At 40.5% G+C, this 60,948-nt stretch overlaps 1 protein-coding gene across 1 annotated transcript; it reads right to left on the bottom strand.

Moving 5' to 3' along the window:
* Window positions 1–283: 283 nt before the first annotated feature.
* STMN2 (stathmin 2) lies at window positions 284–39,421 on the bottom strand. Its single transcript, XM_035546307.2, has 5 exons — window positions 39,303–39,421; window positions 14,956–15,051; window positions 14,137–14,309; window positions 5,263–5,454; window positions 284–1,639 (listed from the first exon to the last, which is right to left on the bottom strand). The coding sequence occupies exons 1-5, from the start codon at window positions 39,319–39,321 to the stop codon at window positions 1,580–1,582; spliced, it is 540 nt and encodes a 179-aa protein (XP_035402200.1). The 5' UTR covers window positions 39,322–39,421; the 3' UTR covers window positions 284–1,579.
* Window positions 39,422–60,948: the final 21,527 nt, after the last annotated feature.

Here is a 60,948-nt window from a genome sequence, read left to right as displayed (position 1 = left end):
TAAGGGTGCATGTGCATGTGTGTGTAGCTAGTTCTTTTTTAATAATCCCGGTGCTAGAGGTCACATTCATAGGCTCAGTTTATATGGTAATCTTTAAAAATAACCAGCCTAAGCACTGAAAACACATAGCAGGGGTCGGTCCTGTATTAGCAAAGAAATAGGCTTGATTTATTAATAGGTCTTATTTAAATCTAATTTCCATGCTTTTATGACTTCATTAGGCTTTCACCTCATATGGGCACGTCAGAAGTAATGGAGCGAGAGAAGAGACAAGCCCTTTTTCAGTTCACAGAACCCCAATTCTTTATTAATCACAGCTTGCTCACAATGACATACAGGAAAATAGCACTAATGAAGAGTAGAATATGCAGGCAGCAACCTCCAGGGGGGTAGGGACAACTTCAAAACTGCAGGTATTTTGGGGATGATGTGTTAGGTTTCGTGATACTGTACTTGGCACGAGCACCCTGTCTAGTCATTCCTGCTGCTTCAGCCCTCTTTAGTCCTAGATGTCCGTCACTAGGTAGGGTTGGCTAACACTGAAGAGTAAAGGTCATGATGAATGGAAGTCAGCAGTGTCAAAAACAAAAACAAAAAAAGGTGACAACTGGCTCATGGGATCCTGGTGAAATATTTGGTAGCCTCTTTTACTGTTACACACGTACTATGGTAGCATCAGAGAAGTATCATAGATCATGGCATCTACAAATAAAGCCATTTGATGCTATCTATTATCTGCTCCATTAATAAATTTTCAAGTGGTGAATTAAGCTCACTTTACAATTAGCATTTGTATGGCTGTTTGGCATCATTTAGAATTTGTCATAGCTGGATGGTTACAATGTGCCTTTCAGGTTCATCTCAAACTGATACCACTTGCTTTCGTTCAGTTGCAAAGCTGTATTTGTTGCCTCTTGCCTCGGAAGCAGAAGCAGCAAGTACTGCACACGGTGATTTAACCTCAGTCAAACAGCATGCTACAGAGTCCTGTAGCACAAGTTGCATTTAAAGAAACTACATTTTAAGAGCCTTTTGTCTCGGACAGCTGAATGTGAAGTCACGATACCTGTGATCTAGTCACTGTTTCAACAAAGCTTATCGATGGCAAAGCAGTCTAGGTTATCAGGCAATGACTGGTCTCTAGCACCATAGAACTACTACTGACCTCGTGGTGGGTGGGAATGAAAGTCGCAGGGAATGGAGTTAGACATGAGGTGCTTCAAATGAACAGACCCAGCAAATTCAACCGAGTGGAAGTAGACAACATCAGAAGCCTGTTACAGGACATGTAAGATTATGAAATAACTTGCATAATGCAATACTTGTATTTTTTAACAAAAATGTAAGTATTTACAAAATAAGATCCAAGTTTTTTAAACATCAAGCAAATCATTCTGCAAAGAGACCGCATTGTTTTGTTTTTATTTTTTGTTTCTTTTTTAAAGTTTTTTATTGAGTTCTTGATTTTTTTTTTAAACCATGTCATACATTTCCCATACTGATATCGCATGATCCATAATAATATAGGCAGGGGGAGTTTACTAATGGTGGGGATGGGTCACATCCACCATTGCTGTTTTCAGCCAGACAGTTCCACCTGGAGCTCCTTGTTTCTACGGACCTCTGCAGCATGCCTCTCCTGGAAAACATCAAGAAGGGAAAAATCAAACCTCTTTCTCATTCTGCCTGCCTCGGAGGATCCTGATGCTTACACATTTAGGTTGTGCATTTGATTCCTGTGCAAAACTTATTTCACAGCACAACCATCTTTAGAGGATGCAGCTCAGGAGAGGTGTCATCTACCAGCCCAGCCCAAGGCATGTTCAGTGCTTACATTCTGTTTATGCTCTGGAACTCAGTTTTTTATCTTATATGGCCTTATAGTTCTCGGCACCTCAGAAAGATTCATTTTAAGGGCCTGCATAGAGAGGTACTGCCTGCAGCATGAAGTATGCCATGTGCTCACATTTCCTCTTTGAATTCCTAGATACTGAACTAAATAGAGGGAAGGATGAATGGTCTTGAATTAATTGCTTGAATGCTGTATGCAGAAGAAGTGACAGCTACTATGTTATCTAGGAGCCACAAATAAAAGGTCCCAGATTGTAGTTCTGCCAAGAAGGGTCAATCTGAGTGTTTTGAACATCTGGCACAAGGGCTGGAAGGCATTTCCTATGAGGAGAGGCTGAGGAGTCTTGGTTTGTCTGGTTGGGAGGAAAGAAGGCTAAGAAGTGACCTCACTGCTCTCTGCAGCTTCCTGAGGAGGGGTAGTGGAGAGGGAGATGCCAGTCTCTTTTCCCTGGTAACAGATGACAGATGTGCAGGAAGACAGGCACAAAGCTGCACCGGGGAGATTCAGACTGGACATTAAGAACAGTTTCTTTACCGTGAGGGTGATCAAACACTGCAACAGGCTTCCTAAAGAGGTGGTTGATGCCCTACGCCTGTCAGTGCTCTTGGACAATGCCCTCAATAACATGTTCTAGTTTTCGGTTAGCCCTGAAGAGGTTAGGCGTTTGGACTCAATGATCTTTGAAGGTCACTTCCAACTGAACTGAACTGAACTGAACTATTTTATTCTATTCTGTTATGCTCTGTTCTGTTATAATGTCTTTAGACTGAACAATGAGGTTAGCTGTCCTCTCCATTCTTACTCCTGCTGTGATGGAAAAGGGGAGTTTTTACCATAAGTCAATGCTAGCCCCTTCTGCCAAGTTACAGCCATGTTGCCTTTTACAAAAACAGCCACAATTAATTTAGATTTATTAGAGCCACTGTATATTCAGATAATTCTGTGGAAATGGGACTGTGGTCAGGAACAACATCTGTTAAATGTTAAGAATGTTCCACTCAGGGTGTTTATAATACTGTATTATTTTTGGCAGCTTATGGGGTTTGGGGCTTTTGGATTATGCCTATCTCTTTCTAACTGTCAAACTATCAGATTTTTACCTCTCATGTCTGACTACTGGAAAAAGACCCAACACATTAGACAACTAAATGACAAGTCATAAGGCTATAGAAGCAAAATTATCTCTAGCTGTCTTCTGTTTATGGCACTTCCTAGGTATTTTTGTACATTAGGGGATCTTTTTGTACATTAGGGGATCTTTTATGGGGATTGGTCAAAATGAACTATGGATCACAGGCCAAGACAGCTTATTGTATCAACTGAATCTGTAAATCACAGTTTCTTATAAACTCCATAATTTTGAATGCTAGATTTTCTAAGGGACTTGTTTCTCAGAACTCCTGTTAACTGCAGTATACAAAGTTATCTTTCACTGTAGGAGCTTCTAAACACCACAGCCTTGGGTCATCCACAATTCTTGGTCACTCTTGAAGTTATCTCACTTCATATTTTCCTGCATAGTCAGAGTTGGCCTTTGTGTTGGCAAAACTATAGTCATAAAATTTTTAATTTCTGGTCTGTACAAATATTCCCAAGTGAGTTATTGACATCTTTGTTCAGAAGCCTTTGGATTTCATGCACATTTGCCATCATATTGCAGAGGAAAAGGGGCTTAGTAGTCTGTTAACAATAACATAGGACTGAGAATGTCCAGCTGTCCATCCTATTTTCTTTTGGACCTTAAGGATGGCTAATTGGCTTTTCCGTTTGTTCTCATAAACTTTGGGATATGTGCCTGCAAACTCATCTACTACAAAAATGTCAAATAATCTGAGTACAGTCCTTAAACTCCAGAGTTACTCAGTTCACTTATAACATCAATCTTTGGGAAACTATTATTTCTTTCTTACTTTATGAGACTTTTGTTATCACCAAAGGAAACCAGGTGCTGCTCCATCTCATTGGAAATGTATGAGAGCTATTTTCTTTTTGTTAAACCATTTACTAACATATTAGAAGTCCATTGTTGAGAGAAACAAGTGTAAATTATTTTTTTTCTTAACATTTCTAAATCTTAATTCTAATGTTTCTCTTTCTTGTTTAGGAGGGCTGTTTTGGAGAAGGGCACTGTGGGGTTTGTGATTTACTGGATTCTTAAAGGAAATTCCTCTGGCTTTTTCAAAGATCTTCAAAAGAAAACTTACTCTCTTTTTGTTGCAAGACTTATGGAAGAATAGGCCCCTTTTAATATATAGGAAAGACTTTTTTGCTTATTTTTTTCCACTTTCCCTTCTGGGAAGTCAAGAACTATATGTCCACGGGACAACTGTTTGATTTGGTCACTGACCTTTCTTAAAGACCAAAATCTAAACACAATTGACCTTTAATTTGTTCACAGCACTTTCTTAAAAGCTAGAAAATCAACCTTTGTTTGGCTTGCTTTCTCCTTTTCTTGATGAACCTTTGTCTTCATAACTCTAAGAATATGTGAATGTTGGCCAGCACAAAGGTCCCAAACCAAGATTAAGAACAGAAGCAGGGGACAGCTGAGTTTTTAATACACATTTCACCATGACAGTCTGGATAGCGGCTTTGCAGGTAAGGACACAGAGGTCCTAGTGGACAGCAAGTTGAACATGAGTCAACAGTGTGCCCTTGCTGGTAAGAAAGATGACAGTATTCTGGTCTGGATTAGCCAGAGTATTGCCAGCAGGCCAAGGGAGGTAAATCTTCTGCTCTACTCAGCACTGGTGAGGCCACACCTGGGGCACTGTGTCCGGTTCTGGGCTCCCCAGAACCAGAGAGACACAGACGTATTGCAGAGAGTCCAGCAAAGGGCATCTAAGATGATGAAGGGACTGGAGCACCTCTCCTCTAAGAAAAACCTGAGAGAACTGGGACTGTTCACCCTGGAGAAGAGAAGGCTGGGGGGGGATCTTATTAATGGATATCAATACCTGAAGGGAGGATGTAAAGAGGACAGAGCCGAGCTCTTTTCCATGGTGCCCAGGGCCAGGACAAGAGGCAATGGGCACAAACTAGAGCACAAGAGATTCCCTCAACACCAGGAAGTACTTCTGTGCTGTGCGGGTGATGGACCACTGGCACAGGTTGCCCAGAGAGGTTGTCTCCTCCTTGGAGATCTTCAAAAGTCACCTGGATGTGGTCCTGCGCAGCCTGCTCTGGGTGTCCCTGCTTGGGCAGGAGGTTTGGACCACATGGCCTCCAGAGGTCCCTTCCAGCCTCAACCATTCTGTGATTTTTCAAAAGTGGTTTAGATAGGCATCAGGGGCTCTGATTTAAATATAACTCAAGCTTTGCAACAGAGGAAAGAGCTATCCACTACCTCTCTTCAAAATATTGGTTGGATTTTCTCCTCTAGTCTAGGTGAGGAGTGATGGTGCAGTTACCTTTTCTTGAAGACGTTCAATAAGAGCAGCTAAATTAGCTTCACGGTTTTCTTTGATCTGTTCCATTTTCAGTATCAGCTTTTCCTCTGCCATTTTGCTGAAGTTGTTGTTCTCCTCCAAAGCCTTTTGAAGCACTTCTCGCTCATGTTCTCTCTTCTCAGCCAGATGTTTCAGCACCTGGGCCTCCTGGGACTGGAAACACAGAGACATGAGGCTGAAATAAGTGTCTCAAACACCCACAAGGAGTAAAATAACCCCCACAGGGCTCTTCACAGTGTTTGGAAACTGCGTAAAGTTTGTTCCTTTGTTGTTACAGGCACAGTTTGGAAAGATCACCTCTGTATATAAACCGGACTAGTGTCAATAACAGGGGCTTAGAGGCACTGGCTAAATGTGGAGAATATGACTTATGCAGCAGCAGAGAAGTCTCTGAAGCACTTCTGTTAATGAGAAATGCTGTTATTGAGAAATGCTGCCCTCAGCTACTGCAGTGGTTGCTTAACCTCTCAGAGCTGTGGTCTTTTAGGTAAGAGCATTTTATTTGCAGAGATCTGGGATGGAGGCTGCAGGGTACAGTGTTAAAAAGGAGGAGAGGCACATTTTTTGCCCAGGTTGGACAGTCCTTCAGTGTGCATGAATTGTTAATAACAGGCTTTGAAGTTTACCATTGTGAAAGATAAACAGAACCAAATCAGACAATGTTTTTCCCCATTATATTTATGTTTCACTTCATCTCAGTAATTATGAAAGAAAAAAAAAAAGATTTTACTTTATAGAAAATATCAAAAAAAGCTATTGTTAGTTTAAAGTTTAAATTCTACCAGGAAGATGAAAAGTGGAGGTAGGAATTAAGCACATTCAGCCTATGCACAAGTGTGCTATTCTTTGTGAACGCAGAAGCACAAGCTTTGTTATTGTTTTTTAAATCAAATTACTAACATGGAACCACTAATCCTAGGAGGGAAGCCAAGGAACTTGCAGCACTGGGCCCATCCTCCAGGCAAGTCTAGCAGAAAAGACAGTATGTTTCAGAGGGGTTATTTGGAAATGATAAACAACATTGTATGCTCTTGGATAAAATAAATTAGAGGGAGCATGAGAGGCAAACAGAAATCATGGAATGAAATATGGCTCCAGGAAGATAAGTGTGTATTTCAGTGCAGATAACAATACACTGTTGCCATTGTTAACCATAAAAATGAATTAGTTTAAGGCCCAAATTAAGGGTTTTAACCAACGATTACAATTAGCAATAATGAATCCTATTAAATTATATCATGTGGCTTTTAATGGAGTGAAAAAAGCTGCAGTTCTCTTACATGTAGAAGATCAAGCGAGGAAGAGAAAACATTTTAACAAAGGTAAGATAGATATACAGGCAGATGTAATGACAAGGCAAATTAAGCAGATTGTAGAAAAGGGTGCAGAAACCAGCCAGACCACCTTTCATGAAGACACTGGAATAAAACGTATATTGCTTTGAAAGGCTGCAATGGCTTGCTTGAGATCAGAGATAAATGCAACTTTAGTTAATCTTGGTCACTTACTATATTTGCTTTCACCTCCATCCTGGTCACAGTTTCAGGCTCCTTTCTCAACCTATGACCCTTGGAGCACTTGATGATGGGAGTGGTCTACTGAACTGGATGGTACCTTAGAAAGATCTTTGTTGCTTTTACTAAAAATTTTGCTTTTACTCAAAACTCATTAAAAAGCATGCTTAACAAAAATATCAATAATTTTAATAATTGCATGATAAAAGGCTTATTTTAAAGCAAAATGCTTTATTTCAGGCCCTTAATGTGTAAAATTTCTTTAAACATATGCTGTTTCAAAAAGGAAAAAAGTTCTTTTGAAAGATTTTGTAAAATGTAAAAATTAAATAATTGAACATCTTCATCCTGTTGGACTGTCTTTGGACCAGCCTGTGTGTCTCAGTTTGACTAGTGCTTGTGAAGTTTTTCTGCATTTTCTCTTTAATTTAGTCTTTAATTGCAATCTTTTTTTCACTTTTGATAATCTAAAAAAATACTTCCCCTTCTCTTGGGAGTTTGAATAGAAAAGATAATATAATACTAATCTTCATGTCCTTTCCCATGAAAGGTTAAAGAAGTGTTTTAGTTTGAAAGGCTAACATTTCAAGGTGTTTAAACATACCTTGGTATAAGGTGTTTATATACAATCAAGCATTTTGAGATTTGGACAGTAGACATATCCATAGATGTATCCCACGGAGATGCTATAAAAAAAAGCAAGCTTTGGACTATGCCTCTATGCAGCATTTTTGAAAAAAACATTGGCTTTCAGTGGGAGGTGTCAAAATGCCTTTGGGTCTTTGGGGCACTCGCCTGTTTGTCAGGATTTGTTTTCTTCTATTGAAACCCTTTGCCTTCTGGAACTACTTCCTATTATCATAAGTCCATGAGAATTGTGAAAAATTAGAGTTACATATCAAAGTACACACAGTTCTAGAGGCCACACTGGCAAATGATGCATTCAAAAGTAATTTAGTCGCTAATGCCTGATAAGGAAGAAAATGCTTATATGGTAATTCAATATTTTCTGGATGCAAATTGCATTGGCACTGGTAAGAGTCTGAAGGAAAGCTAAGCCAGGCCACGGGAACTGATTGCACGTTCCTAATACGATTTTCCTTTATGATATTCCTTAAAAGGCATTCATTTTCCTCCTTCAAAATGTTTGGGGTACCCAGAAATGGTTCAAAATAAAGGACTCCCCTCCCCATCACAAACCATCGAAGGGGTAGAGTCTCATTTAAACTGATGTCCCCCTTCTAATGCCATTTACACCAGCTGTGAGTCTGCCTGTTCGATTGTGTTCAGATCATTTTTGAAATCCCCTTGTGATGATTTTGGAATGTAGTCGGTGTGTTTTTGTACTGGATTGTTGAATGATTTTCTGTTTCAAACACATTTGGCAAAAGAAGTTGGCCACCCAGCCTGTTCAAAGTCTACTATGCATCCAGAAATTGCCAAAATGAATGACCCCTGATACCTAGTGTGGCTGGGATTAATGAACTGCCTTTGTTGGTGTTGGCTTTTAGCCACTGTGTTTGGACAGTCTTGACATAGGATTTCAACATACACAGGAAGTTTTTATTCCAAGTTTATTTTTCAACATTGTATTAAAGTGCTGGAAAGGGTATTCTCAAATCCTTGATAGTCCATTTTCTAATATACTTGTAAATGGTTTACAATAAACGCTTCTTGAATAGTTATGAGAAAATAAAGGAAAAAAAGCTGGAAAGGGAGTGGGAGATGAAGATTAATAAGGAGAGAAAAGTATAAAATGGTGGAGAAGGGAAAAAAAAGAATACTTAGTGGGGAATATTCAGAAGACTTCTTAAATATTAAATGGTTTAATCAATGCAGCTACAGCTGCAGCCTCTAATGCTAGGTGTAGAGGAATAAAAATGTAGGTAGATATTCCTGGTACAGATACTTTTGCTCTCAGAAATGTACTTCTGTGCATTGGACAAGATGGATAATGTAGGCCAGCTCCTTAAGAAATTCATGTCATTTTTCTAAAGGATCATATGCACCCCTAGTTTCCAGAGATGAGTGCTTCACAAAGAAATCTGTATCTCATGCTTAGCTGGCCAGAGATAGATTCAGACAACTTAGAGCTCACTTTAATAGAAAAATTATTTACAGAAATTCTATTTAGAGATGCTTTTTAAAAATTATTATTATTATTTTACAGAATTACAGAATCATCTAAGTTGGAAGAGACCTCCAAGATCACCTAGTCCAACCTCTGACCTAACACTACCAAGTCCTCCCCAATTATTATTATTATTATTACTCACAGGAAGAAAATCCCACTTATCTGAATAACAGGTGCTCTTATTTTCTCACATTTATCTATTTTTCTTTGATGCATAGCTCCAAATATTGAAATCTTTTATGCAGAGATAAAGGATTACTCTTAAAGCAAGGAATGGCCTCAGAAAACTTTTAAACTGGGAATCTCAGCCTGAATCCATTTCCCTGACAATCTTGGTTACTAGGATGTGTGAGACACACTACCAGTCATGAGAGTTCCACTATTCTAATACATTTATTCACTCTCTGGCTTTATTTTAAATTAAATTGTTCTGCAGAAGCTGAGATAACTTTGGTATTCTTCAGTGTACTGTGTACTTAAGAGATACTACAGGGCAGGATTAAAAGCTCCAACTGCCATGCAATTGACAACATATAAATGCCTAGTTATTAATCAGAAGGAAGTCATATGTTGAAGAAGTGATGTTTTGAGGGATGGAACTGGGATTTTTCTTTCCATATAAAGCAAGGGAATGGGCCCAAGTTAGACCTTACTCATAGCACTGGCTTCCTCCATCTCTTTGTTGTTACATCATATTCCTCATTGGGGTGTATTATTATTTATTAGCACTTATTCTAGCTGTTGTGAAGACTCACTGTCCCAGGCAGTGTGCAAACACAAAGGGAGAGACAGTTCCTCTCCCAGAGCAATGACAGTTTAAAGAGACAAGAAGAAGAGGGGGGTGTTCCTGCTCTATGAAGTTAGAGAGCAAAGGAGAAAAATGGCCATTTTGCAGAAGAGCCAAAGACATCTGTGAGCTGGAACCGTAGTCCCACTTCTACTGAAACCAGATGGTGCAAAATTTAGATAAGAATCTTTTTTGTTTTCCTTTTTTCAAATCTGCCAGGGAGCTTTGTGTCAGGCCTACTAAGAATGCAAGGAGGAAAAAAAAATAAAAAAAGAGCTTATTTGTATTGTGAGACAAGAAAGCTCACTTTTTCTTCCTGAACTGACATAATATGGCAACTCTCATGGTTCTGACCCATGAGGGCAAGCAAGGCATGTTGGAGGGATGCAAGGAGAGGGATGCAGTTTTAGACGTCTTTTGTCAACATTAGGGGTGAAGCATGATGTACAGAAACACTATGTATAGAAAACCAAAATGGGGCAGAAATGCCTGGTTCCAGTTGTGATTCCACATATATCGGTGGATCTTTTCATGTAAAAGCACCTCATTCTGTTTTTCATCTCTCCAGAAGCCCAGCCAGCAGCCAAGAGTAACAGAAAGAGTAGATGGGCAAGACAGGAGGCAGATACCGTGGGCAGTGCCTGTCACCTGTCCTGGCCTGCTCACTTACAATTTGACAGGAAACCAAGGAGAGGAATAGTTGGAAGAACAAAATAACAAAGAAAGTTCCTTTTTTTTTTTTTTTTTTTTTTTTCTGACAGAGGAATGTCAAAACCCAGAGTGGTTTCTAGGAGGGAGCATTTGTCCTGCAGCTTCAACATCTTCCCACCTTGGTGAAACCTTTTCACCTAAGAGCCTCCTGTTGGTTTGCTGTGTGGTAAAGCACATGTAGCTTTTTCAATGTGTAAAGAGAGGGGGGATCAAGAGTACAAAGAAGTGCCTCCAACAGGCAGTGGTGCCAGCTTAGAGGCAGCGGGTTGGGTGCTGCAGCCCAATGCAGACTGCGGCCCTGCTGCTGGCAGGCAGAGATGCCCCAGGCCGGCTGCCCACTGAGGGAGCACAGCAAGCCTTGCCAAGCTATAAGGCTGCACAGGGGCCCTTGTCTTGCTGTGGGGTGCTGGTCAATACCAGCTGAACATCAGCCAGCAGTGTGTCCAGGTGGCCAAGAAGGCCAATGGCGTCCTGGCCTGCATCAGAAGGAGTGTAGCCAGCAGGACCAGGGAGATGATTGTTTCCCTGTACTCAGCTCTGGTGAGGTCGCACCTTGAAAACTGTCTTCAGTTTTGGGCCCCTCGCTGCAAGAAGCATGTGGAGGTGCTCAAGGATGTGCAGAGAAGGGCAACAAAGCTGGTGAAGGCACTAGAAAACAAGACTTAGGAGGAGTGACTGAGGGAACTGGGGTTTTTCAGCCTGGAGAAGGCTGAGTCTGGCTGAGGGCATACCTCATCACTGCCTACAACTACCTGAAGGGAGGCTGCAGCCAGGAGGGTGTTGGTCTCTTTTCCCAGGTGACAAGTAATAGGACACAATGCAACGGCCTCAAGTTGTGCCAGGGGAGGTTTAGATTGGACATTAGGAAGAATTTTTTCGTGGAGAAGGTGCTCAAGCATTGGAACAGGCTGCCCAGGGCAGTGGTGAAGTCCCCATCCCTGGAGGTATGTAAGAGACGTGTGGATGTGGCACTGAGGGATATGGTTTGATGATGGGACTTGGTAGGTCAAATTGATGGTTAGACGATGATCTTGACGGTCTTTTCCAATCTAGACGATTCTGTGACTATTTGATTATATGATTTTACAGTATTAACAACTCATATAGCTTTAACTCCATAATGAGAAACACAAAAGTTAAAAAAGATGATTGTTCTCCATCATTTGTTGTGGTGCTAAGCACTAAGGACTGACCTGATTTAATTTCGCCCCAATACAAAGCCATTAGGAGGTTTTCATTGCGTACAGTTTCTCTCCTTCATTTCAAAGTCTACTAAAACTGTTCCTCCCTTTAGAGTTTCATTGTCATGCAAGCTGAATATAGGCAATAAATATACATAATTCAACATACGGCTTTTGAAGTCTGTATATCCAGTGCAATTGTAGCTGAATATTCAAAACCAATGGGTAAAATTTGATAAATGCCAAAAGTTCCTTAAGAAATTAAATTCTGCTGCTTCCAATGTCACTGTGCACTAATTTCTTAAATGGAAGTGATGATGAGATCTTACTGATTATCTATCAAGATGAGAAAATATAGCGCACACATGCCAAAAAAGTAATGGGATAATAATGACACACTACAAAGAGGATTCTATAAACAGAAAGGACAAGTCTGTAACTAGCTCAAATGATCTTGCTGTGTGGTTCAAAAGGAAAAAATGTCTCAGGTGAAACTCTCAGTTTGGTCTGAGAGTATGAGATCTCAGTGACTGCCAACTGAGGTAGAAAAAATGGGGAGAAAAGGAAGGAGCCCTGTAAAAACATATGAGGAAATAAACAGGAATGATGAACACGAGACAGCATAAGCAGGAGGCTGCTGGAGTGCATGTATTACTGTAGATGTTCTCATGAGTTTTAAAATTTATTAAAGAAAACACTGCTTAATCGACAGAGCAGGGACTAATTCCTAAAAGTGTGAAATCAGTTAGTAGTGTTTCAAAAAAGGCTATTCTCATCAATTAGTTATACTTGATTTTAATTAGAACTGTGCTGGAAGGACACGATCTGGAACGGTTATGCCAGATAGCTGCTGTACATAGACAGAAAAGTATGATAAAAACTGCCATGTCGGATCTCAGAAAATATCTGCCTGATTTGTCTAGCAGCAGAGAGTGGAAGATTCTCAGGGGAAGTGTATACAAAGCTGGGCAAATCTGCCTAATTTTTTCCTACATACATCTATCTTCCTAGTTTCCATCAGGTTAGGCATTTTCTGAGCCAGAGGTTGCATCTGTATAATCATGTTCTGCAAGGTACTGCTCTACCAATTTCTTTTTTTATTTGCTTTTTGAAATAATTAATATTTTAATAACATCCAAATAGCCTGTGTTAACAAACACAAAAACTTGATTAAATAATACGTGCAAAGGTAATTCCCTCTCTCTGTTTTGAAATTGTTATCTAATTTCATTGAGTGTTTCTTCCCCTTTGGACTGCATGAAACAGAATATAATTGTTCCTATTCATCTTCTCATTACTATTCATGACTTTGTAGAATTTTATCTTCCATCTGTTGTCTGCCTCCAAGCTGAGAAGTGGACTGTTTAATTTATCTTCTTATGCTCTGGTTGCTTTTTACCTTTCTCTGCACTATACGCTTTTTTTAGACCAAAACTGCAGGTGATAGTTGGGATGTGTGAGCACCAAGGATTTAAACAGTGATGTAATGAGGCTTTCTGCTCACTCCTTGGTTCCTTTCCTTGCAATTTCTGCTGCATTGCCAATATGGAAGATTTAATCTATTAAAATAACTCAGTTATATGTTCATTCAAAATGAATATAGTATTAAGGGGAAGAAACGGCAGGTATCTGTACTACCATCACTGATTACTAGTTTATGGCATAATGAGTTCTGCTTTAGGAAGAAATGAACAGTAATGAAATCAATGAACTGAAATGTCTGGGACATTCAATCTATATTTCCCACTAAGTATATGCATAATATCAGGCTTCTTAATTGCTGCCATTTCATTCTGTGTCCAAATCTTTACTTGAGTATTTGCACTCAGTACAGAGGTACTTCACAGATTGAGTCTTTCAAGCATATCATCATTTGGGTGTGTGAAAGCTCATACTTCTGGGCAGGTGCTACTGCATATGCATGTGCCTTTCACATATAGACATGTCCTTCTGCTGAAGTGAATACTTTGACACAAGTAAAGACAGAAGCGATAGTGTTAATGTGCAACATTTGAATGACTGAATTGTTCAAATCAGTGAGATACAGAATAGTCTGGTTTCATTGCAAGTCAAAAATAAGGGCCAGGTTTTAAGCAAATGTCAGCAAACCAGATTTACTGACTTCAGGGGATTCACTTTTCACCACACACCACTGTAATGGCTCCACTGACTCTCCCAGGGACCCCTGATCTGGTCTGACAGAAGTGAAAGGAGAGCAGAGAGCTTTTTGCTGTTCAGGCTGTCCCATGTGCTATCTGCATCTCAGGCTTCTTGTCCAAAGCTATCAGTATTTCAATGACACATGCTTCCCAAGCATCCAAATCTGCAAGCTGCTGAAAGAAAATAAACTAATTTGTTTCTTTAAACACGTTAATAGCTTTTGTCCATGCAAACATACTGTGGGTCAGTGATGGTAATGCAAAACAATGATGGCAATGGATAGGAAACATGGCTGTTATCCTGTACAATGTCTGGTGTAATTACTAGTATTTTATTAAGGCAAAATACCTTTCTCCTCTCCTCTGCAGCCTCCAGCTTCTTCTGGATCTCCTCAAGAGAGAGTTCTTTCTTCTTTGGAGAAGCTAAAGTTCGTGGTGCTTCTGAGACCGGGGATGGCGGCTTTAGGATCAGTTCGAAAGCCTGGCCCGAGGCACGTTTGTTGATCTGTTTAACTTCCATGTCTGTATGATAAAGTGAGAAATGGTAAGTCTTTCAATACTTTGGTGGTATCCAGGAGAGAAGCAGCACTGACATTAACGTAGGATCAGAAGTACAGACAAAAGATTTTGCATCTTTGCATTGGACATTTAAAATGAAATAGCAGATTATGGGCTGACAACTGTTCTCAGAAGCACATCCCATTTTATCTACAATAGTTTAATTATACCCTAATCTTATAAAAATAAAAATTTACAGCAGTTTTGGAAGCTTATTGGCGTTCTGTGTCATTTCACGCCCCATGTGAGCAGTGCCCAAGCTGATTAATTTTTTAAGCATGCTTTCATCTTTTCTTCTTTTCCTTGGGAATTATGTCAGCTGTGAAGATTTGTAATTCTCAAATGGGAAGTATTTCTCAGGGTACTGGGAAAAAATACAGTTCACTGTGAAAGGGCTTTGAAAATTTAGTTAGTTGCTATTAGGACCAATATTGAGCATCACAGGTAATACACAATCAATAGAAGACAACAGCCAAGACCAGCAAATGAATTGTTAAATCAGCAAAGTATCGACTGCCTAACAGTAGGTACCAGGATGGTTATCTGAGTCATTTCCTAGCATTAGTACATTATCCGACCTGCAGGATGATTTCCAATGAAAGTTACTCACCATCATATTTATAGATGTTCATGTTGCGAGGTTCAGGATAAAAACAGGAGCAGATCAGAGAGAGCATGGACAGCTCCTTCATCTTTTCCTTGTAAGCTGAAATGAGAGACATTATTAGCATAATTAATTTCCCCAGCTTCTCCTTAGTGAGCCTCTAACTGGGATGACAGACTAGTGACCAGAAAATCTGATTGATCATGCACCTGGCAGATTTATCTAGAATATTTACTTTCAGCTATTTCTTCTGGACATGGAGTCTTTATCACATCAAATATGAGATGCTCAGTACTGCAGAGACTGCTTCTGATCTCCTGCATGACCTCAACCTCAGCTAAAATGAATACAGTCATCTTTGGTTTACAGAAAGTGAGTCTGGCTACTAGGCAATGTATTTAGTATTGGAAGAGTGCCATGACCCCACTATCTCCTGGCAGGTGGAGAGAAATGAAGCTCTTACAAAATTCTATGATGTACCCAAATGCAATTGAGAACAGAAACACTGCCCATGTATTGCCATAGACAGATGCTAAAGACATTATCCATTACAAATGAAAACGTCATCCAGATAATTAAAATTAAATCCAGAAATGAGGATACATTTATAAAATCCTTAGGATAATATCCTTAATATGTGTAAGTCCTTGAGACAAAGAAGCTTTTCTTTCCTCACTTGCTGGCCAAAATACTTTGCTTCCATACTCAGCTATAGTGTATATCAGCTGATGCAATAAATATGCTTGTACTTTACTGTTAGTTTGTAGCGCAGTAATTACTATAGGCCCCAGTGATATACTGAGGATGAATTGTTCTAGAAATGGTGATATCAATACCTAGCCATTACACGAGGTTCTACATTTGCCCTTCCTAATTACTAACATTTCAGCTTATTAATTGGAAAATAGTCTTGTATCTGGTTGCTTGGCAGGTCAATGACAGAGCCCAAACTACAGCCAGCTCTCCCAAGTCCTCTTTAGTCAACACGCAAGCCACTGCACACACAGCATAAAGTATATATGTTGGGGGGCTGCTTCAAAATTGACCTTGGCACACACAGATTATTGCTGCTATCAACATATCTACAGAGGCAGACATACGTTTTCTGCCAGCATGTGAAAATAGGGCTTAAATATAACTTGGGCTGAAAGTATTGTACTTAACAGACTAGACCAAATTAATCCTTCTTGTTACTAAATGAAAATCAGAGAGCCCTTTGATCTTCAAATAGTGGATACATACGATATTGTCATTCAGTCTTTCTTGTGGCTGCTTGAGAGTCTTTTAATTTTTTTTTTTTTATTTTTCCTCAGAAACGCCCCTGAGGTTGATGAGGGTTCGAGAACCCTAGGGTACTGCTAAGAATGGTGATATCTGAATGATACATCAGTTTAGGAATGGATTTCTAACTGCCAGCACATGATTAATTTAGCTAATAAAGCTTCGCATGCGCAATCATGGACACTAAATAACCCACCCAAAGGACATACAGCTTTATAGATACCACAAGAGAAAGACAGCACCTCACACCAAGAGTATACTGAAGGCTTTGCTTTCTCTGAACTAAGGTTGCCAAGGAAGCTTGGACTTCACATTTTTTTGTTTTGTTTGCTTGCTTTTGAAACATAAGTACTAAATTGCAAGAAATAACTCAAAAATCCTCTGAAGAGTCAAAGACATCAAACTGATATCTGTTGGTAATCAAACATAATGAAATGCCAAACCATTTAAGCCTTAATTCAACAAAACTTTTAACTGCATATGTAATTCTAAGCACACAGGCGTGGTCGTCCAGACTGTCCTTGGAGGAGGGCTTGTCCAGTCAGCTGCCCACACCACCAAAACTGCATCCTTTTCAGCAGAGAGTTTGCTGAGTGGGAGCACATGAGGCCCTGCAGAAGGGGCTAGTAAACATACAGAAAACAGACTTCAAGTTGCCTATCGAAGACATGGCCATTGATGGCACAAGCTGAAAGCTAAACATTCTTGTAAAAGGTATGATGAATCACTGCTACAACACATAGCTTGAAACATCTTTATAGAAAGAGGCATGGAAAGATGTGTCCTAGGAACCTTGTCTTTTGGGGTCCTTGTCATTATTTTTTCTGTTTGTTTGACATTGAATATGTGTTGTTTTCTAGCAGCATTTAAACAATCAGACAAAGATGTCTGTTCTGCCAGCTTATCATCTGCAAAACATGGCTGGAGAAAGATAAGAAAATGCTCAGCTCTCCTTCCTTTCAATACAATAACTGCACTGAAAGCACACTGGTGAAATTATTGTCTTATTTCATTCTGGCTACTGACAGAATTAGGATGATTTTCCATGCTTTGCAATCATTACATTTCTTTTTTTCATGGTATTGATTTAGTCTCTATTTGTCCTAGAAAGTCCTTCAGCCACACTTAGAACCTGGCTTGAACACTCACAGCAAGTTCTGGAGGCTACTGCAACCCTGGAAACCAAGCAACACATGGATGACATGGGAAAACATGGAAAAGGAGACCTGTTCTGTCTCAGGGAGAGTGTGTAATGTATTCCACTCCTGCAGTGCTGACATAGTGTTTTGCCTGTTGGAGAATTGAGGTCTGAGGGCCTCAAAGGAATTGAAGACCTACACACCTCTTCAGGTGTCCAGCATCAGCGGTGTGAAGACTTCCCCCCCATGACCAGACAAAGAACAGCTTTACTTGGGAACTTTAAATATCAGAAGCCATGCATTACTCATCTGTCCTTTCCTTAAAATGCCATGCATTAAAGAAAAAGCTGTATTATTAGCCCATTGACAACTACGTAGGTGCCTGTAGATGGTGATCTAACTAGAGTTATTGGCCAGTGTCCCACAGGGAGTTCGTGGCTGAACAGGGAGAGAACCCTGCTTTCCCAAACCCCGTAGAGCTAGTGTTTTAGCCATAGAAACATGTTCTCCCTAAAAGAAATTTTTTTATGTTAAAAAATTAGAAAGCCAACATCACAACATTTATGTAATCTGCACAGGATTTATGGTGTTAAATGAAGTAGGCACAAAAATGCTCTGGTTTATAGCGGAGCATTTAAAAACCCTTAAAGAGAATCAGTGATTGCAACAAAATTTATTTTTCAAATAAACTTTTCCAAACTCATTTTCCAAATGTGTTTCAACTGGCTTCCTAATTATATAGCTCCTTGTGCAGTCATGTATGGTACATATCATTGCATTAACTGTGCAAGTTAAATGAAGGAAAGTAAATGATGGTAATTGTAATAATACAAAAGCTTTGATAGGGAAATTACTAGGGAAGAACAATGTTGACAAAAGACAGCAACATCATCTTCTCAGTTACAGGCAGCAAGACTTAAATGTTTAGATGCATTAAATGATTTAAAGTTGGGCAAGATCCCAGAACACTAATTTTTGCTAAAAATCAGGAGGTATTTTGGTGTTAACAATTCTTGTGGTTTTGCTATGAATATCCTATTATTTACAGATCTTCTTAAATTCTAAGTTGTGTATTATTTCAGAGCATTTTTTTTTAAAGAAGTGAATTCCTCACATCCATAGCTGCTGAAAAGGCTTGGAAATAAAATATTACCTAATACCCATAAAACCTTTGACAGCTTCAGAGAAGAAGAATCTCAGATTGGCTTGAAACTCAAGATTGCATGTTTTTTTTCCCTGAATGAGTCCCCAGTGTATCTTAATATCACAGCTTTAAGCTAATATCACCACCTCCTGAAACTTCTGGCATAATATATAACAGCAGTTTTTAGAACTTGTGAAAGTTTTGATGCTCTTTTTTTTTTTTTTTTTTTGAGGGCTCTCTACTTGCTAATCTAGGTAAGATCTCCCAGAGGCTTTCAAGTACTACATCTACATGAGCAAGCAGCAAAGCATGTAGCAGGATAGGATCTCTGGAAGGACACACTTCTAAGTACTCCATCCCCATGCTGTGTGTATTTTCTTTAGAATATATCCCATGTTCTGACCAACCATTAGCTCCTGCAGCACAGTAGTACTACTAAAGGACACCTTCTAGTTTTCTTCACCTCTCAACTAAACCAGTTTGTGGGCTTTGAGATTGCTCTGCAGTGTAGACCAAAGCATGGTCAGCTGGGATGTTCTGATGATTCACTTCAAAATTGCTCTCCTGATCTCAAATAATGCACTTATTCAGATGCATTCCATACTCCTTCACTAATGACAGAAAATTTGTCCACTGCCAGTCCTTCAGCTCACTTGCCCATTGATTGAAACTAACAGGGGAGAGTGCTATGGCTGCTATTAGAAGTCAGCAACCAGTTACCTGCTGCTGAGAGAAGTAAGGAGATTAGGGAATACGCTGGTGAAATCACCCTGTCTGCTCTTATCTGTTATCAAATAGCTATAAGGAATTTTTTAGTTTACACTGTAACATGAAAATCTGTCCTGACTGATGGGCCATGGGCAATTTTTGTCACATTTTGTTCCTTGGCAAAGCACAGTTAGGACAGATTGCTGTGTCACAGCAGAGTCCATTATTCATAATCAAGACTATTTTTAACACATGAAAGCAGAGAGATAGTGTAAACGTTACTTATAATTAACATCTGATGAATGCAAATCTGTTGATTTATTTTCCTTTACTGAATCCGGTCTGCATATAACAAAATGTTATAGATTTTTGAAACTTGAAGTCCCACCAGCTAACTAATTCTTAAGGTTCTGCACACCTGGAAGGAAGCAGGAGCTGGCACATTGCCCATGGTCAAAATGTGCAACCCATAGCATGACTCAGCCCCATTCCCTTGCCTGGGAGACAGTCAGCTTGCTGTGATGAATTATAGTCACTGAAATTCTGCTTTGTCTTTTTGATTTGGAAGAGACTGTAAGAGTAAGAAATGTGATTTGACGAAGCATGGAATGCAAGGTACAGAAGACCTACCACAGCCATCTTCTGCGCTGATTTCTTAAGGGTGTTACTGACAAAGCAGTTTGCTACAAATTTCACTTTGTTAATGTTCCCTTTGAAGTGATAGAGTTTTTGGTTTGTCAAAGCAACACTTTAATTCATGAACAGCCACATCCTTTCACGAACACCAGAAGGCACACTGTTGGCCAGTAATTTTACTTTATTTTGGTAAACGACTTTAGTAATGTACTATGTTCTTTTATGTTAAGTGAAACGGTGTTACATGATCATAGCTGTAATTGATATTTAACAGAAGTAAACCAAGACAATCCTATAAAGACAACCTTGTATATCTGGCCTGCATTTCATTCACCCTTTGTTGTTTTCTTTTTTTTTCCTTGTTGTTGTCTTTTAGGATATAATTTTGATTAATCACTATTGATTAAAGACAAACAAACAAACAAACAAAAAACAAAAAATACAAAAAAAAACATTTAATTGATGTTATTATCACTTCTGATCATAAATGTGTCCATTCTTTCGTAACCAAGTCTTTAAAATTACATACTTCATGTCCTGCAAAGCAGTTTAATATTGTGACAAGTACAAAGTTTTGGTCATGCCACCTGCACCTGAATTTTGTGATATGTCTGTATCTATACCACAGAGGAAGCGGGTACCATGAAAAGGAAACAAGAAAGAGAACAAGGAAAACAAATTGTGAATTACTGAGATTCCTTTGTGAACACTAGCTCTAATCTTTCCTACCATAGATCCAGAAAGAAAGAACTTGGACAGATCTAATCTACTTTGTGGTGACTGAGAATATTGTAGCACGAATTCTTCATAAGACAAACAATGATGTGAGTGACAGATCTGACCCTTCACCTGCTTATTAAGATTGTGTCAAATTGTACCATGAACGCTACCATCAAATGCAAGCCTTTGTATGCCCTTTCTACAGCACAGCTCAGGTGACAGCACAGTATCTGACTGGAAAACCCACACAAAGGAATACACAAGCAACTATTTGCTTATGCAAAGACTGCCCAGTACTGATTTTCTTGCACATGCTGGTGTGTAGATGCAAACACAGGCACCTTGTCAACATGCAGATTGCAGGGTGACACACGTCAAGCTGAAAACTGTGCCCAAATTTACAATTTAATCACTGATCATGACTATGCTTTTGGATTAAAATGGACTACTCCAGATGCCATGGCTATGTTTTTTACTTAATGAGTGTGATTGGATTCAAATGTCTGTTCACTTTATTTTCTGATGTCAGAATGTTAAGAAGTGAAGTAACTATTTTGTATTATTTCAATGTATGTAATTCTCACTGGTGAGACTATAAGAAAATCCATTTTTCTGAACCCTGACTGCAGTGCAGGGAACTTCTGCCAGGATGCAAATAAATAAATAAATTCCACAGATCTGATGGTACTGTAGAAATTTTTGCTATGTCATGTCTTACAGAAAAATCTTCAATTTTACTTTTCATTTAAGACTACTGGTAATAGTAGTAATGATACTACATGTATCAGCCTGAGTCTGATCCTATCATTAATATTCCTGTTCTCAAGGTAAATCCCTATTGACCAAGTTCTCACTCGGAGACTTACACGAATGATTTAAGGATCAAAACCTTAAGCCCTCGAATTTTTGAAAGCATGGATTTGCTTTGCATGATTTAATGCTCATCATGTAAAGTATTTCCTTTGCCTAGTATGCCTGAAGTGTTACACACTCTTTTGCCAGCACATTAGAGACATTAGAATCCTTTACTTCTCTGACAGGTAACATATAAAGTGGCTTAAAAAGTCAGACATTTCACCCCAAACTTTCTACTGACATAGCTTTGAAGATCCTCCCTGGTAAGCAGCACCGAACCAGAATCTTAGTCTCCACATAGCTATGTTTGAAGGAGTGCTAATGTTCAAGTATAAAAGCCAGAGAAGCAGAAGGCCTCAACACACCTATCTCAGCACAGCTGTACATGGGTTATCTTGTCTCAACATTTCTGAGACGGGGGCTAACACCTGTACTAACCTGCCATAACAGTCAGGAGTTCCCTGTAGCAGGAGACCCCCACACATTTATGATCCTTCCCTCAGAATTGGCTTCCCCCAAACCGTGCTGCTTCCTGGGTGCAAAGCTGTGGTGCTTGACTCGGTCCTGGGTCCACAATGGTGGCCAGAGCACCAGGTAACTATGATAACTACTTGGAAAGGAGATGGGACTTCCTAGTAGATAACAAACAAGTGAGGTGTGGGGTGGACAGAGCTAGAGCTTGGAAGGACACAAGTTCCAGAACCTGCAGCCAGCCTGCTTTTCCCTGACAGGCCTGGCATGCAGGTACCAGTCACCACAACAGAAGTGTGCCTACAACTTTTTGCTTGCTGGTGACCCCGGCGCTGGGTGGGAGGTTCAATTTTGAGTCCTCTTGAGCACATTACTTTCCCCTGGAGCACCCCGTGGTCAGGGACCAGACTATTGGAGGTAGCTGCTATCTCCCAGCATCCTCTTAAGGTCATCTCATTATTGTATTGCAGGAGAACGCAGGGGTCCAGCTGGGATCTGCACTACTTTCTGTACAAACATGTCAGATGCGAACACCCTGTGCCAAAGACCTTCCAGCGTAAGAGAGAAAGCCAGGGAGAGAACGCTGGGGGTGAAACAACCCAGAGGTGACAAAAATCGCCTTGGGTCACAGACTTAGTCTGTAGGAAGGCTTCATGGAGAACCCAGGTCTCCTGATTTCTGTGTGAGTGACACCTCTGTTGGCCCAGGTTGTCTCACTGAGAATGGTGCAAGCAATAGAGGTGCTAGCTGGTGAAACAGCCTCTCGAGTGAGGATGCAAATCAAAATTGATGAAACAGAGCTGTAACCAGTTAGTTATGATCAGCCTGCTATGATCAAACAATGTCTCCCAAGGTATGAAGTGTGCTGCAGGTTCTATTTTAGCAATAAGACTGGGTTAGTAGAGCAGGATGTGACAGAGTTGGCTTCCAGCACCGGATTTTTTCTGAATCTCAGACTCGGCCATGTATGTGTGTTTGGAACAGCTGCATGTATTTGATTTTTCATAATGACCTCTACAGCGACTTCCAGTGACTGGATTTTGTATCACTGTGATCCCTTTATGTAGGCTCAACAAACTCCTCCTGGTCTTTCATCACCTGGCCTTGCATCATCCACTAACTTTGGCTGACATTTTATTCTGTATTGGCTGTGAATATTATAGCTAGAGAGTCATGACAGAATCCTGGCATATTTTTCATCTCACAATTGAAATAAGAGTTTTGCTACTGCTTCTTGTCATCCTGACACAGTAGATTCTTTCTGGACATGTGCTGATATTATTTCAGCTATGTTATTATATGCTCCCTCCTTTCTCTGGACTCAGATTGCAGTCAAATTGTTCTGAGTCACAGTGGGCTTCTGGATAGAGCAACTTTTAGCAGAATTACCCCCAGGTTCTGGAAGAAAGCCATTGATACAGCATCAAGCAAAGGAATGGCTCAAGATACTTCTGCAAAGCAGACAATTAAGGAAGAATGGCTAAGGAATCCATCTTTTTCTGTTTTCATAATATAACTGTTGTGAAGTAGAGTGCTTCCATCAAGTGAACAGAACCGCATTGCTCTGTGCCAGTTTCCATTAACAAAGAGTCTGGTCCTTGCAGTTTATTTGGAATCAGATTTACATGAGGGCTTTTTTTTTTTATTTTTTATTTTTTATTTCCAGAACTGCAAGTCAGATACTTTTTACTTATTTTTAAATAACTCATATAGGGGTTGTAACCACAATCCTCATTAACACACACTTTGTGCCACTCCAAAGTGCAGAGATCCTTGATGTCTTCCAATATTTTAAAAACTGTTCTTTGAACTAACGAAAGTGAAAATATTAATTAGTCATAACTTAAGGCCCGGAAAATGATTTGCAAATTAAATTGCAAGGTGCATTTGTTTGTTTTAGGCAAAGACAATACTGAGGGCAAGTCAGCTAAGTAGAAATTAGTGTTTATATTATATGGGATAAATACAATTATAATTTGCAGTTAGGATGGACTCTTGATCTTTATATTCCAGTAATTAAATGTATTCCTTGCTTGCTGAGTCATTTCAGTGAGTGCAGAACATATTGCAATTATTTTCATGCTATAATTACTGGGAGAATCCATTTTAGAAACAATATGCTGCTGTGAGGGATGTGTAAGATACCTGTCAAACAAACCTGGTCCCATAGGCTAGAAAACCTATTTTATAGAGTCTGAAAGAAACAAATAGAAGCATTCATTATTTAGGTTACATATACGTGTATACATATACGTTACATGTATTTATATAAAGCTTTTTTACATAAGTTTATTGGTTGATTTTGAGCAATCTGCATGTGTTTAATCTACTTAACCCAAAGCCAAACATGTGTAACTGCATCTTTGTGCTACAGAATCACTCTTATGAGCTGCCATGACTACCGGCTAAATATCAAAATGCAAAAGACAATGAAAGGAGACAGTCTGAAAAATCCATTCTTCCGGATTTTGAATGGAATTTTAATTTTGTGATACATTTTAAAATAAGGATGTCTCATCTGTGTGAACAAAGGCATTAGTTATTTCTGTACACAATTCCAAATGGCATATATAAGAAGATTATGTAAAAATGAAGGGCTCCTATCTTTACAATAATACAATGACATACATGTTATAATTGTGTTAATTAACACAGTATTTTGAATTTGAGTGCCAGAACAAAATGAGCCCTAAGCAAATGAGTTTTGAGTCTTTATATAAAGCTCTTTAACATTAGAGCTTGTAGTTATAACATGTAATTCTGAAGATTTTTGCTTTAAACCCATGCAGGTGTGATAACGACAACTCTGCTGCAGATGTCTTGATGTTCTGCTTTATGAATGCCTTATATCATATGGCTTAAATCCCTTTCTTTCAAATGTATTTATAACGATGTAAGAGTTCCTTTGATTGGGTATATGTGGGAGCAATGGGCTGTATTTTCATTATAGGATATTCCAAAGAGATGAATTTCTGAGTTTAGACAAATTTAAAGCCTGAATTAAGGAAGTCTCTACATGTAGAAAACATAACCAAGGTATGTCAATCTTTGGAGAAATGTTTTGGTCCAATAATAATGTCTTGAGGTTTTGAAGGTCTTTGAAAGCACTGCACAGAGTAAGTTAGGATGACAGCAACTCCCTGATCAACCCTGTTGATACAAAGCAGTTTCTGTATTACTCATCTTTTCATTTGGCATTATCTTACAATGGGTGGGCAGCAGGTTGACTAGAAAAGTATCTTTTGGAAGATTCTCAAGTCTAGAAATTGGGGCAACTCATAGACATTTCAACCATCAATATGTTCACAGTGAAAATATATTTTCACAGCATTGAAGAGCATAGGGTAGTTTTCTGTTAGTCTTCTACACAGTCTTAAGAAATCCTACAAATGCCCAAGTGAGATTTCAGATGATGTTTCAGTATGTGGCCACATAAAACTCTATCTGCCAACATTGAAAGATGAAGCCTAAGCATAAAATATGAAAGGATACTGGAGGAGTGACTTATTATTATTATTATTATTTATTTAGAGAAATTAATTCAGTACTAAAAGTCTCACATTGAAGAGCTTTTTTGCTCTTTCTTCCACCAATCCTTGAAAGGGATCAGCTGAGGGAATTGGAGAGGGGAGGGTGGCCAGAAGAAGAGAAGTGTGTGAATGAACAGTATAGGAGGCTGGGTTCACCCATTTGGACCCCCAGTTTAAGAGGAACATGAACAAACAGGAGAGGGCCCAGTGAAGGGTTGCCAGGAAGATGAGGGACCTGAGCATGTAGCCTGTGAAGGCTAGTGGAGGGGGCCAGTTTTGTTTAGCTGGGCAAAGCATATTCTAAGGGATATAGATAGATATACTCGCTGCTTAGAGCTAGGGGGAAGATCAGTGAAATTACAGAGTCGCACCTGCACCTTCCCCAGGTAGTGCCAGATAGCAAGAAGGATCAGCAGCCACAAATTGCACCTTGGGAATTTATGATATCATCCATGGAAGCTTTCAGAAGTTGGCTAGACAAAGTGGCGATGGCCCTGCTTCAAGCAGCAGGACAGGCTAGATGACCTCTGGATGTCCCTACAACCAGAACCGTGGTTCAGTTCCCACAGTACGCTCATCTTTACACCCTATGTCATTGTGGGAGGTAAGTGTTGCTACCACCTTACAACACCAGCTCCCTTCCTCCTTTTTATTGACATATTTTAATTCTTGCTATCCCAATAAAAATGCATCATATCTCACTGAACCTCTGCACTATTGCTATCATTCTGGATTTGTACATCAGCTGCAGGCTTTTGGTGAGCTCATCCCCAGTACATTACTGGACTAAATCCGTTAGGCTCATTCTTTAGTTGTTCCCCCAGCCAAACATTTCCTCACTGGCCTCCATCCTACCTTCTTTCGTGCCAAAAAACCTCGTGGTTTCCTTTTGCCATGTTGCAAGATCACCTTGCCATGGTAGCACAAAAGAGACACCAGCCCATTCAGCTACTGGCCTTTAGGTGTAGTCATCACCAGAGGCCACTTCTCCAATCATCCTACCTCTTTTTGAAATGCAGTGATTCAAGTACCCTTTCAGGTTTGCAAGCAATAAACCATACAGAACAGATGGGGTCAATTTAAAAAATAAGCAAATAGATAAAATAAAGACATAATTGTAATTTTTTTTTAAAGGCTTTGTGTCACTGTCAATTTAAGGGAGCTTGTGGAGTTTAAGTGATTATTTAATTCCTGGAACTACTGCATATAAAACAGCAGTCTGAGCATCAGTGAATGTTAACTCACACAACACAAGGAATACAAGTTCTCTGCAAGATTTGTTATTGAGTGAAATCACTACATCATATTAAAAATAGAGCATGCAAATAGAAATGTGCCTATTTTAACCACAACTCACCACAATTAAAAGCATTTATCTAGGCCAACCTTAAAATGAAATCCAGTCCATACAATAAATGTTAGAGATTTATTTAATTGGACATGCTTTGCCTTTATTAGTAAAATTGATTTGGGCAGTGTCAACAGTGAAGTGACTCCTGCAAAGTGATGGATGAAATCTTCAGCAACCTTGACTCCTGTTAGATGACAAGCATTTTCCAGTTTGTCACATCCTTTCTTAGTCTGAGAAAACAAAACAAAACAAAACAAAACAAAACAAAAGATGCTATGCATATATACTACAGTAAAGTTCAACCACTGAGCTGTAGCCATTTATAAATGGTCCTCTATAAGCCTCTCTAGAAGATATGGTCCATGTTCTGTAACATTCTACTGTCAGGAATGCAGCCTAACTCCCAATAAAATGAATTACAATAGTTTGAAGTTATCATCAGTCCTGAACTTCAGCTGATAAATACCATGTTTTACTAGCAATCAGATCATTTGTGGATGAAATTCCAGCTTTTTTTCAAGTTGATTGAAAAGTTCTCTTTGACTTTGGTACACTTAAGTTTTACACAGTAGATGCTTTCTGAGGGGCTAAGATGAAATTTTTGATCTACTTGTAAAATGTCTATTATTCTGTGGCTTTCAGACTTTTCTGCATGACTAAACTATCTATGCAGTTATTATTACTAATGAACTGATTTACACTTTTACTATTGTATCCTGGCATGTCTTTATACATATATTCAAATATTTGATTGCCTAAATTAAGAAAATAATGATACCACTCAGCAGCATATCGCTAAAATTTATCTGTTAGGCATAGATTATAAATATTATTGAGTACTTTAATCAGAGGATGTGTAAAGTGAATGAAAAAAAAAAAGGAATGACAGCCTCTTCTTTGAAACCATGCTGATGGTGCAACTAAATTAGTATATTATTCAGAATTGATTAAATTGCCTGAGAGAGAGCAATTGTTGGTGAGACATTTTTGTTAAAATAAACACAATAAAAAACTAGAACAAGAACCACCGGTCAGATGAAGCCACCTGTGTTTTAAGTAGCTTTGCTCAGATTTACATAATAGAAACACACTGATTTTTGAAGAAGTAAAATAAATGCACAAATTTATAAGCTACAATAAGTTATATGGGTTTTAATAATATGACTGCTCTGAATTAAGTCTTTCATGATCAACCACAGTTTTTTGTATCTTTTCTCCTTCCCATTTTCATACTGTTTTTAAGTTTATTGATTTTTTCCATTTATGAAATATTACTGAAGATATAGGTATCTAGAGCTCATTTGTTCTGTCAGTCTATTTATCTCTCTGTAGCAGTCTGTCCACCAGTCTGTCTCTATTTTCCTGCAGTACTGGTCTTCATTTACACAGAAGAGCTGATGAATTCTGAGGCACCTCTCGGCTGCTAAATTAACCACATCTGGAGTCAACCCCTGCCGAGATGCTCTATTGATTTCTGTGGGGCACTGGTGGAAGGGTGCTTGGCTCATTTACAGTAAGGGAGTTGTTTTGCTTCCAATAACTAGATTTTCAGGACACTGTGCACCAGCATATCCCAGCGTCAACAGCCTGTCATTAAAGGCAAATCAGAGCCTCTTCTGCGTTGTTCTGCTTGTCCTTTGTAACCTTATCAGCCTTATCAAGCTTCCACAACTGGACAGGCTGTCACATTTTTCAATACATCCTAAAAGTAGCAGGAGCTGGAGATATCCAAATGTCAACTTCTAATGGCCTGTTTTTTCTCTTTTATTGTATAATCAAATTCCTTTTCCTGTATTAAAAAGTCTCTTTTCCTGTATAATCAAATTCTCCTTTATTAGTGTAGCTGGCTCTTATATGACTTTGCAAAATAATAGAGGAGATGTTTCCTTCCTAAGCTGCTGCTTCTGGAGATTTAAAGGGGAAAAAATGGGTTCATCATACATAAATCAACACGGGTCTATTACCGTAGATTTACATTGGTATCGGACCTAATTCTAGCACAATCGATGTTCCTGACCTTCGCTCATCTTATCCACTCAGATGTACAGCCCATACACCACAGTGAGCAGTTGCTATTTCCCATCCTACTGCCACTTTTTTTTCCTCCACTGCATTAGAAAGCATAAGAGTCCTCCTTCCACTGAGTATCTCTTTGATAAATTATAACAACTTGGTCAATATTTTTGTTGGCTGGAGGGCCACCTCTTGCTGAGTTTGGGGAAAACTTTTAGCAAAATTTGTTTCACTATTTCTGGGAAGATGACTAGGGAAAAAATACAGAGATTGTACATAATAAACTGAACAAATGCTTATCGCATTTGTTTGACGGGCTGTAGAGCTCTGTGCCAGGAAATCACGCCACCATTGAAAAATCTGCCCAGGCCTGGCTGTGGAATGTCATTGAAATATCTGATTACAGGCTTCACCCATGGCGAGGAGAGACATGTCCAAGCTTTTCAGCCAATTTCTCTGAGGACACTTTGTGCTGGACATGACTGATTCCACATGGGCTGAGAGCAATGTTTCAAACACTGCTTCTCCTGCTTGCTGTCCAGAAGGGTTCTGGAAATTGGAAAAAGAAGAGAAAACAACTATCCCATGGTGTCAATTCCTCCCTTTCTGGCCCCTCAGAAGTGTGGAGGATTATTGGAGGATTACTAAGGGTTGCATGAAGGGATGAGAGTTGAATCTAGATGGTGAAAGAAATTGTAGACAGCAGATAAGTTAAAAAAAAAAGGGGGGCGGGTAAAGTTGGATAAGGAATGGAATGATTAAAAAATGACCAAGAATGAAGGTGACATTCTGCAGTGGATAAATAGATTGGGTTAAGAAAATGAGGAAAAATGCACCAAGGAGATGGATTGGGACTGGAAATCAGTAGGTGGGGGGGACAGAGCAGATGGGAAACTGTGTTTTGGATGGCAAGATGCTCGGAAGGAAGTTCAGAGGTGAGAAATCAAAAATAGAAATCTTCTTGAAGGCTAGCTCAGACTTTTGTCTGAAGTGTAAATAGCACTAAAAGACTCAAAATGTTAGAGCAGCAGCTCAGGGACAGACTGAGGTATGTCTGATCCAGTATTCCATTTCCAGGATACTTTTCCTTAATTTTTGCTTTATTCTAGGAAATTATATACCATATAGCTAAGTAGAAATATATTAAATTTAATTTTGTAACTTTTGTATTGTAGATTGCTCCAGTTTGCTTCTCTAAATAGCTTGAGTTTTGTGCTGTGGTTCAGTTCAATTATGTGGTTCAATTCTTATTATTGTTTTTTTTTTTTTTTTTTTTTTAATCCTTCTTGAGAATACTGGTAACTTTTTTCATGCAGAAGAGACTGGGATACCAGAAGAGCCAAGAACTGCAGAACAGCATAGGTGATCTACACCAGCTGATAATGAGAATTTTGCAGAGCATTTGAAAGTATCTCTGTCATATTTAATCCTGTTTTTCAGGCCTTCCACCACTAGAAGGTGAAAGTCTTTACACTGTTGCACCTCTTGATACTTCACTGAAAAAAAAAAAAAGTGAATGCACTTCAGAAGGGAAGAACTTGAATCTTCTATACAGATTAAAATGAATATCTTATTGTTATTTGTCTTAAGAGGTCGTTATAGGTATTCTACTTAAAAAATAATCATGTTTAGAGTTAGAACATTGTTTTCCCAGCAATAAGTTATTTGCTTTGAGAACAAGTGTTTTACTGATAACTAGTGCATGTTTATTTTTTAAACAACCATGAGTATGGGCTTCTTTCCTATCTACAAATATAATATTGAAAGCTACCTGACTGCAATCTTGACAGTATCAAAAATATCTAAATGGATAGAAAGATATTAGCTTAGAAATAGTCTTTTGTATTGCATCTGCTTAATAAATTGAATAAATGCCAGTACCTGGAAATAAAGGCTGTGTATTCAAGCAACTATAAACATGACTACTGAGTGACATCAATTACTCTTTCTTTTCACATATGAATGATGTAAAAAAGCAAATATATCTGAAAGGTTAAATGTGATATTTAATAAAGCCTAATAATACTGATTACAGAAGTGAATTTCACTTCAAAAATATGTCTTTAAAAATAATAGAGCCTGATTTGTGCATTCTGTTTTAATTCAAAAGATTTCCTGGGAGCGTGCAAAGGTTCCTTGCAGCTCCACTCAGGCGGCTGGGAGGACTTGCACTACAAAAATACTGGTAAACTACAAATTTTAATTTTTACTACACTGTCGTAGACAAAATATAGGTCAAAATTTTTGTGAATCTTTGACCTGGATGTGGTCTCTATAATCTTTTGAGATGAAAAAATAATAACCCTAAAAATTTTAGACATTTCAGGGAATCTTGCTGGTGAAATCACATCAGGTGTCATCATAGCTGAAACAAGAGGATGAATCTGAACATGTGAATATGAGAAAACTATGGAAAAAATATAATTGGTGTTTTCAATAACTTTAGAAAGGATCAGAAATAGTATTAAGATTGGAAGTTTTAGCTTCATAGTAACTTTGTGACTAGAGAACATATTTAAATGTAAAAAAATCTTAAACGTTAAAAAGTATTTTAGCACAGCTTATGGTAAAGCATACCTTAGCTTAAGCTTACTACTCAATTTGTAGATTTCTATGCAAATCAGTATAAAATATACACATCATTTTTCTTTACCTAATAATTTCCTAAGGATTATAAGAAGTACATGAACAGCACAGAAAGCTAATACAGCTAAAGCTGTATTAAAGTGTAAAGAAGGTAAGTTGCTCCATCTCCTGATCTGATCAGTATGGATTTTTGCAAATTCTAGAACATAAGAGCATTGTTATACATCTCTATACATTGTGGAACATAACGTCACAACACAATGCTGAACTAATTATGTAAGATTATTCTCATGTTAATGAAGATAAAGCAAATCATAAAATGAGTAAGGGATAAATCCAATATAGGAGCTAGATGCCTATACTCATATTTTAAGAAAAATTCTGGCTTCTAAATCCAAAATGTGGATTCTGCAACTTTTTGCAAAGCTCTTAGTTGCTAAAACCCATAAATACTGTAGTTTGTGCTCTTCTAATTGGTTGTGCATTGTAGATGCCACTTTTTTTTTTTTTTTTTTTTGTGTGTGTGTGTGTGTGCAAGCAAGAGTGCCTCAGGTTTGAAATGTTTAATCCCCTAATATTGGGAATTGGGTGTTCTTCAAATGTAGCTGTTACCCTTTGAGAAAATCTATTCAGCCTGTTTTCTCAAAATGTGGCCCACATGGATAGGACAGGGTTCATCATAAAAGCACCGGCAACCACTGCTTTCTTTTAAAATGCTACTGAGGAGAAACATTGTTGGCTGTCTTACTGCTGCCCTTTGATACATCTGTCTATGGTGAGCACATTGGATTGGGAAATGACAGAGATGGGTTCAATCTCATTGAAAAATTAGGGGGTTCAAGCTGAAGGGTCCTAATTACCACCCAAAGAAAGTCATGTTTTGTTTTCTGGTCCCACAACTGTTTCTATTTTTTATCCCCTGGCTGTAGTGGGCACAATTCATCGATTGTTCCATAAGCCAGGGCTTCCCAGGTACTAGGTGGGGCTCATGCCCCAGTCTGTTTGTCCTCTTGTTCTCTCTCCAGTGTGAAGCTGCTTCCATGGGATGGCAGTAAGGGCTGCAGCTTGGTGGCTCCGGCGTTCTCCAGGGAGGGTGGCCACACAAGGACTAGGGCCACCAAGTCCCAGTGCCACACTTGGAGACCAACCACCAGCTGTTTGGCCAAGGGAGAGGAGTGGACCCATTGCCACCTTTTTCCTCCTGTGGTGATGGAGGAGAGAAGTCTGAAGTAGGGCTTTTCAGGAGCTGCAGGGGAAGTGCCTGAGGGAAGGTTTATGTCTCAGCATTCACCCCCTTGTATTTCCTCTAGATGATGGTGATGATTGCAGTCAGCCTGGGAAGACCTTGACCACAGCCAGAGGTGCTGACCTCTCCCCACCTTTTGTGTAGATGCAGTCACACCTGTATCCCACTGCAGGTGCCCTAGAGGTTTACTAAATGTCATCAGTCACTTGCCTAAACTAAAAAACATTCATAGGCAGAAATGGGAATAAAAAAAAAAAAGAAAAAACAACAACAACAACAACAAAACCCAACTATCCTGGTTTGTAATTCAGAATCTAATGTGTGAAGGATCAAAATGTCTCCGCATAATAACTGTAACAACAATGATGTGTTTTGTGTATTTGAATGAGTGTACAAATTATAATTTTTAATGAACAGTTTGGATTAGACAAACTTACAAACATACAGAAAATAATGTTTCTAAATGTGTGTAGCAATGCCTAATATTTCATGTAGATGCTATGCATCAGTTTAACTGTACATCCTGCTGAAAGATCTTAAATTCATTTCTTTTGTTAAATTATGTATTATCAGACAGGAAAAACATAGTAAGTGGAAGAAAATGAAATAATTAGAGAGAAGCTTTGTATGGTGGATATTGCTCAGACATGTGATGTCTTGAATATTTTGTTCCCTAGGGGCCAGCACTTCTGCATTAGGCCTTTTTTTTTTTTTTTTTTCCATTGGTTGAGGATGGAGGTCTGTGCATGCTGAGATCTCCAAGATATATTCTTCCAGTTTTTGAAAAGTGCTGAGCCACTTGAATAACAGACACTGCCTTCACTGTAGACATGGGTGCCCAGCACCTTTCAGAATCAAGAAGGGCCTCCCAGGTAGAACTGCTGGCTGCTTCTCACAGACAGACTGACCCACTTCTAGCATCACACTGGAATCCGCTCTCCACAGTATCCACAGAATTTATCACCTGAGGATTACGTGCACCCTAGGAAAAATCTTGAATAGCAGCCATTCCTCCAAATCATCTACCAGATTTCTGCTTCCCCATGGGCTCAGGACCAGCCCTGATTGTGCTGAAGCCAGTGACTGAACTCCATTACTCCATGGCGGCAAGACTTGTTTTGTGAATTTGGTTCATCTACCATCCATTTTATAGTATTGCTGAAGAAGACATGTTCTTTGCAAGTGCACTGATGACAACAGTACCTTTCGTTTATAAAGGTATGGACAATTAACACTGGAGTTTTGAAGGTTACTGCAGTGGTGAATGATCACTGCTGGTTCATGATGCCCTATTTGCTCCTCCTCAAAGCAGTGTGCTACTGAGAGTGCGAGGATGGAAAAAAAATGAGGCCTGATAATGCAAGTTGAAAGACAAATGTACTTAATAGAGATAAAGCCTGGGGGGAGCATGTTCAAGGAAAAGACTTGTAGGAGGACTTCAATTCCAGCTGAGATGTTGCCTACAAGCACAACAATTGGTGACTAGTTGCCACCCTCAGTCCCCTGAGGTCAAGTGGTAACTAAAGTGCTGTGTAATATTTGACAAAGATTTCAGTGAGTTAATTTTCCAACTACATCAATTTTTTGGAGTGGCACCATTTTAGTATGCCTAGTTTAAGACACCTAGGGCTTGATTTATTTCTCAGGAGCGCTGAATATCTCTTGTTGCTTTTGTCTATGAACTAATAAGGCAGTTCAAATAGACCTACACGGAAATGCTACACGGGTCAAGTACTGCCCAGATCTACCTGTCCTGGGAATCCTCTGATTTCTGTGCTTCAGACTACATGATAGTGCCTACTTCTCACAGGAGGCTTTTAGGAAAACTAATTAGTTCATTTTTACACAGTCTTTGAAGGCTAAAATGCCACCTAAATGTATTGCTGAATATGATCATCCAGTCCCTCTGCTATGATCAGTCTTTTAATTAATGGTATTAATTTGAAAATGGAAAATTCTTTTCTAAAGAAATTAATATAAATGTCACCTGGGAAAAATGTAACCATGTTGTTAGATTACATGCACAATTATGGTAAAAAAATGTGTGCGAAATGTGATCTAGAGAAATGTGTTATTATAGTTCCAAATACCAAAGAAATGAAAAAAGATTCCAGGCTTAATTAATTAAGGGAAAAGCTGACAAAATTAATGTGAATGAATTATAAGAATACATTATTAAATAGGGAAGCCTTTAGACTAGATAGAGCTTATATTTGGACAAGAGGTGATGGAGGTAGAGGTGAGAGAACATTTTGGGAGTATTCAAGCTGCTGAATTTTATTTTTATTTCCTCAGCATGTTGTGGGATGCCTTCCATAAGATGATGGAATAGATGACGCTCTGCTCTCCTGCCTCTGCATTTCACAGGGTAAGTAAAGAACTGCTATGAGGCAATATAAATTCTTAACCATATGGACTGTTTTCAAAATTATTACTGTCTGAATTTTCAGTAGCAGGAAGAGTAATCTACTTCATAAAAACAGGGAAATAATGTAAGTAAATATTAACCTTGAGTTCTCTAGTGACTTGTACTCACTAGTAAATTTACTTTAACATAGTGATCAAAACTGTCAAAAGAATGATCAATAGACTAATTGAAATGTTTCTTCTTCCACACCCTGACAAAATTTGGAATGGCCATGTCTCAGTCAAATCAACATTATGAGACAGCAAATTCTCTTTTCTGAATCTTGTCTACATTTCTTCTCATTTTAATTTCCTATTGCTCTATTCAAATATGTAATTTTCTGACAATTAATAATAATTCAGTGATGATTTGTGTTCCTTTCTATATAAAAGGGGGAAAAAAATGGTTAAAACCTTCACTTAAAACCTGCTCAGTACGGAAAGGAGGATGTTGAGTCTGAATGCAGCCTGGCACTTTGCCATATGTTGTTTAAGTTGAAGCTTGTCTCTGCCATTGATGTCCATATGACTACTAATGTGAAATTGTTAAAGACAAAGCAATTGTTTAAGTGTAGTGGCAGATCAGGGCAAAATGCTTAGCTCTGTGCAGTAAAAAAGCTAGTTATTAAAATAATTGAACCAGTTAAAATCAACAATCATGCACATGTTTATGACTTCACATGTATGTTTACATACCAGATAAAACAATAATGTAGCAGTCCATTAATAGACAAACTGAGCATTGGCATTGCATCCATCAAGCTAACTATCTAGATATGAGCGTGTAACTAAAATGCAGAGGATAAAACAGAACAATACTCTGAAGCACTTTTACAATGGTTTGATCAGTGCTATTGAGAAGCTAGGTGGGGCTGCCTAAATTCCGTTATCCTAATCTCAAGATCTGAATTAAAACACTTCTTTAACACATTATTCACATGAATCCCATGTATTTCTGTTAAATGATTTGTTATAAAATAAACAAGGACTATAATCAGGACTGAGACTTTTTGTATGGTAATTGTCTGAACATGTTTTCAGAACAAATAGTCTTTAAATTAAACACCACAAGAAAACACTCGAATAATGGGTTCAGACACCTTTTTTAGTTCCATTGGCACAACTGCCTGCTTCACCCTCACACTTCAATGTACTTACCCTAGGAGAGTTTATTCAACCACATACATGGCCTATCTGGTCTGCAGTGACCCCACCCGAAAAAAAAGCGGCTGATTTAACATTCTGTAAGGCACAGCTTGTGCAGTAGGAAGCATAAGGTATGAATAAATCCATCCATATAACCCAGATTTTATTTGGAAGAAGGTGTCAAGGGGTGAGTACAATTTAAAAGCCTTCAGATTTTCTGCAGTCATGTTATATGAAACTTTAAAATAAAACACATATATGTGCATGCTTGTGCACGATGTGCATCATTCATATATTATGCAAATTAAACAGAAAGAACTTTATCAGCAGTCAGGGTTTACAAGAAAGTTCTTGTAGCTGTTGAAATTCCCATGTAAATCAATTGAGTTTTCCTTGAAAAGATTTTATTTAATAGAGACTAAAAAAAAAAGAATTTGCTTTCTATGGCAGAAGATAAAAGCAGATTTATCAAGGTATTTAGCATCTGCCTAAACTGAGTTAGGCGAAGACTTCTGCCCAGAGCCAGTGGGACTGTTCGCATGCTCAAACTCAGACACCTGCTTAAGTGCCTTGCTGGAGAGGGGCCAGAAACATAATGGTGGGCCAGCTTAAGCCGATTAGAAATGTTCTGTTGGCTCCGATGGCAGCAGGACCTAGCCTTTATTGCCACTTTGCAAACTACAGTGCTCAAAAGGGAAAAAAAATCAGGCACTGTGTAGTTCTCTCAGTGGTCTATTGGGTAAAGCTTAGGTACCAAGCAAATGTAGCTTATTTAGCAGTAGCTGGAAATGTGTATGACTGAGAACAAGTCTGTTCTTCTACATGACAATAAAAATTGTTCTGCTGAAGAAATTCTCAAAATAGAGATGAAATAGCTTATTCTAATATGCTGCCTAGATCCACAATCTCCCTAAAATAAATACAGAAAGGAGGAATAAAGTTAAAGAAATGGCAAAGAGTAGCCTTTAAATTTGAGAGTTTAAAAAAGAAAAGATGCTTTTAATGATGTTTTTTCCTTATTAATTGAAAGCTGTTGCAATTAGCATTTTTAGAGACCTGAGCTAGGTGGTTATATTGCTTCTTACTGCTTTCCTATGCAGCTGGTTAACCAGGTATTAATAGGCAAACGGGAGCCATACAGCCAACTGGTCTCTGGGCAAATCTAATGATTTCCGCCATGTCTCTTGCTGCAGAAACCTTTATATTTGTGTGCTGCGAGATCATTAATCAAAGGCTGAAGAGCCCTTTCCTTCCCACTGACAGGATTCCTTGCAGGGCCTTCTGCAGCGATAAGTCTCCAGCTGCCTACAAATTATCAATACCGATTACCAGATTGCTGCAGTGGGGAGGGGACGGCGTGCTCGGCACTGCAGGGCTGGCCAGACTCCCACAGCTCTGTCTCCTCTCCTCTATTTGCATATCCAGCTGTCTCATGCCTCCTTCCCAGGGGTGCCACAGCCAGGGTAAAAGGCTTTCAATCCCCACCGATTATTCCTCGGGAGCGGAAGATCAGCATTCAGATAAATAAATGTGCACTGCATCGCTTATAGCCAGCGCCAGGAGGATTCGGTGCAACTTCGTGCAACACGGTTAAAAGTGGTAACAGCATCTGCGCGGAATGGGAATCGTTTCTTGGGAAAGGAACACAATTGCGGTGGGGCACTCCATCATTATTTTGTGTGGTTCGTGTGTGCACAGCTTTAATGGTGAATGATTGTGGAAACTTGTATTTGAATGCGACAAGCGTAGGGTTTGCCTCATTCCACACCCACCCCCCCCCAAAAAAAAAAAAAAAAGGAAAAAAGGAAAAAAGAAAAAAAAAGAAAAAAAAAAGAAAAAAAAAAGAAGAAAGAAAGAAAGAAAGAAAGAAAAGAAGGAAAAAAAAGAGAAAAAAAAGGAAAAAAAATCATGAAGTAGCAGGGTTTGGATGCTTTTGACCCCACGGTTGTTCTGCGTCTCTCTCTCCCACGCCCTCCCCTGCGATTTTCTGCTCCTCCACCCATCTCAGCAGCCTCCCGCAAACAAAGGGGCAGCAGCAGCAGCCGGGCTGGCGCCGGGCCCCCCTGTTTCCCCCCTCCACCCCCCCCCCCCCCCCCCCGCCAGGACCAACGCCCGGCGGCCACAGCGGGGCTGCGGTCTGGAGGCCCCCCCGGGGCCGGGGCCGCTCCCGGGATGCGGGGTGCGGGGTGCGGGATGCGGGATGCGGTGCGGCGGCAGGGCGCGGCTCGGGGGGGGGGCATCGAGCCGTGCGGGGGGGCTGCCAGCTCCAACACGCGACATCGCCCCAGCCCCGCAAGCTGCCCCTTGGGAGAGAGAACCAAAGCAGGGTGGGACCCGCTAGAAAACACCAGCTAGCGACGATGCAGTGACCTACTTCCCTCCCCCCATTTTTTCCCTCCATTCCCCCCCCCCCCCCCGGCAGACTGCAGGTGCGGGCAGGCGGCGGCTCCATCTCCTCCTCGCCCCCCCGCAGCCCCCGGCGCCGGGCTGGGCGCGGCCGGCCCGCAGTGCGCTCCGCAGCAGGTGCCCGCCGCAGCCCCCGGCCCCCCGCCCGCAGCCCCCCCCATCGGCCCCCCCTCGGGGTGCCTCTCCCCTGGGACCCCCCTTCCCCAAATTTCCCCCACAGCCTCCCCCCCAAGCCGTCCGAGGCTCGTTTGGGAACGAAAAGGGGGAAGCGCTGCCCCTCCCGGCGGGGGGCTGCGGGGCGGTGGGAGGCGTATTTACGGCGGGGATAACTTTCCGGCTCGTTTTATTCTTTTTTTTTTTTCTATTCTTTTTTTTTAATAAATATATCTGCCTCTGTATCTTTGGTGCCTTGAGATAGACTAATGTTTAAAATAAGAAAAGCCGTTCCGAAAATGAGGCTGCGCTCACGCTGCCGACCTCGCCCATCAGTAAATATTTCATCCGATCTCAGGATGTTAAAAGAGACCCGGGGTCCCCTCCCCTCTCAACCCCCCCCCCCCCTTTTTTTTTTCCCATCAAAGAAATAAAAATATGTTTAGCGTCGTCTTGGTTTTTCTAAACTTTAGGGCCACTGAGAAGAGCTGCCGGTGCAGGCAGTGCTCCCAGGAGCAGTGGCTGTTGTACTGGCTGAAGGAAAAGAGATGCGGTTTCTTACCCATTGCTGTTTTAGCCATGGTGGGATGTGCAGGCTCTCAGAGGTGGTGAAGGCAAAGGGGTCCAGCTACAGCAGTGGAGAGAGGGAGAGAAGACTGAATAAGGCACTGAGTCAGCAGAGTGGGGCTGTGCAAGAGAAGGAGCAAGAGGCAGGAGCCCATGAATAATTATCACTCCTCTACCCAAGCAGATTGGCTCTAGAGGTCCCCTGACATGACTCCTGCAGAGCCAGAATCTCCAGGCATTAAATATTGATCCACCAATGGTGCTGGAGTACAAAGTGCCAGAATGCAGTTTGAAATGGAAATCAGTCCTTGAATGCCTCTCCCCCCTCGGTCTGGCTTTAATAGTACATTCCATGTCAAACGTTTTATGTCTTACATGAAAAAAGCCTATTGGTGTTGAAGGCGCTGCTGTTGCTACCTGTGAAACATGCAGAAATTCATTTTAACACGTTTTATTCTAAAGATATGACCAAAAAAAAAAAAAAAAAAAAAAAAAGACCACCAATGGAAAGGGTTTCAATAAACCATTTCAATAAACCATATCCATAAACCAGCTGCTTAGATTACTTTTTCCTCTGCATCTCATTTCCTTCAATTGCATGCAGATACCATATACAATTGTTTTATGCCGCATATTTATTTTAGAGTGCCCAGACCTAACCCTGGACAACTCGCATCGTGTCAAAACCTGGGGAACGACAGCTGGACCTGCTCACACTCATGAAGGGCTCTGGGAAGCCCAAAGCAGGATAAATGTGAAAAGAAGTGCCAGTAACCACTTCCCTGATGTACGTTGGGAAGTTGTGAGCCTGATTTACTTGATGAAGAGCACAGAATGTGACCTAATAGGATTATTACACAAAAGGGGATGGACCCATTTTAAGGATTCTTCTTCATTCATTTTAAGGATTCTCTACCCCTGGCAAGAGGAAAGCCAGTGACATGACTGATGGCTAACACATGTGGGTGGTGATCTGAAATGCTTGCTAGAAACATGGCAGTGCGGGGATGTATGTGCACACCTCATGGGCTGGAAGCAGTTGCTGGCCTAGAGGAGTTGCTGCCTGGGGCTGTGCTGCCCCGAGGACAATGCACCATGCTTGCATGGCCGTCTTGCCCTACACTGCCCAACTGGAGCTCATTCACCTCTCCCAGAGGAAAACCATCCTTACTTTCAAAGGCGTGCAGTGATAACAGACTCCCAGGCTGCTGGCAGAGAGGCAGCCATTGGGTGAATTTTCAGCTCAGAGTTTGGAGGGTGCCACCTGTGGGGTTGTTTTGTGGGGTGGGTGAGAAAGGTGGTGAGCAGGGAGAGGTCTCAGGGAGGAGCTGTGTCCTGCCGGAGCAGACAGGGCACTGGCACCGTTCTCCTTCCTCCAGCAGTGCCATCTGCAGCTGCTCAGCCCGTGCACTGTGCCATCATGAGCTGCGATGCTCTTCCTCTGCGTGTGCTTCCCCAGGACAGGTAACACAGGTTTATTCTTTTCGAGCTTCCTTCAGGGTCAGTAAGAGCATCTTTGCGTAAAGCAGGGCCTGGAGCCTGAGGCCAGCTTTCTCTTTTGAGTCACTATCGATCGTTTCTGAATTGCAGGAACTAGGTTTTTCCTTTAAGTGAGAGCAGCACGGTCTGGAAACGGGCTGGGGGAAGGAAGCATCCCCACTCTGCGCCCAGAGCGCTGCTGTGATTCAACCGCGCGTGGGGCGCGGCGCAGGAGGTGCTGCCACGGCTCCCCGCTGGGGCAGCTTTGGCTCGTTGGGCCGTGCTGGGAGGGGGACGAGACAGCCCGGGGGGGTGATCTGCCTTCCTGGGGACACCCTGCCCCCGCGGACAGCTGTCCTTTGGGGACAGCTTGTCTCTTTTGGGGCGAGACAACCTTTCTGTCGGGAGGCTGCGGGCGTGGGGAGGGTGCGCGGCAGAACGGGCTTATCCCGGGGGGGCAGAGGCCGGCTGCCGGGAGGGAGACGCCTCGAGGGGTTGGGGGTGTCTCCAGAGCCCCCCGCCCGCGGCTCCGGCGGCTGCGGGCTGTGAGCGCCCGGGGCAGGCGCGGCCGGGAGCTGCCCGCGGTGCTGAAGGAGGGGAAGGGAAGGAAAGGAGGGGAGGGGGAGGGCTGCGGGGGGAGGAGAGCAGGGAGGGAGGCAAAGGGGGAGGGTGGCAGGGAGGGGCACAGAGGGGTCAGGGATGGAGCATGGAGGGGGCAAGGGTGGGGCAGGGATGGGGCATGAAGGGGTAGGGGTGGGGCAGGGATGGAGCAAGGAAGGATGGAGCAAGGATGGGGCAGGGATGGGACATAGAGGGACAGGGGTGGGGAAGGGATGGGGCATGGAGGGGGCAGGGATGGGGCAGGGATAGGGCAGGGATGGGGCTTGGAGGGGCAGGGAGGGGGCAGGGATGGAGCATGGAGGGGTAGGGGTGGGGCAGGGATAGACTGAGATGGGGTGGGCAGGAATGGAGTAGGGCTGGGGCAGAGCTGGGGCAGGGAGGGATGGAACAGGGATGGGGAAGGCTGGAGAGGGTGTGGGCAGGGATGGGATAGAAAGGGAGGGAGCAGGGCTGGGGCACTGATGGGGCAGGGAGGAATGGGGCAGGGCTGGAGCAAGGAGGGACGGAGCAGGGATTTGCAGTGATGTGGCAGCCGGGCGGAGGCAGGCAGGGGTGCAGCCCAGCAGGGCAGCGCCTTCCCCCCCCGCTTTCCTCCCCCATCTCCTCCCCCCGCCGGCCCTGCGCCAGCGCAGCGCGGCAGCCGCATGGCGGGGCGGGTGTGGGGGCGCCCTGCCGGCCCCGCCCGGCTCCTGCAGCCTCTCCCCAGCGCCTTCCCGGCACTGGGGCCCGGGCACGGCTCGGCTCGGCCTGGGGAGGGGTGCGGGGGGAGGGGGATAGGGATGGGGATGGGGATGCAGCGGGGCGGTGCTGCCATCACGCAGCTCGGCTCGGCTCCCCATCCCCCGCCGCCGCACCCGGCACGCCCAGCAGGCAGCGAAGCCGCCCTGGCATCTGCCTTCCCCGTTTCGTTCTGTTTTTTTTTTTTTTTTTTTTCAGGGAAAGCAGCTGCGGGGCGCGGCAGGCGCAGCGGGAGGGCTCCCGGCCCCCCCGCAGGGCAGCAGCCTTCCCCGAGCCCCCCGCCTCGGTTGTGAGGCCGGGAGGGGGGCAATCAGTGAATCATAAAGGTTGGAAAAGACCTCCGAGATCATCCGGTCCCACCACCCCCCTGCCACCAGCTCGCCGCTCCCCCTCGGAAAGTGGTGCAAGAAATCGCCGGGCAATCACTGTCATGTCAAAGCCGTGGCGTATAGGGGAGCATGGATATTAGATGGGCCGTACACCATGTCACCTTTTAATGCTGTGTTTCATTGGAAAGGAGAACAGAATTAAGCTCCTGCATGTCCTAGCGTTGCTAAGACTTGTGCTCTTTCACAGCCTGTGCCTTCTTTCAGTTGACATAAAAAGCACTCGTAGCCCAGCCCTACCTCTGGGTCTGCAGGTGTACACGCTGTAAGGATGCACCAGCAATCCTTAACTGCTCCTAAATGGCAGTGGGGTATGTCTGGGGCTTCTTCTGTGGTGTTGGCCAGATTATTGAAAAGTCTTTTTTTTTTTTTCCCTCCCTTTTTTTCTTTTTCATTTGTTCTTTTCTTCATTTGCTAGAAAGAATCTTAATTTTCACCCCTCAGGAGACAAGGGAGAGAGGGAGGCAATGCTGGAAAGAGAAATGTTTATGCAGCACTTTGAAGGCTATTGTTGCTAGGTAAATGAACTACATTGGCATTGAAAACACTGTTTGCACTGGCACCTACAAACAGCAGAGGTGGGAGTAGGTCATGAATCTCTTGCTGTCTGCCTGTGCTTTCTGCCTCGCTGCTGCATAGGCTGGGAGGCTGTGCAGCCTTGTTTATCTTACTTAAATAACTTGAGAAATTAAGCTCTTATTGACTTTGCGGAGGCTTGTTTACACTTAGCTTTTGTCATTAGAAAATGTAATGGACCTTGCTTATAGCAGCTGATTTTTTGCTTTGGTCACTCCTACTTCTTCTATAGGCCTTCCCAAGTACTTTCTCTTTGTATTTATGCAATTTTAGTAAATTAATTAGTAATTAGTTCACGATTAGCTTTTCATCTCTATTGCTTTCACACCTCACCCAAACCTGCGGTGACAGACACTAGTGAGATTATACAATGGCCTCAAAAGTCCGAAAAGAATGGTGCCTGTACAACCTTAATTACTCCCCTATGCATAAATATTATGATACAGTTTTTAATTATGTATGCATATGCTGTTTTTCCACCAGATTCTCCCTACATCCATAACAAGACGGATGGTGGTCCCTTGGTGAGGACTATTTGATATTTTATTTTCATTCTGTTCTCATAAAACAGAACCTTGACACAGTCCTCTCTACCCTTGAAAGCATGGGGACAATAAAGATTTTCTTGTGAGAACATTTGCCAGAATATTTTTCTAGCATGGGTGAAAAAATCTTTTGTCCAGACTGATTCCTCACAGCAGGTTAAGTATAGATTAGAAGAAATTAGCATAGTGTGTATATCAGTAAGCAACTAAACCCTACATATTTTAATGTGAAAATAGAGAGAGACTACAAACCTGTGATTTTGTAATTTTTGTAACACTTTGGCTTTTTTTTTTTTTTAATTCCTACAGAATGCTATAAAAACCATACCAAGCAGATAAAAAAAGATTATCCGTGATCCATGTACTGATGGGTCCATTGGGAGAAAGAGCAAGCACTGATACATACGTGTAACTGTGTTACATATGAACCATGGTCACCATTTCCTTTCTGAATTATGCTCTTCTTATCCTTTCATTTTCCTATGCAATGTATGAGTGACAACATGCTGTTACATTTCTACTAGCATTTCTCCACTTCTGAAATTGTGCTTTTTTGCTGGGCGTAGCCCGTCTAAAAAATCATCTTGTTACAGCTTGATAGTGGCTCGATAAGCCAGCTGCAAACAATGTCACCATTAGTGATTTCAGTTGCTGCTCATTCCACGCATTGGAATACCTTAGTGTTAGCCTGGTTTCATGCAGGCTTTTATACTTGTACGACTGCACATGGTGTTCCTTTCAGCAGCATTCAGAATCACAGTGGGAAAGCTGAATAATGGTATTACGGTATTTGTGGATTTTTTTCTTTCTTAGAAATCTCTAAGCATTGGCTTAATGCTAACATGGGGATTGTACATAATCAGGTCTCCCTTGATGCCCTTGTCCATGAGATGTGAGCTAGAGCTGCACAAGGCTGTGTGATGGGAGTGACTTGGTTGCACCTAGACTCTGTCCTGTGCCGCAAATGCATAAAACACCCTAGACCTTGTGGGGGAAGATGGTGGAGGTTGAGGTGGAAACCAGTTGTGTGATTCTGAATGAGGATACCATGTTCACGAGAACATGGGAGCTGTTGTGTTGAATCAGACCAAGTGGTCATATGCCAGTGGCCTTTAAGTTGTATATCCTCCCCTTCTAAGTCCCCACAGGATAACAGGATCTTCTTGTCAATGACATTCTTGCCTTGGCCAAATTGGTCAACAAAAGCTCCTGAAGGAGATAACCTGAAGGGAAATCCCATGTCTGTGGGGGTATTTCAGTCTTCTCATCCTGACCCATCTTCAGGTAGGCCACCACTGGGCAGCCTCCCCAAGTACCTGTGTATTTTCAGAGTGCTCACAGAAGTGCTGTTAGAGGTGTCCAGCTTGATGCCCCTCTCTGACATCCTATTTTTGCATTTGTGATCCTTGGACTTTCGCCTGCCTTCATGTTTTCAGTTCCATATTCTTCTGCATTTCTCCTCATTAAATTCTTTCTTCTGCAGTTTCCTGTTTACAGGTAATTTTATTTATTTATTTATTTATTTGTTTGTTTATTTTCAAGGAAGAGCTGTTCCTAAAATGGAAACTTTTTAGGAAGAGCAGCCATAAACACAGGGTTAGGAGAAATAACAGAGAGCAAACATATATGATATATGTGTGCTTAAAGCCCAGAAAGCCAAACGTATCCTGGGCTATGTCAAAAGCAGCATGGCCAGCAGGTCAAGGGAGGTGATTCTGCCCCTTCTGCTCTGCACTTTTGAGACCCCACCTGCAGTGCTGCATTCAGCTCTGGGGCTCCCAGCACAAAAAGGACATGGACCTATTAGAGTGGGTCCAGAGGAGGGTCATGAGGATGATCAGAGTGATGAAGCACTTCTGAAGACAAATGCCCCATCCCTGGAAGTGTCCAAGACCAGGTTGGATGGGGCTTTGGGCAACCTGGTGTAGTGGGAGGTGTCCTTGCCCATGGCAGGGGTGTTGGAACTAAATGATCTAATGATCTTTAAGGTGCCTTCCAACACAAACCATTTTATGATTCCATGATTCTATGACAGTGCTCCTGTTATTCTCCCAGCTTTTAAGTGTATGCAATTTGGTTTCTACAAGTGTGGTTTCCTATGGTTTCTACACATTTAGGGACAGTCTAGTAGTCCAGCCTCTCCATATTTATCCTAATTGTAAGTTAATGTTATGGGAAGGCCAAGAGTTGGACAAGCACGTGCAGCTCTTTCCCAGAGATCATTTCAGCCATTGACCTTTCTCAGTGTATTCTTGAGCCTGACACAATCTTCCTATTCAGCAACCCTTTAAAGATCTTTCTTTTTTTTTCTAAGTGCTTATGCAGTGTGCCTGAACCCATATGCCTTTTATTTTCCACAATATCCTGTGGCAGTCAGTTCCACAGGCTGGCTCTTTACTATATAAAGAGCAATCTTCTGCTTATTTTAAGAAAATAAATCCAATTTAAAGCATAATATATCTTACTAAGAGCTATTATGTTCATCTTTGGATCTAGGATGCTAAGTATGCTTCCAATCCTAGAATCAGAGGATTCTTTACTCTTTAAAATAAAGATCCGATTCTCCTTTTAAAATGGGAGGAGTTTCATGTAACCCAGTGGACAAGCAGATGATGCAGGAGTTAGATTAGATGATTGGGTGACAATGCCGTCCATGGTACCTCAGCGGTTCACAATGAAATTTTATGGGAACAAAAGTGACAATGTTGAGCAGATCTGAATAACAAATCATTCCAAGACTAGAAACCCTTGTTTGTAAGTGTCCTCCAAGAAGGCCCTTTCATTTGAAATGAGGTGCACACTGTCACATTTCTGATTTTGTTTCTTGACCGTAGTCTTTCTGGACAGCAAAATGCTACATGCAAAAAGCCATAGGCAATAAATTACGCTGCAAAGGCCTGATTCTCTTTGTTCTGTCTACTCTGCTGTTTGTGGTGACACATACACAATTATTTTAACTTTCTTTTGCTATTTTTGCTATTCTTGGGATATTCTTTTTGGTGACTATATTTTAATTCACATTTATTTATTTTACTTTTTGGTGACTAAAATTTGGTTACCAGCTGTTTCATCATGCCTTTTGTCTCACACCCTTGGAGAAGACCTTTTGATGCTCCAAATACATTACAGACCATTTTTCTCTATCTAGTTAGACGTATCTATAGATATGTGCATTTTAGGAGAATAAGTGTTATGTTATTGCTCGCTCTCAAACAAGGATTCTGCTCCTGATATCAGCTCATCATCTATTGTTTTTGCAACTAAAATTAATTTTTACTTACTCAGTGATCAGTACAGACAACAAATGACAGTAAAGCAAGAAATAAGTTGAAGATAGATAAAATAGAGTCTGAAGACATTAGTTGCATTTGGGTGAAATCCACACTTGGAGAGAAACAGTAGCTGAAAACAACTTTGAGAATGAAGCGTAGAACTTTTCTATTTATAGTCTTGCTCTTAGCCCATAAAAAGTTTACAGGAAATTTCAAGTAACAACTGTTTTTGCTCACAGCTTTGCTAGACTTCATTTTCTTCATTTGACATTTTCAGCATTGCATGTCCATTGAATATTTTTTTGTTTGAAAAAAATGAGCTGAGACATCTTAGCTGTTCTTGAGTATAAACTTTAAGCAATATGATAATGTTCTGCTCATTTTTTTTTTAAACAGTCTAGCATGCCCTATTCTGCAATACATAACTGAAATCTGTCAGGCTTTTGTTTTGGTGGTAGAGAGGTTCACTGTCTTTTCACTGCAAAAATCCTCTTAATCTTGGCGATATTTTAATGTTTTATAAACAAAAAAAGTACTTTATACAGTTTTTGGATATGTATGCTAGAATCTTAACAGCTAGAATTTCTGAAGTTTCTATCCTTACTGAGGATGCTTTATTTTTTTAACAGCGTCTGTCTCATCTCCTGGGACTGAGAGCTGGTCGGGGATATAGGAAATGGGATTGACTAAATGTTAACTGTGAAGAACACAAAGGCAAAATAACAACTGGAGTAATGAGAGAAGGCTGGTACTGGCTGGACAAAGAAACTGAAATGAGGAAGCCTTTGGGACCATGGGTAATTAGGGTCTCAGAGGCAGACTAGGGAAAGAGTACGGCTGTGAGACAGGGCTTGGCATTTGTTTGCTGAAAAGATGAAGGACAAGGATTTGTGGCATAATGTGGGGAGGTGGTTGCTTGGCAACCTTAATTCAGTCCCCTTATGATACATGTGTGATCACATATTGTTTTTATGCAGGATTTCTGGCTCAAGTGTTGTGCAGGATGGACCTGCTCAGGGGACACAGTAGGGCTGTGCAAGAAAGGCAGGTGATGCCTGCATGACTCCTGACTCATTTATTGCTTGAGCTGAAAAGTAGTTAATGAATGAAGAAGGGTAAAGGAAGGCCATGTGACTGAACTGTGCACTGTTGCACAGGACTTTTCCTGCCTATTGCTAATATAGCCACTTAAAACAGTTTGGTTTTCTTTCTTTCTTTCTTTCTTTCTTTCTTTCTTTCTTTCTTTCTTTCTTTCTTTCTTTTTCTTTCTTTCTTTCTTTCTTTCTTTCTTTCTTTCTTTCTTTCTTTCTTTCTTTTTTTCTTTCTTTCTTTCTTTTTCAATCTCTGTATGTGGAACCTCCCATAGTCTAATAGCTTCTAATTATCTAATTTTAATGATCATAGAGTCCCAAATCCAATTTGCTCAACACTCACACCTGTGACTGATGCTGCAACTTCTGTGTTTGAAATATTGCTAAATACTTTAAAATTGCATCTTTGATGCATCAGATAGGACATGTAAAATTAGTGAATACCTCTGCGCTTAGTTTTTCTCTGCCTCTACTCCCTTTATTTTAGACAGCAATGCTTCCTTTTCTTTGCCACCATGTATTTTTGTGAAGCTAAATTAATTTGCATTTCTGCAGCACTCAGATGTTGAAGTGATGAGCACCATTGAGAAGCTCTGGAGGAAATTAATAATTCTTCCATCATAACACAATTGAATAATGGGCAGTAAACAAAGCATGGGCCACACAATGAGTTATGAGGTAAAAGCAAAATATTGATTAGCTGTTTGGTGAATGAAGCAGTGGTCCTGTGAAAAAATAGTGATTAAAAATTGTGTCAAAACACACAGGCGCAAGAGATTATTATCACCCTTCTACAGGAGAGATTGCCAGGAGGGAGATTAAATAATATACTGATGCCCCATGTGTCTTTTCCTGTCCCTTGGGCGGGGTTGTTTGTTTTGTATAGTAGGCAGTTTCAGGTTTATGACAAGTGCTTTAATGGCTATACTCCTATTTGAAATGGGTAGGGTACATGAGGGTGCTTTGTTCTGAGAGTAGAACGTAATGGAGTTTTTTTAGGTTCTTTTCTCTTGCAGGAATTTGCTCCCCAGTATGCCTTTTACATAGTCACTGCCTCCAAGTAGTATAGTTGGGTACTCTAAGGGTAAATATTGCTTAGGCAGTGCTTCAGTTGATGCCATGGAAGGCAAAGCACTAACAGCTTGTAGATGGCTGGAGGCTAGATAAATACCTTTAATGATACTGCTTGCAAGGAAAAGGAACTTATAGGAAGAGATAATGCAGGTAGCAAGCTACTGGCTTACTAAGTCACAACAAAAGTTGTTCAAAGGGAATAAAGAAATGTTTCATTTTGTATTAATCTTTCATTTCAGTTGGCGATATACTCAGAGTGTATTTTGGTAGTATCTGCCTGTGGGTACTGCAGGCAAAGGGCTCACTAGGAATCCACTTTTTGGACAACATAACATTTCTTCGGATGTTTGCTGGTTCAGCTCTGAACTTGCAGAAGTCCATGTACTGCTTGAGTTCCAGCTCTGTCATATGGGTGATGGTTCTGCTGGCTAGCATACATCTGTTCTGTCCCATTTTTAATTTTCTTGTTCTAATTTTTATGTGCAGCTCTGCAAGACCCCTGTGGTGCAGTCCTATGTAATGAAGAGCCCCTTTGGTTATGGCCCTGTAACATAATTAAAACAGACCTTTGTGTTTGCTACATCAGGAAGGTGGTTAAAGACTACTGTTATCAGTAGCCTATACTACATATGTTTTTTGCTTTGCATAGCATTTTCTTTTTTTCACAGCTGGAGTTTGAATGTAATCACTGTGTCCAGAAGGAATGAATCTTCTCCAGTAAATCTTCAGACAAAGAAGTAAAAGGGAGTCTTATTAAACCACAGAACTTGAAAAGACTGAGCTATTATTCATATGAGCTAATTCAACAGCCAATTAAAGCAATAACTCACTTTTATCTTTTCTAGGGCTGAAAAATTCTTGTCTGACTTCTGATTTCCTTTTCAGTCAAATACTATTAGATTCAAGTCAAGTAAGGCTCTAACTTTAGCCAGAAAAGGGGAGGGGAGAGAGAGAGAGAGAGAGAAAGAGAGGGAGAAAGCTGCATTACTTTATCAACAATTCCACGGTACCTAGCCCCTGTAATAACCAAATATGGCAAATCACATTAGGATAAAATTTAAGTTCAAATGCTGAATGAGACTGGCTAGGAGTGCATATTCATACTTTTTTTAACCTTAGTATTTTCTTCTATGGAGTTCAAATTACTCAAAAGTTCTTTGAAATCCAGGGTCTTGCAGTGGATTTGTTATATTCTTCTTCCAGAGAAGCTGGCAAGTAAAGTCTAGATGGGTCATAGTGTTGTCAACCTACAGATTACAGCTTCACTCAGCACATTAAGGCTGATTTTATCTGAAGGGTGAAAAGGAGAGATGATTGAGAGAAGTTCCTGAGTAACAAATGAAGTTGTAAGCTGGAGAGCGAAGCATGCCCTTCCTAGGGTGGGCATTCAGGTTGGAATCTACAGTGGCAGCTGAATGTGTACTAACCATGGTTGTATTCTATGGACTACTACAGGATATCGGTTTCCAAAGACTGGTAGCTTTCAGAATTAAGAGATATTTCCTCACGTGACATTTTGAAATTCAGAATACTACATTTGGTTGATGGGTTGCAGTGAAAAATCCATCTGCTAAACTAAGACTTTTTGCTATCCTTGGTATTCTAACATGTCTAAAGTGTAAGTAACATTTTGGTGTTGACTGAAGTTCATATAAACAAGAAAACTGACTGTAACCTCATCTCCTTTTGAGGACGTTTCATTAAACTATTGCAACACATACCTGATATGAGCTCATGAGGATGACACTACAAATATAACAATAAGACTTTTGGGATCATAACTTTAATTTCTTGGATTTATAGACTGAATGATCAGACAAGGATCAAATTCCATTATTCGATGCTTGGTTAGCAGTGGATTCCTTGAACTAGGATTCATTGAGCTAGAAAACTTTGATCTCCTTTTGCTGAAATCTTTGCTCCACTGACCTTTTTAGCTTTGCAGGAGGACAGAACAGAATATTCAATTAAGTCTATTTCTTTCATGTATTGAAAAAGTACACAGAGCTACTCTTACACTCTAATAACTATTTGACAAAATGGCTCATATTTTCCTAAACACTTTTGAGGAAGGTGTCTAGTCTTCACCTGAAAGCACTGAGAGATATAAAATCCACTCATTGTCACAAAAAAATTGTATAGTTTCTAAGTTGAATTTCTCTGCCTTCTGAGTCCATCTTCTGTTTCTCTCTGCATCTTTTTCTGCTGTAGTTTCCAGTCTCTTAGTCCTTTTTCTGAAAAGCAAAGATGATCTGGCCCCTCTAGTTTCTTGCTTTAAGTCATTATCATTAGCCTGGGCTTTATGGGTCTTCTTATTCCATTTCTGTCCTTTTTTAAACATCTTTAAAATTTAGGTAGTTTAAAAGATCTAAAATTATCTCATCAAGAGGCAAAAACTGTCCCTCTGCTTTTGCACATTTCCTTTCCTTTAACATGTTCAAATATTGCATTAGTTTTTCTTGCCATATTAGAACCGCTTAAGAGTTCATGCTATTTTTTCCAGTGGGACCTTCAGACCCCTTTCAGACTCTTTGCCTCATGGGTCATTATTTTCTGTTATGCTATCATGGACTACCTATATGTGCATCTATACATTCGTATTGGACCATATTAAAATGAAAATTTAAGTTATTTGCAAAATACGACAATCTTATTTATCCAAGTAACCATCTACATTTTCATCACTAAAGTTAGTTTTAGTGTTAACTGATAAAAGAAATGAACCAAGTATTCTTTTACATCTGATTTCTAACAGTGTTATTACATCAAGTATCAGACCCTGCAGTTTACATGTCTCATAAGTAGCTTTATATTGATATTTAGATAAGCATGAGATACCAGAAGTTAATGAGAAACACTCCATGACTTCACTAGGATAGGGAATAAGATCCTCAGTGGGCCACTGCATGAGCACGGAGACATATGAATGTGGTGATGTCTGCAAAAAAATGGGACATAATGTTATCCTGCTAAGCACTATGTTTAATTGTGTGAACAGTCTCATTAATTAGATATATTGAAGGTGTAGTAAATGCTCCAATCAATAGAGTGTCATCCATTCATTAATTTTTAAGTCTGGAAAGGGCTATTACTTTCTCTTAGTCATTATGCAAATAATTATTTATGAAGTCACAATTTTTATTAGTATTTTTATATTTACTAGCATCAGTTTAATATTTGCACTTAGATTATGGCAAATGCTGCTTCACATCTGGTTTAAAGTAAATCCTCTCTTTAGATAGAGATATTCTGCTTGTAATTGATTTCTGCAGTCTCTCTGTAGCCTTTTGACATAATATTGTTGTATTTATTCAGGGCATTTCCAAAAATCAAAACATCTTACTAGTTCAAGCTGAAGAATATCTTAGCAAAATCTGTTCTATGAATATAAGGAATTTATACATCTCATGAGATTTCCTGTGATATTGCTCAAGTTCTAATTCCTAAAACCAAGTAAATTCAATATTTTAATTGGTATTCCTAGGAACTGGTATGGATCAATGATGTATTCCTATATTGCCAAAGCAGTTTGGATTCCAGTCATTGAATTTTACTTGAAATCCTTCCTCTGGTAATAGTTTTTACAAATGGAAGAAATTCAATTATCTGAAAGGATGATAAGAATCCTGAGCAGCAAAAGGAATGCAGTATCCATCACTTCTGAGAAACCACGTATTTCCATAGCTAAAAAAGGAGTAATTTCTAAAGTAAATAAGGCACATTTTGGAGAGCTTAACTTTTCAATTCAGTAATGCATTTAAACTGGCATTATTAAATATCAGTAATGCCAGTAGTGATTCTTAAGTGAGAGTTTTCAGCTAACAATACGGTAAATTCAGTAGGTTTGAACTAACACAGTATAGCCCATGCCCTATTTTATCCCAGTAGTCATATATCTCAACATTGCAGCTGTGGGATAATAGTCTCTCTTGTGTCTAAGACAGTTCTGGGAACTAATAATTTGGTTTGAATAGACCCTGGAGTAGAAAAGACTACAGCATAAAATGAAATTTTAACGTTAAAATGGCTTAACTACTTGAAAATTTTAGTTGTTGTGAAGAATTGTATTGTTATGACAATACTACAGCAAGAAATCTTTCTCCTTTCCTTTCCTTTCCTTTCCTTTCCTTTCCTTTCCTTTCCTTTCCTTTCCTTTCCTTTCCTTTCCTTTCCTTTCCTTTCCTTTCCTTTCCTTTCCTTTCCTTTCCTTTCCTTTCCTTTCCTTTCCTTTCCTTTCCTTTCCTTTCCTTTCCTTTCCTTTCCTTTCCTTTCCTTTCCTTTCCTTTCCTTTCCTTTCCTTTCCTCTTTCCTTTCCTCTTTCCTTTCCTCTTTCCTTTCCTCTTTCCTTTCCTCTTTCCTTTCCTCTTTCCTTTCCTCTTTCCTTTCCTCTTTCCTTTCCTCTTTCCTTTCCTCTTTCCTTTCCTCTTTCCTTTCCTTTCCTCTTTCCTCCATTACTCTTCTTATATCCTTTTATTTCATCAAAAAGAAACAATTTTGCATGCTGCAATCAGCAGTAAGATGCCCGTTGTTGAACAAATCTCCTAACAGGAGCATGGAGATGTTTTACTTCTCTGCACAGAACTCGAATATTTTATCCAGTTCATACTCATATTTTAGAAACCGTTGAAAGATTTGAGAGAGCAAGGGAAAGAACTACCAAAATGATTTATGAGCTGTAAAATATAACTCATCCCATGAGAAATAAAGAAATTGGCATGTTACTGAATTAAAAAGAAGACTCAGAGGTGACTTCATTAAAATGCAAGAGGATATTCACAGTAAGAAAATTCAGAGTACTAAAGAAGCAATAGCTGGAAGCTCTCATCAGCCAAATTCAAATTAGAAATTCTGTGCCCATTTTTAACAGAACAAGTGATTAATCATTGAAATACATGATGACGGGAAGAGATGGATTCCCCATCTCTCATTTTCACATTAAGACAGGATGTCATTCTGGAAGATGTATTTAAGTCAAACACAAAGTTATTGAGCTCAGTACAAAGGTAATGGCCTGTGATAAGTAGATCAGATTAGGTGATCACAAATGGTATTTCTGGATTTAAGCACTATGACTCCATGAGATCACACCTCTGCTGAGAACTGGGTGAGCAGCTGGTGTTTTTTGGGTGGATAAATTGTACTACTTCTAAAATGCATGCTGCCCAGCCCCTGCACTGTTATTGGTCAGGTGTGTGCAGTATGCTCAAGGATTTCTCTGCAATAACCCTGGCAAAATAACCAAGCCAATCCAGTTATCAGAGAAGCTACTGAAGACTGTTGACTTTAATATAGCTTGGATCAGGTGACACAGTATTAGCTACTAACACAGAGTAAAAACTTCCATGACAACTCACACCAAATGCCCAGGTAGCCCTCTAACTTGCTTCTGATACCAGCCAGGATGTTAACAGTGTAAGAAAAGAGCAGGTATAGAGTCCTTCCATAGAGAAGTAGCACAATTCAGGTTGGAAGGGACCTCAGGAGGTCTCTGGTCCAGCCTGCTGCCCAAAGCAAGGCTGGGCTCTGAGGGGAGACCTAGTTGCTCAGGGCTTCCCAGCTTCTGGCAGTCACTGGTTGAGAGGTTGCTTAAACAGCACCTGGGATGCTGTGTCTGATATCTTGCACCTCTGAATTTGTCTAGTTCTATTTATATGTTGACTGCCCTAAGTGATGAGTTACAGTATTTAATAGTACCCTGTACAAAAGGCCATGCTTCACTGTACCTTACACCTGCTCTTTACCCACTGCTTATCCTGTGAGAAATAGTGAATGATAATTTTTCTAGCATACTGTCTAGCATAGGCCCCTTCTTTTACCCAGGTAATAAAATGAAAAAATATTTTTGCACACTTCTCACTTTAATATATCAAGTTAAAATGTAATGTTGATGACATTAAAAATAATGGAACAAACATACGTTGTTCCTTAAAGTCTTAGCTATAATGAGTTTTGGCTTCATTCAGTAAAAAAATCCACAATGCAGAGCCTATTCAAGACTGAGCAAGCTGTGGAAAATCAATTTTCCATGGCTGCTATGGCCTTGTGCAAAAGCTTAGAGGTTTTTATAGTGAACCAAGCCTTTTGTTTTATGATTTGTACTGCTTATAAATTGTGAGGATTGAGCTACTAATTTACAAAGTATAAACAAATCTTGTGTGATAGTTTAATCACTTAATTGATATCTTAAGTCAAAAGTTTTATTGTTTTTGTTGTATTTGTGGGATTTTGCACATTAACTCCTGAGCAGGAACGTGTAGTAAAAATGTATCATGAATTCATCAAATGTCAAAACCCATGACACAGCTTAAAACTATTCATTTTGCAATAAAATGATATTTGAATAATTGTCACATTGTAAAATTGCAGCCCTGTGGAGGCTAATGGAAAACTACATTTCAGTATAGTTCCCAAGGACTGCTCCCAATGCATTAATTAGGAAAATTACCATTAGCTTTGTCAGGACGAGATTGGGTTCATTTTCTTGGAATAACAATCTGATTCAGCTATGCACACTCATGTGCCATAAATCCTCTGCACATTAGGGTGCCAACATTAAGCCAAAGTATTGTACATCATGAATGAGCTTGGGTCCAGTCCTGCAGGCAGCTGATATTAGGACAAAGAGTCGAAGCAGTGAGCAGTGGGCGTGTACGCTTTGCCTCGCATGAGTGAAGCCATTTCTGCCCTCTACAGAAGAACTGGAAACACACGCAGCCCCAGCAGGAATCTGTGAACAAGCAGTAATAGCCAGCAGGAATCAGGGATAAGGACAGACCTGGCTACCCAACAGTTCATGCACTGCAGTTGAAGAGCTCACTTGCCAGCCCTCAGGACTTGATTTGATCCCTAGTAGGAACTGGAGGTAGTGGCCTCCTTGGCCAAGGCTTCTAGAGCTGATTTCTGAAGAATTTTGGCTTAGAAATATTTTGGCAGCAGCATCCCAAATAGCGAGCAACCGAACATCCCAAGATGGATGCTAGGCTCCATTTTTACAGGTCTCCTGTGTTTGTTTCCTGTATCCTACTGAACTGGAAACAAATAATTGTTATGCCTAGCGGCTTCACTGATTTCTCAGATGAGTTTTTTAAAGCCATTTTGTTGACTTTCTGAATGACATAACTATAAAGTCATATGTGACAATTCTGACCAGCTGCAGTTAGAAGATATAATTCTATGCAGATTTACTCTGGGATTATACTGAAGATTATACTTTTACAAGGACATTTTACTTTTAGGTGAAAACATTGTGATATTGAGGTTGTGGACTACTTAGACTTGTTTCTGAAACTAAAAGTGAGTCTAGCATTGGCTTTTATTTCTAATTTCAGTCAACTTTCCTGGAAGCTACTCTCAAGTTCAGGAAACTCTGGAGTTTGTGCCTGAAGACCTTTGCTTGGTATCAAAGCAAATGAAATTCCATGTTTCCCCCTGAGTATCACTTAGGATTTTGGAGTTCATCTGAAACCTCCAGCAGATAATTTGGAAATTCTGTAGTGTGAAAGCAATGAGGGTGAGACACATTAAATAACAGCAATAGGAGCCACCTAGGATCATCATAGCTTTGGCTGAGGGATATGACACCTTTCAGAACAGTCAAGAGCAACCTGTATTTTTCAAAGTTAGTTATTCAGGTGTCAGTCTTGATCCCTTAACTGCGGTGGTGCAGCCTGCTCCTCTGTGATTCATTCAGTAGTGTTTCTCAGATTAACATTTATTTACAAATGAGATAGAGAGAAACAGAAGAAAAAAAATACCAATTTTTGAGTTTGAAAATGTCTGCTTTTACACTTTTATATCCCTAGACCTGTATTGCACCATTCTTTTTATGGGATAAAAACAGATTACATCTAATACACTCATATAATTTTAACAATGAAGTAAACCACAAATATTTGGCTGTTAATGTTTTGTCTCAGATGGATTTAGATTTAAGATGGAAGAGCATGATAAGTGCTTATACAATCATTTTCCAGGTTTTCTCTCTGACATTGTCAGTAAAAGCATTCATCCCATTCACCTAGCAATGATTGCTGTAGCGCTGTCAGAGATGTTAGAAATAATTGTGGGCCTGTTACCATGGTGTGCCCTGCTTCAGCTGCTGGAGTAATAAGCACAATTCAAGTGAACTATTATGTAAATGTCCTTGAGGAAACATCAAGTGGTGAAAACATCAACAGCTGTAAGGACAGGACCCACTTATTAAAAAAATAAGGTCAACTAATCCATTGAGCTCCCTCAGGAGAAAGAGAAATGACTTCAAGGTGGTTTTACAGAAGGAACCAAAGTTTGATAATGGGACCTTCATTTTAGCAGACACAGATGTAAAAAAAGGTAGACACTGAAAGTTAAAGAATATTATTTCAGGCTGTATTTATGGTTTACATTTTTAACTGTGGAGTAATCATCTAAATTATTTCTCAAAGGCTGTGATGGTTTTACCATAACTGGCACTTTTATGTGTCAAAGTTTACTTAGAGATACGTTCATATCCAAACAGAAATTAATTCAGAAATATCTATAGCTAAGGAGAAGATTGTGTTACTTTATTCCAGTACTCCCTGAATCACTCATGGTTTTTGACTGCAAAAGCCACAAGGACATTGTGTGCATTGATTTGTACATGGTCACTCCAAGTGCTGACTTAACATGAGCATGGCTACTTAGAAAAACAAGTCATGTAGAGAAGGACATTTCTGCGTGCTCCTTACATCACCAATACTTACTATTTGCTGTGTAGCACTTACTTGTGCTAAGGCTTCCTCCAATTTCTCTCTCTCCACTCTTTTGTCTATTTGCTTGTCCACTGTTGGTGTCTGGCTCTGAGGTCAGCGCAGCCCCAGGCCAGGTGGCAGGAGAGAGGAAGGGCAATGTGAATCCAGCATGTGGATGTGGACTTGTTTTGCTTTTTGCTGCTGCGATGAGGAGATACAGACACAGACACAGACACAGACACAGACACAGATTTCTAGGTTGGAAGAGACCTCAAGATCATCGAGTCCAACCTCCGACCTAACACTAAGTACTCCACTAAACCATATCACTAAGCTCTACATCTAAACGTCTTTTAAAGACCTCCAGGGATGGCGACTCCACCACCTCCCTGGGCAGCCCGTTCCAATGCTTAATAACCCTTTCGGTAAAGAAGTATTTCCTAACATCCAACCTAAAACTCCCCTGTCGCAACTTTCGCCCATTCCCCCTCGTCCTGTCACCAGGCACATGGGAGAACAGACCAACCCCCATCTCACTACAGCTTCCTTTAAGGTAACTGTAGAGAGCGATAAGGTCGCCCCTGAGCCTCCTCTTCTCCAGGCTGAACAAGCCCAGCTCCCTCAGCCGCTCCTCGTAAGACTTGTTCTCCAGACCCCTCACCAGCTTGGTCGCCCTTCTCTGGACTCGCTCGAGCACGTCCATGTCCTTCCTGTAGCGAGGGGCCCAAAACTGAACACAGTACTCAAGGTGCGGCCTCACCAGAGCCGAGTACAGGGGGAAACACCACCCTGCAGCCTTCTCCAGCTCCCCATGGCAAGTCTACCCAGTGCATCTGGGACTGGAATTTCTATAGCCAGTTCTGAGACAGAAGTCAGGAGCTGAAGGTCTGAAGTCCTCCTACCTCTTCTCTTCCTCCTTGACCAGTACATGCCTATGAGTGTTCCATTTTACTGTTAAAATTTGCCAGAAAGCCTTGTCCTGTTCTGTGCTGCACAGCATGTAGCAGAACTCTTTTTTTTTCTTTTAAGGCACTGGGATACATATAAAAATAATTATAATTTTAATAATTTCATTTGGTGAGTGCATATGAAGCATACTGTGTGTGCCATCTAGGAGAAAGAACTGCAACAGGGTGCATCAAAACCCCCCGTTTGGAAGGATCCAAAGAAAAGGCTTTTTTTAGTTTAAAAAGCAGGATGGAAGGCTGTGATCTGTCATCTCTGTTCACATTGTTCAAACTGGCAGAGTCAGAAATCTTATGGGTCCTTGAATTTTGTTTATAAAAAAGCATATGATCCTATGTATTACTACATTCCAGGTTGCACTGCAAGTTTATTTAAATTTGTTTATTTGTCATGCTGAAAAGGCCATACTTGGGAATTTTCACTTTCAGTATCATATTGGTTTTGATTGGGGCAGAGTTAATTGTCTTCATAGTAGTTCATATGACGCTATATTTTGGGTTTGCAATGAAAGCATTGTTGATAACACCAATGGCTCAGCTATTGCTGAACAGTGCTTACACAGCAAGACCTTCACTGTTTCCCTTACTGCCCCACCAGTGAGGATTCTGAGGGTACACAAGAGGTTGGGGAGGGGAGGGACACAGCCAGGACATCCAACCCAAATGGATAAAAGAGATATTCCATGCCATACAACATCATGCTCACCAGTAAAAGCTGGGGGAAAGAAGGAGGAAGGGAGGACATTTGGAGGGATGGTGTTTGTCTTCCCAAGAAACCACTACTCAGGTTTAGCTCTGCTTTCCTGGAAATGGCTGAACATTTGTGTGCTGATAGGAAGTAGCGCAAAAAAAAATCTCCATTTTGCTTCTATTGAAGGTGCAGCTTTTGCTTTACCTCCTAGACTGTCTTTATCTCAACCCAAGAGTTTTCTCATTATTGTCTTTCTGATTCTCTTTCCCACCTCACTGAGGGGGAGTGAGAAAGTGGCTGCGTGGTGCTTAGCTGCCTGTTGAAGTTAAACCACAACAAATATAAAATCATCAAAAATTCCAGGCAGGTATAAAGAAAATACTCTTGCACAGTGAGGGTTGGGAAATACTGGAATAGTTACCTACAGAAGCTGTAGATTTTCCATCCTTGGAGATAGCTGAAACTTTGCTGTACAAGGCTCTGAGCAGCCTCCCTAAACTGTATGTTGGCCCTTCTCTGGGAGGTCTTCCTAGATGACCTAAATTCCTTCCAATTTTAAATATTGTATGATTCAGTAAGAAACTTGGAGAAGAAGGAGACTTCTTGTTTTGAAGCTACAGAATTATTGCTAGGTTTCCTGCTAACAGCTCTGCTTTGTGATTTTTTTTTTCCCAGTGTCTACATCATCAAGTGCATAAATAAATGACATAGCCTTTTAGAGACTTCTTTGCTTTCCACCATACAGTTTTATATGAGAAATAATCACAGGAGCCACAATAAAAATAATTGCTAACTGGTGGTTACAGCCATGGCACCACTTACCATACACATATGTCTATAGCGGAAAGCTCTGCAATAGGGAACATGTCATTTCTTACCTTGTGGATGTGCATCCTTACACATTGGATAGAGATTGCCACTCAGTCAAAGCATTTTCTGCTAACTTTTGCTCAGATACATCCTTCAGATCTAGTTCCTGGTAAACATTATAGCCAGAATGTGCAATATTTCATACCAAATATAGGGGCAACCATTTTTTCCATGTAAAGGAGAAATGGTAAAGTTTCAATGCCCACATGTTCGACCTTCAGCTAAAAAGATAACATAATAACAGTGAGTGAATGTTCAGCCTATTTAAATTAGTGACAGAAACGAGAGATGTGCATTAGTCACAATTGGCTTGATGGTACCCAGCAGAATATTTTTCCCTTACAAGTTCTCTTTCATCTGACATGATTGCTTTCCCTTTCTATTCTGCGGGGACTCACCTCCAGACCTGCTGGGTTTAGAATTAGTCCCATTAGTCTATTATTTTTCCTTTCAGCAATGACAGCCTCTTTAAAACAGGCCCCTTTTATAGAGATTTTAAAGGTTTTCTGTGGCTTTCACTGAAGACTGACAATTACTAAACCATCAGTGAATTAGCCCTGTTTCTCTTCAAGTCAGTTTGGCGTCCTCAGGATTTTGCTTTCCCTCCAAGGTCTTTCAGGAA

Source organism: Cygnus atratus, chromosome 2 (assembly GCF_013377495.2).
Source record: "Cygnus atratus isolate AKBS03 ecotype Queensland, Australia chromosome 2, CAtr_DNAZoo_HiC_assembly, whole genome shotgun sequence".
NCBI lineage: Eukaryota > Metazoa > Chordata > Aves > Anseriformes > Anatidae > Cygnus > Cygnus atratus.
Note: the sequence above shows the minus strand (reverse complement) of the source record. Positions and strands in the feature narration are given on the sequence as shown.

Excerpts from the sequence above, each read along its gene's own strand:
- STMN2 (XM_035546307.2), bottom strand. Across the intron at positions 14,310-14,955 it reads GAACATCTATAAATATGATG|ACATGGAAGTTAAACAGATC; the intron begins GTGAGTAACTTT and ends TTTATCATACAG. Across the intron at positions 5,455-14,136 it reads CTGCAGAGGAGAGGAGAAAG|TCCCAGGAGGCCCAGGTGCT; the intron begins GTATTTTGCCTT and ends CTGTGTTTCCAG.